The following is a 72,089-nucleotide window of genomic DNA, read 5'->3' as shown; positions in this document are numbered from 1 at the left end:
TACTGTCCTATCTTGTCAGACCATGCTCTAGGTGCTTGCTTCAAGCCATACAAGGCTTTCTTCAACCTGCAAACAAACTCAGGATGAACAGCATGCACATAACCTGGTGGCTGCTCCATATAGACCTCTTCTTGCAAATCACCATGCAAGAAGGCATTCTTTACATCCATCTGATGTAAAGACCATCCCTTTGATGCAGCCATAGCAATGACTGCTCTTACAGTTGCCATCCTTGCAACTGGACTGAATGTTTCTTCATAGTCAATGCCATATGTTTGTGCATACCCCTTGACTACTAATCTTGCCTTGTATCTGTTCACAGAACCATCTGCATTGTGCTTCACCTTATAAACCCACTTACAGCCAATTGCATTCTTACCTTTAGGCAAAGGTACTAACTCCCATGTAGCATTTGCTTCCAAGGCATCCATTTCTTCATCCATGGCTTTCTCCCATTTTTCTTTTCCCATGGCTTGCTCAAAAGATGTGGGTTCTGGTTCCTGTATCACTTTGACCATATATGCATAGTGAATGGCTGTAAATCCATCATATTTCAGCCTATCCACAGGATACCTAACTCTGGTAGACCTGCGCAAAGTGGGTTCACTCCCAGGTGCTCTCAAAACATCCCTGGTCTTCCTTACTCCAGGTGTAACAATAGAAGGAATACCCAACTCATCATCAATGCTCTGTTCTGAGCCACTGGATTCACCATCCACATAAGAGTGACCTGCATTCACATCAAACATGGGCTGATCAACCTTCTCTTTTCCTTTTCGTGATACCTGCATACCACTATCTGCATTACTTTGAGAAGATTCTCCTGATCTCAATCTGCCTGTCCATGGCGAAGAATGTGAACCACTGCTAGAGGACGCTCCAGGTCCACTAATATTTTGTGACTGCTGCTGTGAATTCTGTGCAGCATTACCATTTTGTGCATCTACATCATCAATCACATTTACTGGTTTATACCAGCTACTCATCTCATCAAAAACAACATCTCTGCTCACTGTAAACTTACGAGTAGAAGGGTTATAGCATCTATACCCTTTTTGCTGCAGAGAGTAACCAATAAAGATGCACTTCTCAGCTTTTGGATCCAACTTGGATCTCAGCTCATCTGGCACATGTACATAGGCAATGCAACCAAAAATTTTCAAATGAGAAATATCTGGTTTCCTACCAGTATACCTCTCCTCTGGAGTCATTCCATGTATTGCTGCAGTGGGAGTCCTGTTCATTATGTAGACTGCTGTAGCAACTGCTTCAGCCCAATAAAAATTTGGCAAGTCTTTTTCATTGAGCATGGCACGAGATACCTCTCCAATATGCCTGTTTTTCCTTTCTGCAATTCCATTTTGTTGTGGGGTATAACTGCATGAATATTGCTGCTTTATGCCATGCTCCTGCAAGAACTTTGCAAACTCATTTGAGAGGTACTCTCCCCCTCCATCTGACCTCAGGCATTTTATTTGCAGACCTGTTTCTTTTTCAGCCATAGCTTTAAGGGTTTTGAAATGCCCAAAAACTTCACTTTTCTTTTTCATAAAATACACCCAAACTTTTCTTCTATAGTCATCAATAAAAGTGACAAAATAATGACAGCCTCCAAGAGATGCAGCTTTAGTAGTCCACACATCAGAGTGGATTAATTCCAATGGCTTCTCACTCTCTTGAACATGTCTAGGAAATGGTTTCCTTGCCTGTTTTCCAAACTGACAGGCTTCACATACCTTATGCATTTCTGCAACCTTGAATTTTGGCAATCCTGCAATAATATTTTGGGCCTGCATTGATTTAAGTCGCTGTACATTAACATGACCAATGCGTTTATGCCAGATATCAATATCTGCAACTACACCGGTCCCATGTGCAAACATTGCTGCACTCAATTCAGACATGTCTGCATCCAATGTAAACATTCTGCCCTTCTTCTTTCCTTTTGCTATCAAGCGACCTTTATTTTTCATATCCTCAACAAAGCATCCATGAGGATTAAATCTGACCTGCAAGCCCTGTTCAACCATTTGACCAACTGAAACCAGATTCTTGGTGATATTCGGGACATGAAATACATCGGACAGGTATTTCTTTTTCCCACCCTGCATAGACAAGGGAATTTTTCCAATCTGCACAATAGGATGTGCAGTATCATCACCAGTCTCCACAAATCCTGGTTTTTCCATTTTCCTTGCATCCTCCATCCATTCTGCATGACCTGTCATGTGGTTTGATGCACCTGAGTCAACATACCATACATCATTGCTTTCTTCTGCACTTTTCATAGAATTGTTCATGTGCTGCACCATGAACAAATGCTCATTTCTGTCATCACCCTGTCTACTAGAAGATGCATAATTCCCTTGTTGCAGTTTTCCATTCATGATGTCATTCTGCTTTTTATAGCAGTCTTTAGCCATATGACCCATTTTACCACAGTAGTAGCATTCAACATTACTGTTTGCATTTTGGCCTCTTTGCCATCCACCACGACCTCTTTGGCTCCCCCTGCCGCTAGAGTTACCACGTCCTCCTCCATAGGACTGGTTTTCTTGAGTTTGCTGCATATTCTGATTTCTGCCACGGCCTCCAAATCGGCCTCCTCTACCTCTGCCTCTACCTCTTCCAGCATTTGAGTAGAAGACAGCTTCTTTTGAAGTTCCTCCTGAAGAAGATGCACCACCATTTCTCTGTTCCTCAGAAATTAGAAGAGCAATCAACTCCTCAAAATCAGGAAATCTTTCACGAACTGAAATGGATGTCCGAAACTGTGCATAATCCTTTCCTAGACCATTCAAGGTCACGGAAACTAAATCATCATCTTCCACTGGCGACCCAATGGAAGCAAGTGCATCTGCAATCTTCTTCACCTTCATGTGGTAGTCGTTGATGCTCATACTTTCTCTTTGCACATTATGCAACTCTTGCTTGAGCTGCATTTTCCTGGCTTGCGTATTTGTGCTATACATTTTTGACAAAGTATCCCATGCCTCCTTTGGCGTACTTGCATCCTGAATATGCACAATCATAGAGTCTGAAATACTGATAGACAGCCAATACATAACTTTCCTGGCTCTCTCATGCCATGTTTTAAATGCCTGCATTTGTTGTTGATTGGGAACATCAGGAAGAACTGGTTCTTCTTCATTTCCTGCAACAAATTCCCAATATCCTTTTCCCATAAGGAAATTCGTCATTCTAAACTTCCATGCCTGGAAGTTGTTCTTGTCAAGCTTTTCAGTGACAATCTGTGAAAGAGAATCAGACGCCATTACAGAATACTGCAAGAAATTCTATCACTGCAAAAAACACAGCTTCACCCTCACAAGGGCAAATCTGCAAAACTGGCGAAAGTGGTATTTGACCACACAGTCACTTCCTAGTGACGATTTTGCATAAACAGGAACCAAGGATGATTCTGAAACTCCCAATGTCTCTGCGCACAAGCATACGATGCAATTTCTACAGTAACTTTTCACCGACCTGTAGAACAGTGGTCGCACAGCATAAAATTGAGCCTTTTCTTGAGTGCGTGCAGAAAACTTCCGTCTGCAAAACAGGCCCCGAAATGGCCTCAAATCAAAAAAACAAGGTCGCCGAGGGCTAAAGCCCTCGCCCGCAGCAAATACTGCCCTCTTGCTTCACCGCGAAGGGCGTCTCAACCTGAGACAATGCACTCCTGCAATTTCCGGCTGTGCTACCTGCAGAGATCTGCTCCCAAAACAGGAAATGAAAGCAACACTGCTCCTCTTACCAGACCACCGCGAGCTTGGCTTGCTTTCTTGAGCTCCTTACCACGAACAAGGCTCTGATACCATGTCAAGATTGTGGGAGAGAAGGAAGGAGTCTCGCTTGAAGCTTTCTTGCTTGCACAATGGGGGAAGACACACAAGGGTGGAGGCTGAAAACAGTTTTCCTCTTCTTAGTTGTGTAAGCCAAAAGAACTCAAGTACAAAGAAATAGAAGAACCCTATATATGGGTCTCAAACCAAACTCAACTAACTAAGGTGGCATACTAACTGAGCCACGAACTAGAGTAGATAAGGATAGCTATCATGTAGCTATTATTCATGGGCGGTGTACCAACCGCGTCTGCAACTGACAAGTCGGTGACATAAATATACAATGGTCACCCTGGCGTATCACGAGTGGAGCTCGATATCTCAACACCAGTAACCTAGATGCAACCTTGATAGGGAAGAAGAGTTGTGTGCAAAGGAAGAAGAAAATCGATGCAAAGGTAACACTTAAAACCGAGAGCGCAACGACACTACCTGTTGGAAAGAAAGTCACGGACACAAAGGCAAGGAGTGGATGAGAGAAGCCTAGAAACATCGAAAGGATGCTGATCCCATCTTGGAGGATGAGATCGATGATCTCTCCAACATTACCATGCCAATCTCTCCCACACAACCGAGAGATGTATGTGCACCTTAAGTAGTACTAACTAGATGGAGCTTGAATGCTATGGGCGAGCAAACTAGTCAAGGCCATTGGCCAAGGAGCACAAAATTAGGAGAGAAGCAAGCAGCAACAATCTTCTGACAATGCTAGTGGTCACCCCTCTAACTCTGAGCTTAGGAGACATACTTAGGCAGCATTTGATGCAATGGCAAGATTTAAAGCAGTGGGTAGAAGGATCACTTGAGCAAACAACTATTGACTTGCAAGACCACGATGTAGTAATGCAAATACCAAGCTTGACACTGCACTCGGTGCCCAAGTCCTTACACGTTAATACTTTCTAGGAAGGCATAGAGATGCATGGAGTCTTGTCAGTCCTAGCTCTAGGTAATACCACAAGGAAGGGGATTGTAGACATGGGGGCAGGAGTCAGTGTGCTTAGCCATGCAATACTCTAGGCTTGGGTAACCTGCCTATCGAGAATGCTAGGTTTAACATCACACTAGCTAACGGAACGAACAAATCACCATCTAAGCTACGACCACCAAGAGAGACTCCCTCTTCTAGCAAAGACAGAGAGTTCAATTATGAGTCGAAAGTAAGCTCGGATAGTGATCTCGAGATACCCCGGCCACCTAAAACCAAATGCGCCAAGGGAGACCTACCAATCCACCTAAGGCACTAAAGGTTGAAGGAGGAAAAAGGGAGACAGCCTAGGGAATTGCAAGTTGAGGAGTAGAGAAAGCCGCAAGATCTACCAATGCGATTCACAATATTTAAGAAAGGCCTACAATTTCGAGACAGCTTCCTAGATGGCTTCTTAGGATACAATCAGGTACAAATACATCTTGATGATAGGCATAAGATTGCATTCGTTATACCAACTGGGGTGTCTTTGCCTACATAGTCATACCATTTGGGCTGACAAACACACTAGCCACGTTTCAACGGCTCATGTGTGCTATATTCAAGGACATGCTGAGGCAAAAGTTAGAAGTGTTTTTTAATGACCTGTGTGTGCACTCAAGTTGGAAGGAACACCTAGACAAACTCTGAGTAGTCTTTGAACGGTGTATATTATATTGTCTCTCATTGAACCCCCTTGAAGTGCCAATTCTGGGTGAAGCATGGGTGTATCCTAGGGCTCATAATGTCCAAGAACGGCATTGCCACCAACTTCTCGAAATTTAGGGTTATTGTCGACCTTCCACCACCAATTGATTACAAGAAAGTTCAATGCTTCCTAGGTCATACTGGATACTATCGGTGATTCGTGTTGCACTATGCATTAATTGCTAGACCTCTATACAAACTGCTCATAATATTCAAATGGATTGAGGAATGCCAATGTGCATATAAAGAGTTGAAGAAAGCTCTAACCACTAAATCAATCCTAAGAACCCCAAATTTGACCATAACCTTCCACGTTCACATTGACACCTCGAAGTTTACCGTGGGAGCTGTGTTATGCTAGCCTAGTGAACACGATCTAGATGATCAGTGAGCTTTGCTATAGCAGGCAACTCACGGATACAGAGATAAACTACTCTATGATGGAGAGAGAGGGTTTAGCCATGGTGTTTGCAGTAAAGAAATTTTGACACTATCTATTGGCTACACCTTTTACCTTTTTTATTAACCATATAGCCTTACTTTATCTCATTAACAAACCCTGCGCTACCAAATGCATTGCTCGATGGTTACTTCTGCTATTAGAATTCAACTTCTTTATGGTTGTACGCAAAGGGACACAACACTACATGGTTGACCATATGTCTTGCATACCCACAGGAGAAGCCGTTTGATAGAGTATCACTGACGATTTTCCAGCCTTGCATTTGTTTAACCTGTCTAGCGAGAGGGATTCTTTTAGAGTCGATTTGACACCATATTGGGTAGATGACATAGTCCAAGTGATAGAACGTGGGCTACCTCAATGATCTATCGAGAAGGCCTGGCTTAGGTGACTCATGCACAAGATATGATCCTATCAGTTGATAGCTGGCCAGCTCTATAGGCTAGGGCAAGATAGATTGCTACATACATGCGTGTGCTAGCTCAATATAAGATGCACAACGTACTTGCAAAAGCACACGATGGAATCGTTGGAGGACACTTCAATGGAGACACGAAAACTCGCAAGGTGTTGCAGTCATCATGATGACATACTCTTTTTTGAGATATTGCACAATTTGTAAAACATTGTGATGGGTGCCAATGGACTAGGGTACCTGTCCGCAAAGACTAGATGGAGCTAACTCCAATCATTGCAAGACAACCTTTCAAGAAATGGAAAATTGACTTCATTGGGCCGATAAGTCATGCACCACGATACTCATAGGCTAAGTACATTATAGTTGACACATATTTTCTCACGAAATGGACAGAAGCATGAGCCACCAAAAAAAATGACGCTAGAACCACTGCTAAGTTCCTTTGGGAGCAAGTGATCTCACGATTCGATTGCCCCATTGAACTACTTAGTGATCAAGACATACACTTTATTAATGAAGTGGTTGCTCATCTCCTATCGACCTTTCTAATCATCCATCAAAAATCCTCACCCTACTACCCTCAAGTGAATGGCTAGGCTGAGTCTACTAATAAGATCTTAGTGAACATCCTAACCGAAGTACTCTCTCTACCTTGCACAGTGATTGGGACAACAAATTGATGGGAATCTTATGGGACTGCCGAACAACCTACAAAATGGCAGCGGGATAGACTCCCTTCAAGTTAACCTACGGGACTAAAGCTATTCTACCTATAGAGTTATTTGTCCTGAGCCTAAGAGTAGCCATCCAAGAGAGATGGGATAGGAAGGAGCATGTATGGGGCATCTAGTCAAGCTAAAACGTTTATCAGTGGAGACTCATTGACTCCTAGCCACCCATGCACTGATTTGCGAAAAGGCGTGATGCAAGAGCTGGTTCGACAAGCATGTCAAGCAGTGAGAATTCAAGGAGGGTGACTTAGTGTTGTTGTACGTAGTAAATGGCCATAAATAGAATATGAAGTTTAGGGGATTAGGGCCCTTCTGAGTCCGCACTATCAACCAAACTGGCAATGTAAAGCTCGAGACCCTAGATGGGGTGGGCATAGGCTTCTTCAACGGTAGCCGCATAAAGAAGTACTACCCCCCCACACATCCAATGCACGAGTCTCCCACGCTAGAGTCCCCAGTGAAGGTTTGAGTTGCAACAATAACAAAAATTGATGAGGAGGATGAAGAGGCAATAGCACCTGGTTACTTGTGCATAATGGTCAATGGCCCAACAAACACATGCCTTCAATGCATTGGGAGCTAATTTCAACATCTAACTCATGATCATTAGGCTCAAATTTGCCACCCACAACTACAACCCATTGATGCCAAACTTAGCCTATTGTGAGTTGATCATATACACTTTAAAGAAAGTGCAAAGTTGCAGTCTCTATCGAGTTTGAAAGCATACCCGTAATTTTCTATGTGTTGCTAAATACAAAAGATGCTAGTAAAGAATTGTTATCAGGACACTCATTTAAAAAGCAAGCACATTGTAATATCAACTGCAAGTCTCAGTGTATTCGCCTTACTATCAACAATATACGAATAGTCATAGCTTTTAACAAGGGCAGCATGGCTCCATCAAAGACCGCAAGGCCACTGTTACCGTGTTTCCCGCAGCACAGAGGAGCGGAAAATGGAAAAAAGGAAATAGCAAAAAATGCACAGGATAAAAGTAGAAAAAGGCACCTTGACCGGTAACCAGACCCTGAAAAATTTAAATGATCGGGCACGACCCTCAGAAAGTCTCAGTGTTGCCCCGAGACAACAAAGCGCAAAGTGTACGCATTAGTTGGGAATATGATAAATTAGAATGGTGGGAAATGGGAAAAAAGGGTCTAGGCTACAGCTGGCCATGTAAAAAAGGGAAAATGGGATGATCACCCAAAAAGGATTTAGGGCTTTGTATATAAAGTTGAAAAGTGAATGAGAAGCTCATTCTTTGGTGTGTGGCAAAAAGAGTATTCTTCTTCCTCTCTTCTTCTCTCCTTCTTGCTTGTGTGTGCTCTTGAGAGAGGGAGTGTGAGAGTGTGAGGGAGTGTGTGTGTGTGGGAGTGAGGGATCAAGAGGGTGAAGCTCTTCACCACCTCCTCTTCTCTTCTTCTCTTCTCTTCTCTTCTCTTGCGCGCATGGCTATGGAGGATGGAGCTTGGAGATGGAGGAGGCTTGAGATGCTTGAGATAGCATCAAGAATCATGGAGCTACCGGAGTGCAAGAGAGAGGAGGATACTCGATCAAGCATCAAGGTAAGCTCACTACACTCGTAGGATTGACGGTGCGTCGGCTAGGTGAGAGATAGCCATTAGAGCTCACTTGGAACGCTTGAAACAATAAGCGGTCCGTGGGTCTTGGCGATTGAGCGAAAGCTCCCACATTTTGGTTCCGTTATTGCCAGGACCAACGGATTCAAGCTTGAGCACTTGTGCACCTCATATCGAGCATCGAAGTAGGGTATTCATCCCCAAAATGGAGCTTGAGATAGGTAGGAAGTTTGGGTGTTTTTTATCTTCAAAATAGATAAGTATTTTGGGATATTCTGGTTGTTTGATGATTGGAAAACATGGAGAAATTAGTTCAATTTTTTGCTTTTGATTTTTGTTGCATTTAGAGTAGGTTAACAGTAGGAAATCGCACCCGAGAAGCATAGGGTTTGCTGCTGTAAAATAGGGAGAAAATCGGCAAAAACAGGTGGAAAATGGAGGAAATGCACATTTGAATGTGTAGGAATCGCAAGGAGAGTGATCCGGGTAATGTCCAGTAGGGTTATAAATTCTTGAAGGGCAAGGGAATCCTCATTTGCAACCAGCTGAGAGTGAGAGAGAGAGAGAGAGAGAGAGAGCTTGGGCGACCCATTCGATCGATCAGTGCAAGGAATGACATTGCTATCGGCGATCCCCAGGTTTATAGATCTCTCCCCCATCACTCCAACATCATTCATGGTGAATCTTGTAGCCTATAATAATTGATATCTTAAGATTTTGGACGAATTTATGCTCGAAAGTGTGTTCGGGTCGACGGAATCAGACACTCAATTCAGTGTCCGATTCTCAGAATCGGACGTTCGAACAACCGTCCGATCAGACCAACCCGTTCGATTTGGGGACTCGGACCAACCCCGTCCGATTGGACACTTAGCCCGATCATCCGATCGAGGAAATTGGACTCACGAATTAGGACATGTCAGCAATCGGACCACTCAGTTGGTCCGATCGGACCACTTGTCCGATTTTTGAAAATCAGTCACTTAACCCCCGTCCGATTCTGAGACTCGGACGGCTCAAACTCGGACCCACCTGGTCCGATTCCTAGAATCGGACCACTGGTAAATCAGACACACCTGTAGGAAAAAAAAAAGGGAAAACATCAAAAATTGACCCCACGATCGACTGGAAGCACAACCTGCTCCAGGACAACATAGCGAATGCCTTGTAGGCAGTTCTTGACATAGGACTCAAGACCAAGGGACACGGGAACAGTGCTGGAGCACTCCCCAGCGACCTAACGCATTGAGAACGGAGATCCAATTAGAGGACCTGTGATCGACCCCCTAGTGAATAGCAAGAAGCAGCACAGACCCTAGAACATGATAGAATGGCCAGGACTTGAGCAGCGAAGCTTATCAGGCCCGAGACGAGACAAGAGGGCGTAAGCATATAGAGATCGATTGCCGCACTCACAGTGAATTCCGTACTTGAAGTACACATAAGAAAGCTGAAAGCCTGATTGACCACAAGTGCACGAGAAATGACACACGCTGAGTGAACAATAATTGAGGACTGTATTCAATAAGTCAAGGAACTCACCCAGATAAACCACTCAAGGAACCCACCAATAGGAGAGGACCCAAGATATAGATAAACCATCGAAGCGCAGGGTAGGACCAGGCAAGGAGTGCCAACGACGAGGATCTGTCAAGTCTACTCAACCTGATCAACAGTGTAGTGGAGCGCAAGAACTCAACCATGACGAAAGAGAGCTCCGACCATCGGTCTAGTGAGGAGCTCGATTTAAACATATTCCTAGATGCGATTCAGCACAGTTGGTGAGCAGTTACGATGCGCATGCTCGGTACGAGCACCGCGGCAGGACAATAGATGCAATCATTGCAGATCTAGAGGAGGAGAGAAGGCTAGCCCACAAAGCATTGCAGGGCATAGCAGAATACAATAGGGATCAGCATGCTAGGAGCCAAAGGCAAAGCATGGAGCTGCATGAGGTGCAGCGAGTGCTGAACTTGGCTGGACGAAACCGAATGGACCACGAGAGAGCACTGGAGGGAGACTTGATGTTGAGCGAGCTCCTCATGAAACGGCTGCTCGATAATACAGCAATAGAGCAGGGTGCCACCGCATTAGCGACGTCACTGCTTGCAGGATTAGGGGCGAACCAAGGCTCAAAGAGCCAGGCCAAAATACCCATTGTTGTCAAGCAACTTGGTAAGTACCAACCTCAGGATGACCCATACATCTTTGTTGAGTAGTTTGAGCAAGTCTGCGAAGCCAACGGCCTCAATGACCAAACCCAACATTCGCAAGCATTCGGGCTTTGCCTAGGCGACAAGGGTAGGACGTGGTATACAAGCCTGGATGCTATAGAGCGAGCCAACTTCAATAATCTCAAGGATCTCTTCGTCAAGAGATTCACGAGCCCGGATACTCCGATAACCTGCTGGTACACTTGATGAACGTTAAGCAGAAAGAGAAGGAGGACATCCACGACTACGTGACCCATGTGAGGTGTCTCTTTAAGAGAATCCCTCTAGGCGAGCGACCGACTGACAGAGCAGTTTCGACTGTATTCATCAGCAGAATTCGAGACGAGGAGTTGTATAAGGCTTTGGCAGGTAATTCAAGCTTGCAGCGAGACGCGGTAGCTAGGGTGTTTGAGGAAGCCATCAGAGTTGATGATCAGCTGAAAGAGTGGGGCTCCAGGAGCTCAAATCTCGAGGAGACCAACTCGCAAAGTTCAGAGAGAACATCAAACCCTAGTGAGCGGTCAATCCCGTCATCCCAAGATAAGGGGAAGGCCACCAAGACAGTCTTGGCTAAGGTCAAGATGGAATTAGCCAAGTTACAAGACATGTTGAGACGACCAACACGCCCGCATGTCCAATGCGTGTACTGTGGCGAAAACCCTAGGTCAAGACCTTGTGCTAACTGCGGTAGGTTCGGCTGTGATGTCGCGCATTGTAGATTGCCAAGAAGACTTCCATACTCACAACCCTACAGCCAGCCTTATCTAGCGAACAGGCCGTAGCCATTCTTCGGAAGGGGAGCCCCATTGGCTCTTCTTATGCCTAATGATATGAAACCAGACGTCCCTAGAATGGACATAAACCCTACAGGCATTCCTAGACCGCCCAGTCCTTACGTGACCCACCCACGTAGCGACACTTCAGTCCACTATGTGGAGGAGCCGAATGATGAAGAGACCTACATATACCCTTACGTCTCGCACAACGACGAGGGCAACGTGGTCCTCATGGATTATCGACCGTGCCGATGATGGCGTTAGGACGAGGATGAGGTAGAGGCCTAGGAGGGCAGCCCAGGATCTAGTCACTTGTTGGACTTGGTAAAGGAGGCTCAAGAGCACCTCAGAGACGCTGAGCCCATCATAGAGGACAAGGTCGATGACCTCTCCAGCGTAAGCACGCCGATATCACCGCCTCAACCTAAGTTGGCAGAAGAAACCACGCCACAATGCACAACGCTAGAGTCATCGAAGATTGGGGTAACGGCTTGATCTTCCTTGGCAACAGAATGGATGCCGTGAGAATAGAGATGGACACTTGGAAGACCTCACCAATCGACCTAGATGCCATCTCTGCTATGCTTAAGGGGAACACTCAGGTCAAGAAGCCCTATGGGCCCTTGACCAAGTACATCCCATGCCCAAAGGAGGAGAGGGATTGGATTCACGTTCTCGCTACAATCAACCTGCCATTCTCAGATCGTGAGGCGCATGAGCAAGCCATCAAAACGATCGGCAAGTCTAACAAAGCACTCTCTACACCAGTCTGCATGATGCCAGGAAGCTTTCGTGGAAATCCTAAGCCTGTCACCTTTCACGTACCTTCCAACAAAAGGGAACTCCAGGGGATACTGGAATACCTAATGAACCAGCTAGTTGGCAATCGAGCTACAAATTTCAAACCGCTCCAGGATCTCTTAGAGGAATCCAAGTGGCAATGGACCAGGGTGCATGATTTAAACCTCGTGTATAACTGGGCCCTAGTGCCTGACCAACAGCACGAGGCATACCAAGCCCTAGGAGACGATGAGCAGTCGGATGACAAAGACTCTAGCGACGAATCTGAAGACTGCCAATCCTTCAGTGATGAGAGCAAGGGTGAAGTAGATACCATAGAATACGACACTAAGGGATGGGAAATTGAGCAAACACGAGCAGACGCCAAGCCACAGGAAGGGCAGACCCTTAGAGTAGAGTGAGGGGTCATGCGCATGGAATGTGATCGCGCTTGGTTGGAATGCATAGGAGCCATAGACCTTGAGCAAGCAGGCCTAGCCGAGACAGGATGACATCAATACTTAGGACCGCATCGCCATCTAAACTGCGGCCACCAGGGTAGACCACCTCTTCTAGCGAAGATGGAAGGTTTGACTATGAATCAGAAGTTAGTTCGGATAGCGATCCAGAGATCCCTAGGCGTACCAAGGGGAACCTACCTGTCCACCTAAGGTGCAGACGGTTAAGGCAGGAAAAGGCAAAGCAACCCAGGGATACACGATCAAAAGAACAATGAAAACCGTAGGACCTCCCTAAACGCTTCACAAAATTCAAAAAAGGGGATAGGGTAGTAGTTCTGTTAGTGCCAAACGTCAAGGGCATACGAGCGAACCAATCGAGGGACCAGCCAAAGCCAAGGAGGTAGACTTAGCCCAAGAAGGGAAAACACCACGACCAATGTTCATTGCCGACGACTTGACGGGCAAAGAAGAAACGAGTCTTGTCGCTCTCTTGCAAGAGTATATAGACGTGTTTGCCTGGTCCTTAGAGGAGCTATAGGGGGTAGATCTAAGTGTTGTGACTCACAACATACCCATGACGTCGAACGCAACGACGGTCAAGCAGCGACCGTACCCTATGAATCCAAAACACGCTCATGTTGTCAATGAGAAAATTGACAAGCCGATGAAAGCTGGATTCATTTACGAAATTGAGCACACAGACTAGGTATCACTCATAGTCATTGTGATGAAGAAGAACGGAAAAATCCGAGTGTGCATTAATTACAAGAAGGTGAACGCTTCTACGAAGAGAGACAACTATCCACTGATGTACACCGAGCACATGCTTGAGAGGGTGGCAGGCAAGGAAGTCTACAGTTTTCTGAACGGCTTCTCAGGGTACAACCAGGTGCAAGTGCATCCTGCGGACAGGCACAAGACCGCCTTTGCCACTGAGTGGGGCGTCTTTGCATACATGGTCATGCCCTTCGGGCTGACCAATGCCCCTGCCACTTTCCAACGTTTCATGTGCACTATCTTTAAGGTCATGCTTCGCAAGGAGTTAGAGGTCTTTGTGAACGACCTGTGTGTCCATTCGACCTGGATCAAACACTTAGACAAACTCCGAGCAGTCTTTGAACGGTGTCGCTTATATCGTCTCTCCTTGAACCCTTTGAAGTGTCAATTTTGGATAAAGCATGAATGCATCTTAGGACACGTGGTGTCGAAGAATGGCATTGCCACTGAATTCTCGAAGGTCAGGGTTATTGTTGACCTTCCACCCCCAATTAATTACAAGGGAGTTCAATGCTTCTTAGGCCATAAAGGATACTATCGGTGGTTTGTACTAAACTATGCGCTAATCACCAGACCATTGTACAAGCTGCTGATTGTCTTCGAGTGGACCGAGGCATGCCAACGAGCGTACGAAGAATTGAAAAAGGCTCTAACAACAGCACCAATTCTATGAGCCCCAGATTGGACCATCACCTTCCACGTGCACATCGATGCTTCTAAGTTTGCCGTGGGGGCAGTGTTGTGCCAACCTAGTAGCACAACTTAGATTATCCAGTGAGCTTTGCTAGCAGACAACTCACTAAGACAGAGATGAACTACTCAACGATAGAGAGGGAGGGATTAGCCATGGTGTTCGCTGTGAAGAAATTCCGGCATTATCTATTGGCCACACCCTTCATCTTTTTCGTGGACCATCAAGCCCTGCTCTATTTAGTAAACAAACCTTGTGCTACAAGGCACATAGCTTGATGGCTCCTCTTGCTCCTAGAGTTCGACTTCTCCATGGTAGTCTGAAAGAGAAAACAACATTACATGGCTGATCACATGTCATGCGTCCCCCACAGAAGAACCCTCTAGACAAGGCATCGTTGACAAGTTACTCGATGCCCACCTATTCCAGATGTCCAGCGAGAGAGACTTATTTAAGGCTGATCTAACTCCATATTGGGTAGATGAGTTACCCGACGCCCACCTATTCCACATCTCCAGCGAGAGAGACTTATTTAAGGCTGATCTAACTCCATATTGGGCAGACGATGTCGTCCAAGTGCTCGAGCACGGACTACCTGAGCGACCAATAGAAAAAGCCCGACTCAAGCACTTGATCATGAAGATTCAGCCCTATCAGCTAATTGCAAGCCAACTCTATAGGCTAGGGCAAGACGGATTACTGCGTAGATGCATGTGTGAGCATGAGATGCACGATGTGCTCTCAGAGGTGCACAATGGCATCGCAGAAGGACACTTTGGTGGAGACACAACAGCACGGAAGGTGCTGCAAGCGCAACTATGGTGGCCCACACTTTTCCACGATGCCAAGCGATTCGTCAAGCATTGTGACGAGTGTCAACGGACAAAAGTCCCGATTTGCAAAAATCAAATGGAGCTGACCCCAATTATTGCTCGCCAACCCTTCGAAAAATGGGGAATCGACTTCCTAGGGCCCATTAGTCCTATGGCACAATAGTCACAAGCCAAGTACATCGTTGTGGCCACGGACTACCTCACAAAATGGGCGGAGGCAAGAGCCACACGAAAAAACGATGCTAGGATGACTCCCAAGTTCTTATGGGAGCAAGTGATTTCGCGCTTCAGGTGCCCCATCGAACTGGTTAGTGACCAAGGCACACACTTCATCAATGAAGTGATAGCATATCTCCTATCCACCTTCCTCATTATCCATCGCAAATCCTCACCATACTACCCTTAGGCGAAAGGCCAGGCGGAATCAACTAATAAGATTCTTATCAATGTCCTAACTAAAGTAGTCTCAGCCTCACGCAGCAACTAGGACAACAAGCTGATGGCAGCCTTGTGGGCCTACCACACAGCTTATAAAATGGCTATCGGCCAAACCCCCTTTAGACTGACCTATGGAACTGAGGCAATTCTACCATTAGAATTCTTCATTCCTAGCCTGAGAATAGCACTTCAAGAACAATGGGAAGGGCAGGAGGCATGGACACAATGCCTGGTCGAGCTTGAACACCTATCAGAAACTCGTCTTCTAGCCACCCACGCGCTTATTTGTGAGAAAGCCCGACGCAAAAGCTGGTTCGACAAGCATGTCAAGCAGTGCGAATTCGAACACGGGGACTTAGTGCTCCTTTACTTAGTTAAGGGGCATAAGCAAAAAATGAAATTCAGAGGTCTCGGACCCTTTAAGGTTCATGCGATCAATCGAACTGGCAATGTTAAGCTTGAGACACTAGACGGTGAGGGAATAGGCTTCTTCAATGGCAATCGTGTTAAGAAGTACTACCCTCCCACGCATCCTTTGCATGAGCCACCATGGTTAGAACCGCCGGTCAAAGTACGAGTAGCCACAATCACTGAACTCAACGAGGAGGATGAGGAAGACGTAGAACCCGCTTACCTCCGTATCATGGTCACTGCCAAGCAAACATGCGCTTTCAACGCCTTGATCGATGAGGGCGCAGATGTCAATGTCTTAGCCCACAGTCATTGGATCCAACTGGGCAAACCACTACTTCAACCCACAACTGCCAAATTAAACCCATATGGGGCCCACTCATACACACTTCTCAGCAAGTGCAGAGTCGCTGTTTCTATCGAGTCTGAGACTGTCCCAATGCTTTTCTACGTATTGTCCAGTGCTATAGACGCAGGCACGGAGTCATTGCTGGGGCGACCTTTCAAAAAGCACACTCACTGCATGTTGAGATATTGAGCTCCACTCATGACATGCCAGGGTAACCGTTGTGCATTTATGTCACCGACGTGTCAGTTGCAGATGCGGTTGGTACACTGCCTATGAATAATAGCTACATGACAGCTATCCTTATCTACTCTAGTTCCTGGCTCAGTTAGTATGCACCTTAGTTAGTTGAGGTTGGTTTGAGACTCATATATAGGGTTCTTCTATTTCTTTGTACTTGAGTTCTTTTTGGCTTACACAACTAAGAAAAGGAAAACTGTTTTCAGCCTCCACCTCTGTGTGTATTCCCCCATTGTGCAAGCAAGAAAGCTACAAGTGAGACTCCTTCCTTCTCTCCCACAATCTTGACATGGTATCAGAGCCTTGTTCGTGGTAAGGAGCTCAAGAAAGCAAGCCAAGCTCGCGGTGTTCTGGTAAGAGGAGCAGTGTTGCTTTCATTTTCTGTTTTGGGAGCAAATCTCTGCAGCAGGTAGCATAGCCGAAAATTGCAAGAGTGCATTGTCTTAGGTTGAGACGCCCTTCGTGGTGAAGCAAGAGGGCAGTATATTCTGCGGGAGAAGGCTTTAGCCCTTGGCAACCCTATTTTTTTGATTTGAGGCCATTTCGAGGCCTATTTTGGAGGCGGAAGTTTTCTGCACGCACTCAAGAAAAGGCCCGGTTTTATACTGTGCGACCACTGTTCTACAAATCGGTGAAAAGTTACCACAGAAATTGCATCGTATGCTTGTGTGCAGAGACATTGGGAGTTACAGAATCATTCTTGGTTCCTGTTTATGCAAAATCGTTACTAGGAAGTGACTGTGTGGTCAAATACCACTTTCGCCAGTTTTGCAGATTTGCCCTTGTGAGGGTGAAGCTATGTTTTTTGCAGTGACAGAATTTTTTGCAGTGTTCTGTAATGGCGTCTGATTCTCTTTCACAGATTGTCACTAAAAAGCTTGACAAGAACAACTTCCAAGCATGGAAGTTTAGAATGACGAATTTCCTTATGGGAAAAGGATATTGGGAATTTGTTGCAGGAAATGAAGAAGAACCAGTTCTTCCTGATGTTCCCAATCAACAGCAAATGCAGGCATTTAAAGCATGGCATGAGAGAGCCAGGAAAGTTATGTACTGGCTGTCTATCAGTATTTCAGACTCTATGATTGTGCATATTCAGGATGCAAGTATGCCAAAGGAGGCATGGGATACTTTGTCAAAAATGTATAGCACAAGTACGCAAGCTAGGAAAATGCAGCTCAAGCAAGAGTTGCATAATGTGCAAAGAGAAAATATGAGCATCAATGACTACCACATGAAGGTGAAGAAGATTGCATATGCACTTGCTTCCATTGGGTCGCCAGTGACCTTGAATGGTCTAGGAAAGGACTATGCACAGTTTCGGACATCCATTTCAGTTCGTGAAAGATTTCCTGATTTTGAGGAGTTGATTGCTCTTCTAATTTCTGAGGAGCAGAGAAATGGTGGTGCATCTTCTTCAGGAGGAACTTCAAAAGAAGTTGTCTTCTACTCAAACGCTGGAAGAGGTAGAGGCAGAGGTAGAGGAGGCCGATTTGGAGGCCGTGGCCGATTTGGAGGTCAGATTTAATCCTCATGGATGCTTTGTTGAGGATATGAAAAATAAAGGTCGCTTGATAGCAAAAGGAAAGAAGAAGAGCAGAATGTTTACGTTGGATGCAGACATGCCTGAATTGAGTGCAGCAATGTTTGCACATGGGACCGGTGTAGTTGCAGATATTGATATCTCGCATAAACGCATTGGTCATGTTAATGTACAGCGACTTAAATCAATGCGAGCCCAAAATATTGTTGCAGGATTACCAAAATTCAAGGTTGCAGAAATGCATAAGGTATATGAACCCTGTCAGTTTGGAAAACAGGCAAGGAAACCATTTCCTAGACATGTTCAAGAGAGTAAGAAGCCATTGGAATTAATCCACTCTGATGTGTGGACTACTAAAGCTGCATCTCTTGGAGGCTGTCATTATTTTGTCAATTTTATTGATGACTATAGCAGAAAAGTTTGGGTGTATTTTATGAAAAAGAAAAGTGAAGTTTTTGGGCATTTCAAAACTCTTAAAGCTATGGTTGAAAAAGAAACAGGCCTGCAAATAAAATGCCTAAGGTCAGATGGAGGGGGAGAGTACCTCTCAAATGAGTTTGCAAGGTTCCTGCAGGAGCATGGCATAAAGCAGCAATATTCATGCAGTCATACCCCACAACAAAATGGAGTTGCAGAAAGGAAAAACATGCATATTGGAGAGGTATCTCGTGCCATGCTCAATGAAAAAGACCTTCCAGATTTTTATTGGGCTGAAGCAGTTGCTACAGCAATCTATATAATGAACAGGACTCCCACTGTAGCAATACATGGGATGACTCCAGAGGAGAGGTATACTGGTAGGAAACTAGATATTTCTCATTTGAAAATTTTTTGTTGCATTGCCTATGTACATGTGCCAGATGAGTTGAGATACAAGTTGGATCCAAAAGCTGAGAAGTGCATCTTTATTGGTTATTCTCTGCAGCAAAAAGGGTATAGATGCTATAACCCTTCTACTCGTAAGTTTACAGTGAGCAGAGATGTTGTTTTTGATGAGATGAGTAGTTGGTATAAACCAGTAAATGTGATTGATGATGTAGATGCACAAAATGGTAATGCTGCACAGAATTCACAACAGCAGTCACAAAATATTAGTGGACCTAGAGCGTCCTCTAGCAGTGGTTCACATTCTTCGCCATGGACAGGGAGATTGAGATCAGGAGAATCTTCTCAAAGCAATGCAGATAGTGGTATTCAGGTATCACGAAAAGGAAAAGAAAAAGTAGATCAGCCCATGTTTGATGTGAATGCAGGTCACTCTTATGTGGATGGTGAATCCAGTGGCTCAAAACAGAGCATTGATGATGAATTGGGTATTCCTTCTATTGTTACACCTGGAGTAAGGAAGACCAAGGATGTTTTGAGAGCACCTGGGAGTGAACTTACTTTGCGCAGGTCTACGAGAGCCAGGTATCCTATGGATAGGCTGAAATATGATGGATTTACAGCCATTCACTATGCATATATGGTCAAAGTGATACAGGAACCAAAACCCACTTCTTTTGAGCAAGCCATGGGAAAAGAAAAATGGGAGAAAGCCATGGATGAAGAAATGGATGCCTTGGAAGCAAATGCTACATGGGAGCTAGTACCTTTGCCTAAAGGTAAGAATGCAATTGGCTGTAAGTGGGTTTATAAGGTGAAGCACAATGCAGATGGTTCTATGAACAGATACAAGGCAAGATTAGTAGTCAAGGGGTATGCACAAACATATGGCATTGACTATGAAGAAACATTCAGTCCGATTGCAAGGATGGCAACCGTAAGAGCAGTCATTGCTATGGCTGCATCAAAGGGATGGTCTTTACATCAGATGGATGTAAAGAATGCCTTCTTGCATGGTGATTTGCAAGAAGAGGTCTATATGGAGTAGCCACCAGGTTATGTGCATGCTGTTCATCCTGAGTTTGTTTGCAGGTTGAAGAAAGCCTTGTATGGCTTGAAGCAAGCACCTAGAGCATGGTATGACAAGATAGGGCAGTATCTTGTCACTATTGGCTTTCAGATTTCCAAGGCAGATTTCTCACTTTATGTGAGAAAAACAGAGAAAGGTATTATGCTACTTGTCATTTATGTTGATGATTTGATTATGACAAGTGACAGTGATAAAGATATCCTTCATGTGAAAATGCTATTGAAGCAAAAGTTTGAGATGAAGGATTTGGGAGAGCTGCGTTATTTCTTGGGCATTGAGGTGATTAGATCACCAAGTGGGATACAGCTCTTGCAGAGGCAGTATGGATTGGACATGCTGTCCAAATATGGGATGACAGGCTGTAAGCCTATTTCAGTTCCTTTGGAGCAGAATGTGAAGCTGAGTGCAGATGCAGGTGAGCTTCTGGAAGACCCTACTATGTACAGACGCATAGTAGGAAGCTTGATTTATATGACTATTACCAGGCCAGATTTGAGCTATGATGTTGGATTGGTAAGTCAGTTTATGCAGGTTCCAAGGAAACCGCATTTGGATGCGGCTAGACGCATACTCAGATATGTGAAGTCCACATTGCAGTATGGACCATTTTATGAGACTGGGGTTCAGATACAGTTGCATGGATACACTGATGCTGATTGGGCCTGGTAGCATTTCTGATAGACGATCTACCAGTGGATATGTGTTCTCTTTTGGGAGTGCTGCAGTCACTTGGAGCAGCAAGAAACAGCCTACAGTTGCCTTGTCCAGCACAGAGGCTGAGTACAGGGGTGCAGCAATGGCTGCATGTGAGGTAGCTTGGTTGCATAAGCTACTTTATGATATGCATCAGTCTACAGATGGGCCAGTTGTCATTTATTGTGACAACATGAGTAGTATACACTTGGCAAATAACCCAGTCTATCATGCTAGAACAAAGCACATTGAGGTGCATTATCACTATGTGCGGGAGAGGGTTTTACTAGGTCTTATTGATCTAGTTTATGTCAGCACAGAGGATCAGGTAGCTGACATATTTACGAAGGCATTGGGCGCAGAGAAGCTGCACAAGTTCAGAGACCTGCTTGGTGTGCAGGAATTGGGATTGAGCTCGAGGGGGAGTGTTGAGATATCGAGCTCCACTCGTGACATGCCAGGGTGACCGTTGTGCATTTATGTCACCGACGTGTCAGTTGCAGATGCGGTTGGTACACCGCCTATGAATAATAGCTACATAACAGCTATCCTTATCTACTCTAGTTCGTGGCTCAGTTAGTATGCCACCTTAGTTAGTTGAGTTTCGTTTGAGACCCATATATAGGGTTCTTCTATTTCTTTGTACTTGAGTTCTTTTTGGCTTACACAACTAAGAAAAGGAAAACTGTTTTCAGCCTCCACCTCTGTGTGTATTCCCCCATTGTGCAAGCAAGAAAGCTACAAGTGAGACTCCTTCCTTTTCTCCCACAATCTTGACATTGCAATGTTGATTATGAGTCGCAACGCATCCACCTAGCAATAGGCAACGTGCGCATTGTCACAGCTTTCAGCAAGAGCTGCGCAACACTATCAACGTCCGCAAAGCCGCCGGTAGAAACATCAGTAGGCAAGACTAAGGAGGAAGGTAGTGCGCGGCCGCCACTCCCCGACTTCCATAAACCACAGTCCGCAGCGACCAAAGCGAAGGCCCAACAGCCTCCTTTCCAATGGGTGCCTAAACAGCCGCAACCACAGCCTAGGAGCTGACGCGTCTATCCTCATAAGACCCAAAACTCTAAACCTAGGAGGCTACGATGCAATCATAGGAAGCGCCGCGTGATCAAGCAAAGATGGGTCCCTAAAGCCCTCCTGCATGTGCAAGCCTACTACGAGGGAAATACCTGGCTGTGGATCCCAAAGGTCCCCACGGCCAAAGACACTATTCATATGCCACCCTCAAGCTTGATCAACCCACGTCCCCCAACACCTCAAAACCATAGGCCACAGTGCTCCCCAGCGCACCAGCCATCCGACTCATCTATGCTTCGGCCCAAGAGAGTCGCACAAACCTATCGGCCCAAGCAACAGCCACCGTCACAGGCGACATCACCCGACCAAGTCAAGCCAACTCCCCACGGCAAAACTGACTGCAAGCAGCCCATCCGTTGTGGCTGACCCTAATCCACCCATATGCCAAACAGCCCAACTGCAGGCTCAATGAAACTCCCAACCGCAACTATGTATTGTCAAGGCCTCTAATTCTAGCAAACCTCGACCGCCCCTTGGCCTTATGCCTTCCTATGAAATTCCTTTCTAGCGCTAGCCGCCGCTGACCTTGCTGAGGACACCGGGGATGACGTGGTTGAGTGCATTAAACGACTCGATGCCACCTTCATGTCACTAGCCCTTAGCTATGACCACTTCGACTTGGGTCTATTAGAAGAACCCTTTGCAATGGAAGTGCACAATATACCTTGCTCTTGGGAAACTTTTGAATTCGCATTTGCAAAAGCTTCTCGCGCTGCTGCTGAGTTGGTCAACAGTGAGATCTCCAAAGAGCAAGCCATTAAACAATGGCTCATCACATCCTACGATTCAGCAAACCACTTCTGCTATCCCTGATCAGGAAATCATTGAGTTATCCAAGCTCGTTGATATGGACTCCATGTTTTTGAAGCGTTGGTACACCCTCAGGTTGCAATGGGAAGTTGAGGGGTACCGCATAATGACCAACGCTGAGCAATGCCATGCAATCAAAACAACAGAGTATGACCCCACCTACATCACATCAACCTCGTATCGAGTATTAACCATTCTTCATGACCGACCCATGGAAGAGCACATCAAGGGGCATCCCTACCTTGACTGCCTCTTAACAAAGGAAGAGCTCCACATCGCAAGTCAGGTCGATTCTGGCGATCTCCTAACCGATGTTCTGACATACATCACGCATGTGGGCATCCGCCCATTCGAATTAGACCGGGAAGCTCAGCTAGAGTATAACCCCAACTTCTATGCTTGGCTCCTGCACAAATAGACCAACGCCCTTTATGTTGAATGCCCTTGGCCTCTCAACCTCCAATCCTGGGACGGATTCTTCTCGTTCCAAAGGGGGAGGGGGTAAGGTGGAATTTAAAAAGTAAACCAAGTATGAAATGTCAATAAAATTTGGAATGCAATGGTAAGATGTAATGGTAAAAGTCTGAAAAGAAAAGTTAAGGCTATACTCAATAAAATCTGCTATGCTTTTTGTCTTTCAGCAAGTTAATTGTGAAAAAGCACTAATAGTGGAAACGGCTGAACCTGTAGGTAGCAATCATGGAAAGCCAGGACAAAGCGGGCAAGCTCCCCTTCTCGGAGGAGGAGCAAGCGAGGTACGGCCTCACGGTGGAGACGAGAGCCTTCAACCAGTTGAAGTTCCGTCACATCTTCAACCTTGAAGACGTGGCCATTGAAGAGCCGGCAGTGCGCCAAATCATAGATCAGTGCCATCTGCAGAAATACCTAGATGCAGTGGGCTGGAGGGTGGACTACACCCAGTGCGTCGACTTCCTGCACACCTTTAACAGGAATAGAGGCACCATCACAATGTGCGAGAATGAAGCCACTAGGCAAATACAGATTGAGTTGACCCCGGAGTTGGTGAAAAGGGCACTAGGGCGACCGAATAAGGTGGAAAGAAAGCCGAAAAGGGACGTCTACGCCATGTTGGGAATGGACAAGGTGAAGGTCCATACCAATCATGGGATTAGCTTGGCAGACATCCCAAACCCAGAAACCCAGTTGCAAGCAAAAATGGTGCACGATTTGTTCTCAAGCCAGAGGTACAACAGCATAATGAGCCGGATCAACGTACCTCTGCTCGACAGCATTGCGGCACAATCACTGGACGAGGTGAACCTTAATGGGTTTGTGAGGAGAACCATAGAGGCTTCGGCGAAGGCCCTAGCAACAGAAGGAAGAGCCACTGGAGGGGAATCCCCATCGTCCCGATCAACCCGCAAGGCATCATCCTCCAAAGCCACAACCATAGGGTTCGGAGGCGTCCTTACGGCCATAATCCAAGAAGCACTAGGGCAAGGACGAGAAGAAGAAGACAAGAAGGGAGGCGACGAAGGAAGTGACGAGTCACCGTCACAATCCCCACCTCACACAGAAGAGCAGCGTAGGTCTTCAGACGAAACGGAGACTGACGAAGACAAAGAGGGAGAGTCCCAGGGCAGCCCATGGAGACATGCAGAACAACGAACCAAAGCCCTGCATGGAAAGAGGGAAGAGGAGCGCAAGAAGAAAGAGAATGAAGATCTGGAGAGGGCTCGAAGGGAGTCAGTTAGGCATGAGGAGGAGAGAAAAAAGAAGACTGAAGAGGAGCTGAGAAGGAAGGAAGAGGGAGAAATAGCGCTCGCCACCCATTGCTCCATTGAGGAGCAGCACAAAAGAGACGAGGAAGGCGTGGGGAGTCCACACCAAATAGAGGCACCTAGTTCCAGTACCAGTGTGCCGGAAATCACACCCCCGCCTCCAGCAGAGGGAAAAGGCAAGGAACCGATGATGCCAACCCCCCCTCTTCGTACCTTCCACGCCAGCCAGTCTCATTATGACAATGCCCACTGCCACTGCCACCCAAGGCTCCACTCCAAAAGTCGATGAGACCAATATGGTCACTTGGCTGCAATTCTTGGTGGAAAGGGAGTTAGCAAGAGAAGCGGGTGTGGCCACCCCAGCATCAGGAGTCAAGAGGGCAGCCACGGCTGATATGGAGCCAAGGCCAGAGCTAAAAAGGAAAAAAACAGAGGCCGTTGGCACCATCGCCACCATGTCCCATCCCCCACCTCCAGCAGGCCAATATGATGAATATGTTAAGGAGCTACTCTCGCAGATAGAAAGGGCCAAGGAAGAAAAGAGAGAGGCCATGGAGGAGCTGGCAACAGAGCGAGAATCACGAGCTGCTCTCTAGCTCTGGAGAAAACAAAGCAGATAACAGAATACCAAAGGGAGATTGCTGTGCTCAGGGAGGAAGCCAGGAATAAGGATGCAGAAGAATCAAAAGCCCTGAAGGAACGTGAAGCTGCTTGGGAAGAAAGAAGAAAAATCTTGATGGAGTGCCTTAATGGAAAGAGGGAGACCAATGCTCACATGCAGCGCAAGAACGACCAGCTCTTTGCAGTCAACCTGGAAGCATAAAATCAACTTGACAAGATCAGACTAGAGGCTGCAGAGCTGGACCAGTTAAGAGGAGAGCAGGTGCAAAGGATGCAGGTGAAGCTGGACCAGCTCAATGCACAGATCGCCGATGAACACCAGGAGTAGTCCCACCTATACCGCGAGCTCGAGGACTAGCAGCAACAACTCATGGCTATGACCCTCAATCAGGGGGAGAGCCTGGAAGATATGGAAAAAAGAGCAAAAGAATGGGCTGACCACAATGAGGGGAGAATATGAGACTTGGCACGCTGACTGGCCAAAGTAGAAGGAGATAGGGTGGTGGCTGAGAATCAGGCAGAGGCGGGCCAGCTCTCCATGATAGCCTAGCAGCACACCTCCCTCAATATACTGCTCCACTCCACCAAACCGGAAGGAAACGAAGCCAATGATCAGCTGCAAAAGAAGCTAGCCATTGCACGCAGAGCCCTAACAGCAGGCCTGCATGTGCCACTGCAGCTAGGAGGCTCGCTGCAGAGCTTGGAGGAGCAAAGAAGATATCTTGCACAGGTAGGCCTGACAGCGCAAGAAATAAACGAACTTGACTTCACAGAGGCGAAGGCGCAAGAAGACGTGCAAGCAAAAGGGGTGAACCAAAGTTTGATTTGGGACCTCAGGAGGAGGACTACGTCCCACCACCCCCTCTGCCACAACAAGAGGAAGTGCAGCCCCCTAACACATCTGCTGAGAGGAAAGCAGCCCAGGCTAACCGCAGGAAATAAATGGTAGAGAAGGCAAGGAAAAAGCTAAACGTTAGACCTATTCCAAGACACCTTGCCCCTCTCCTACCACGCCCTAAAGATCTCTACTGAATTCCATGCCAAGTTGATTATCTGGGAATAGCAAGAATGTACCCGCGACCCCTTCGACTTGAGCTTTGAGTTTCCCGCTACATCAAACAGAGTAATGCCCATTCAACTTGTAAATGACGTAATCGCTATGGGTGCAAGGCTCAAGGCCAAGTGGCTAGCGGAGCGAGAGGCCAACCCAACTGCTTGGGGAGTCGAGGACCGCGAATTTTGGCAGGATAAAGTTCTCTAGGTGCCTAGATCGGTGGAAGGCTATAATTGCCAACCCACTTGGAGAAGACACATTTTTTACGTTAACCTTGACGCTTGGATGGCGTTTTGTAACACCCTTCCTTCTGAGAGAAACGACCCCACTTTCATGCCGTATCCTTGAAGAGTAGGTGTCAACTTTAATCCATCCATCCACGGCATGTTCGACTTTCCCATTATTTATAACGCCAATAGCACCTCCCATAAGGATGCCCTTCTCTTTACCCTCCCTGATTTGTACAGCTCTATAGATAGATTCCTTAGTGAGTTCACCTCCTGCCCTGACCCTGCCTTCATAACCACTTGTAATTATCTTAGACTAATTCTTCGACCCCAATGCCATAGACAGCAGCACCATGACTCGCCTCATGGTGTGCGCTACTCTTTTGCCATCCTTCTGTGTTGCACTGCTCGAAGATATGAGCGATAGCAAATTCACCCAGTGCAACCACCCCTTCCTTTCCACCACCACCCTCAAAACCCGCCTCAATCTCAAGGGCTACTTGTTGAGTCGCAGATTCCTCAACAAGGCCCCCCGCCCTCCAGCCATTCGGATGACGAGGAGTAAACTCCCGTCATGCCCTTGTATCACATGTATCCATGTATAAGCCTCTTTATATTATTATTATTATTTTTTAAAAGAGAGAAGAAGAAGAAGAAGAAGAAGAAGAAGCAAGCCACAAGGCACCAAAAGAAAAGGGTGAACTGGAAAGCAGAGATAACAGCAAAGCATAGCAAAGCCAAGGGATGCATCTACCATTAAGCAAAGATAAGCAAGAGAGACCTTTGCAAGATCCGCTTGCAACTCCCCTTCGCCTCGTCATGCACCGCCGTCATTGCACCTAGGGTTCTCCCTAGCCCCTTCCCGACTTCACGCTTAGGGCACATCGAGGGCAAGACTTTCAGGCCTGTCAGCCTAAGACTTGCACCGCACCTCCAACGACATGAACTGGGTCCTCAAGCGTGGGACATTACCAAGGGCTAGCCCAAGGTTAGACCCATCTCCCAGTTCCATTGCCACGGGCACCCCGCACTACACGGAGAAGCAGACACACCCCTTAGGGAGTGCACAACTTTTCTTGTAGGTTATATTCAAGTTTCAAGAACTGGCTACTCCATTGAAGAGGATCATCCACGGCATCCTTTAATGACCAAAACTTTTTTCATGTGCCGGTGTCCAGCCATCTGCCTGTTGATGGCTACCATGATTGAACCAAACCAGGATAGCTCTGCCATTAGCATAGATCTTGGAACCTCATCTTCCAAAGGTGCATGCCCAACACCTCAAGATCTACGGATCGCTTATTGATTCCACAAGCGTAACAAATTTCAATGTAGAGTTGAAGATCTTCAACGCAGTACTGAAGACCTTCAACTCAAAGATGAAGACCTTCAACTCAAAGACAAAGATCTTCAAATCAAAGACACGGATTTTCAATGCAAAGACAAACTATACCTTTGTCAAGACAGAGTTCGAGGGGGCTTCCCCATAATAAATCCCTCCAATACAATCCTCCTCAGGGATTGCTTATTGCTTCAAGCGTTCTGGTGCTCACGAGACGACCGGCTACGACCATCTTCATGAAGCCTAAAGCACGCCGGAATCTCTCCTGGTCAACATCATCAAACTCCATCACATCTCATTCACACCACCACCTTGGAAGCAGTGTCATCCACCTACCAGTTCCGCCTAGCAGCAGACCTAACTAGCCACTCCTTCCCACTGCAGTGCCATGGGACTGGCACTTGGCTAGGAGGGGGTAATGTTACCGTGTTTCCCGCAGCACAGAGAAGCGGAAAATGGAAAAAATGAAATAGCAAAAAAGGCGCAAGATAAAAGCAGAAAAAGGCGCCTTGACCGATAGCCAGACCCTAAAAATTTTAAATGATCGGGCACGACCCTCAGAAAGTCTCAGTGTCGCCCCGAGACAACAAAAGAGTAAAAGGCGCACCATTAAAATGTGGAAGCGCTCCTGAATCCTTGTAAAAGAGTTCTAGGCTCGCTCATGTGCAAAGTGTACGCATTAGTTGGGAATAGGATAAATTAGAATGGTGGGAAATGGGAAAAAAGGGTCTAGTAGGCTACAGCCGGCCATGTAAAAAAGGGAAAAGGGGATGACCGCCCAAAAAGGATTTAGGGCTTTGTATATAAAGTTGAAAAGTGAATGAGAAGCTTATTCTTTGGTGTGTGGCAAAAAGAGTATTCTTCTTCCTCTCTTCTTCTCTCCTTCTTGCTTGTGTGTGCTCTTGAGAGAGGGAATGTGAGAGTGTGAGGGAGTGAGTGTGTGTGGGAGTGAGGGATCAAGAGGGTGAAGCTCTTCACCACCTCCTCTTCTCTTCTTCTCTTCTCTTCTCTTCTCTTCTCTTGCGCGCGTGGCTATGGAGGATGGAGCTTGGAGATGGAGGAGGCTTGAGGATGCTTGAGCTAGCATCAAGAATCGTGGAGCTACCGAAGTGCAAGAGAGAGGAGGGTACTCGATCAAGCATCAAGGTAAGCTCACTACACTTGTAGGATTGACGGTGCGTCGGCTAGGTGAGAGATAGCCATTAGAGCTCGCTTGGAATGCTTGAAACAATAAGCGGTCCATGGGTCTTGGCGATTGAGCGAAAGCTCCCACAGCCACCGGTAGACAAATCCACCACCAAGCCAAAGGAGGGGGGTCGTGACTTGTCACAACTCGCCATGCCACACCACCAGCAAACCGCTAAGATCAAAGCTAAGGCTTCTGAATCACACTTCAATTGGATATCTAAACATTAAGGGCTGCCACCTAGAAGCATACAAATATGACCTTGAAAGCCTAGGAACTCATACTTAAAGCCTAGCAGGCAACGAAGAAACTATAGGCATTGACGAATGGTCATCACAATGAGTCCCCAAGACCTTATTGCAAGTGCAAGGCTATTACTGGGCAATGCTTGGATATGGATGCCTAAAGCCAAGAAGGCCAATGGAACTATTCAAATGCCACCCTCAAACTTGACCACACAAAGCCCCACGATAGATCACGCGCTAAAACTGCAAAAGACTCACGTTGCAAAACCCATATAGCCCAACACCGTTGAGCCTGCAGAGCCTCCATGGGTCTATCAACCTAAACCGTAGCTTACTGAATCCAAACCGACTTAACCTAGCATTGCTAATGCCCCTAAAGCCTCATAAATATCTAATAGCACAATGTCTGAATTGCAAACCACGCTTAGCACACAAGAGGCTAAACTGCACACTCAGGAGTAGCCGCTACCGCAGACGTTAGATGCAGAACTGACGAGCCCAGTCACAAACCCCATCTTTCGCCAGGCCTTAAACCCTCCTATGAACAACAATTGATTCTTACCTTGGCCTCAAACTTAGCTGAAAATACGAGGGATGACTCAACTATTTGGCTTCGGTGCTTGGATGCCACATTTACCACACTTGCTAAAAGCTATGACCGATTAGCCCCAAGTCTTTTAGACGAGTCTTTAGCAACGGAGGTATGCACACTACCTTGCTCATGGGAAGAATCATTATTTGTATTTGTTAAGACTCCCCATGCAGCTGAGGAACTAATTGCCACTGAGATTTCTCACGAACAAGCATGCAAGCAATGCCTCATTACATCTTATGACAAGAGCACGGTCCTTGCCCACCGACCAAAAAATTGAGGAGTTGAAACAACTTATTGACAACGACTCCTCTTTCTTGCAAAAATGGTATGCTCTCTGACTTCAATGGGAGTGAGAGGGCTACCAAATCATGACCTAAGTAGAGACACGCAATCAAGACCTCAGAATATGACCCAACTTACGTACCTCCAACTTCTTATAGGGTGTTGACCACCATTCGCAACTGGCCCCTAGAAGTGCACATCATGACTCACCTCTACTTAGATCACATTTTGACAGAGGAGAAGCTACACATTGCCAACAAAATAGACTCTGGTGATTTCCTAATGGATGTCCTCACCTACATTGCTCGTGTAGGCATCCGACCTTTCGACATGGACCACTATGCTAATATGGAGTACAACCTAAACTTCTACGCTTGGCTCATGCTAAAGTAAAGCACCGTGAGCATGTGCTAAACGCCCTTAACCCTTCGAATCCTAGGAAGGATTCTTCTCATCTCCCAAGCGGGGAGGGGATAAAGTGTGGAACATAAAAGCAGACTAGCAGAAAAGAATGGATAAAAAACAACTTGGGATTAAGGAAGTGTCATAAAATTGGTTGGAATGCATGGACTACTTGAAGGAAAAGTCTCTTTCTATACCTAAGCATTTCAATTTTCCAGAGCCACACAACCATTTTCTACATGTATGCACTACCTGTTGCGAATAAAAATAGGCTTGACATTGGCTCTAAGGCTCTAATCAAACTCCTACATTCTCTAAACAAGCCTCATGGTCTCATGGCCAAGAGTGTCTAGATAGTATGAAATGGTTTATCTAACTAATGCCTTTGTAGACACAAGTTTCAAACTATAGTCCAATGTTTTGCCTATCTCAACTCCAAGAATAGGGAGCCTCTGATACATAGGCAACTAATTCATCTCGTATTACACACACAAAAGGCAGTCCCCTAGCAAAACATTGTGGCCCCTATGGCTCTCCTACATCTTGGAGATTGGCCTCCTATACCTTGGAGATTGGCCCTAGGATGTGTCGTCTCACACATAAAGAACAACAAAACATAGTTCACTCTTTTGATATTGCATGATCTAGGAGATTTATTTATTTTCTCAGACATCTGTCCCCCAAGATAACCAATCCAACTTACAACAAAGAAAACCTCTTTTTCTCAATTGTAGGTCAATATTTTGGAAGATGGGTTCTATGCATCGAGGAATTGATCATTGATACCATGCTTCGTGCATATGCAATGTGGCATGCCCTAGCATGCTCAAACAATTTTAACTACTAATCATCTACGTGTTGTGAAATACATTCTTTTTATACGTTCCCCTAACGTAGTGTTGCATTGCCAAGGATAGTACCGGGCTAGCCCGAGCTACTATTTTTCTTCAAATTTAAATAAATCACAGTCTATATGCCACACGATGCAAATAAATAAGAGATAATTCAACTATGTCACTTTCTAATACTTTTCTATGCTATTGTTTAGGTTGTGTTTTCGTACATAGGTGTAGAGAGGTTTGTCATCAAATTTTCATGTAAGTAAGTAGTAAATACACACTTTTCACACATAAATGGAGGTAGGCTAAGACCATGCTCATGCCTACCTTCATTATATATCCACAAACACACTCCTAAATTTTGGTAATTTTATATGCATCGAAACTAAAAAATTTGTATTTTTCTTTCTACAAAAATCTATTTTCTCATATTTTTGAGACTAAACCTGAGGTCAATGCCCTGTTCTCCTTGGGCCACAATACACTCAACTCCCTCCTTCCTAGTAGGAGTTCCTAGTTCAATTGTCCTAGATCAGGTAGGCGGGTTAGACCACCACTTAGGATGACTCCTTTGATAGCTCTTTTAGCTGGTCTATATTGGAGTAGTTGGTTAACAACTAGCGTTTGACTTCTTTGTCAGATTGTGCTTGGCCTATCCCTCATGGAATTCATGCCTTGATTTTGTAACGGGGTTGGGCGAGAGCTGTGTTGTATTATATTGGGTATTTTATTTGAAGCAACTTAATGCTCTTTATGTTTTTTTTGTGTATAGATCTATTTGTGAATTTGGCAAGTTGAGTCCCCATATCTCATGGTTGCCAATGAGAGCTGCAATCAGAAGCCATAAATGAAAAATTTGCGAGTAAAATGAAGTCGCATTGGAATATTCTACATGAAAGCGAGTGGGCCAAAACTCATTGGAAGCGTTTGTCCTTGTCGATCAAAGCTTGCTACGCCCCATTTAAAGAGGTGCAACTTTGGCATTACAAAGCAATTACCTGATCCTAGAGTGGAAAAAAATGTCCAAGAGTCTGAGTCAATAGCAAATGATGCCACGAATGCACTTACGCTTTCAGATCTCGATTTCAAGTCCGTTTAGGCATCTGATTTTAAGTAAACCACTTGCTCACAATGTGAATGGAGGATGAACTAGATATATGAGGAATTAGTGGTAAATTGACTAAAATAGGAGATTTTGATTTAAAAACTCAATGAGATGGAGAGAAGGGGCAAAATTTTCAGTGCATCATTTCATGAGGAAATTTTCAATTTTTTGATCGATTCAATCAAGAGGAGCAACATTGGCCATGGGTTCCACATTTTTATTCACTTCAAATCACCACAAATATTGTGCAATACGATGGACTATCCTAAAAATTAGAAATCTAGTCTTTCCCTCTCCTATTTCTCTCTCCTCCCTATGTTCCTATATCTATGTGAGAGAGAGAGAGAGAGAGAGAGAGAGAGAGAGAGAGAGAGAGAGAGAGAGAGAGAGAGAGAGAGAGAGAGAGAGAGAGAGAGAGAGAGAGAGAGAGAGAAGGATAATGCGATGAAATATGTATGCATGGTGATTCAAGGACGTGGTGGTATGTTGATTAATGAACTTGGAAGTGTTAGTGGCTATGTAATAGCATTAGCAGCTCTGATCTATCAAAAATCGATGTGTCATGTGTGTGGGTTTTAGCGTAAGTGTCGTCTTATTTTATTAAGTGTTGTGTTTTCGTTTTGACTGTGGTAAAATGGTTGAAAAGGGTTGTAAATGTCTAAAATAATGGAAAACTCGGTTATTTTTAATCACACATATGATAGATAATAATATTGAAAACCCAAAACATGGAATTTAACGAAAATTTTGATTTTTATGGGTCTAATGTTGTTTGTATGGAATAAGCATGAATATGCTTATGAACCATAGTCCATATTAATTTTCCAAATTAGAAAACAAAAAATAGTAATTTTTATTGAAAAATGAAGGAATATATGAAAATTTTGATTTTTGGACAAAGAAGATTAGGAAAAAATTAGTTTCGATGTGTATAAAATTACCAAAAAATAGGAGTGTGTCCATGAATGTATAATGAAGGTAGGGCATGAGGATGGCCTTAGCATACCTCCATTTATGTGTGAAAAGTGTGCATTTATTCCTTATTTACATGAAAATTTGATGACAAACCTCTCTACACTTGTGCACAAAAGCACAACCTAAATGGTAGGGGAACAAGGGTTAGAAAATAATATGCTTGAATGATATTTGATTTCTTTATATTATGTGGCATATAGGTTGCAATTTATTTAAAATTTAAAGAGAAATAGTAGCAAGGGTTAGCCTGATACTATCCTTGGCAATGCAACACTATGTTAGGGGAAAGCATGAAAAGATTGTATTTGCATAACATGTCGCTGATTGGTAGTTAAAATTGTTTGAGCATGGTAGCCCTATTGTCAAATAACTAGGATATAAAACCATCTTGAATGCAACAAGAATGGCTTAATTTTTGGCCAAGCATGAAAGTTGACATGCTTAAATATGTAACATAATGTCTAAGTTGTCAAAGGGTAAAAAAGGAATGAATCAATCTACCCATAAAACTACATCCCCTTGACATCCCTCAAATAAAGTGGGAATTTATCAACATGGATTTTGTCATTGACCTTCCCCACCACATAAGGAGGTTATTATTATTTACTAATCATAATAGAATGTTAACCAAAGTAGCCCATATTTTTAAAATCAAGAAGACATTTAAAGCTTTTGATATTGACATGATATTCATCAAGAAGGTTTTTTGCATACATGGACTACCCAAAAGAATCATACTTGATAGGGCATGCTCTTCACAACCAAATTTTGGGCCTATCTCTTTCAAGCCATTTACACTTAGCTATGCTTCAATACAACCTACTACCTCGATTTGAAAAACTAAAAGAGTTAATCAAGTCATTAAGGATATCCTTAGGGCTTACTGTAGCAATAGAGGTAGATCAAATGCCTTTCTTTAATGGAAATTTTGAGTACAATGCTTCCTATCATCAAAGCATAGGGATGACTCCTTTTCTAAGCTATATATGGGCAAAAATTCATGTAACCCAATTGATTTGTTTTAATCTTACCCTTGAGGTTGAAACTTCTAAAAAGATGCTGGAGGATATGAAATAGCAAATAAAAGCAGTTAAGCAAGACAAAAAGGCTTCTCAAGGCAAGTAGAAAGCTTATATAGATCCAAAGAGGTTAGAATTGGTCTTCAAGGATGAAGACATTGTCTTATTGAGAGTTCAATCCAAGAAGAGTCTATTCTAACTTGGCAAGCTCAATCTATGCCTAAGAGATTGTGGACCTTACTAGAAGAATAAGAGCTTGTGTAAGGATGCCTATAAGTTAGAACTCCCATCCCATCTCAAAGTATATGATGGATTCTATGCGAGCTTGCTCAAATCTTATTTATCCAAGCAAGAGCAAGTATTCAATGATGACTGGATTGTAATGCCCACATGAGAGTCCTTGAAATACAACCAAAAAGTGTACTTGAAGTTACAGAGAAACCCCTTAGGAATATGACTTTTTAGGGGCACCTAATTTAGTAGACAAACTCCTTGAAAGAACGTGCAACTTGGGTTGAAGAAGCTAATATTTGAAGAGAATACCTAGACTTTCTCTCGTCTTGATTATTCTAAGAAGGGGAGGATGTAATGTACCTACCATTGACATGTAACACCTCATTGTACTTCAATTACTCTTGCCAAATTCGAACTTTACTATTTAAATGCCTTTGTGTAAAGTGTGGCTACAAGATCTAACCTTAAGGAAGTTATTGGAATAATGAAAAACTAAGGTCATAAGACTCTCTTGTGAATTGATATCTAAGAGCACAAGCATGGTTTCATATGTACACCCCCCAAAAGAATCTTAATATTAATGATGACAAGGTTTAAAAAGAAACAAAAAAAATCATGGTTTTTCAAAAGATCAAGTTGACTCTAGCGACCTTGAAATTGATGAATTAGTAGAAGGCCAAAATGTATCCAACCCTTCACCTTGTAATCATCAAACTGCACCATGTTGATTGAAAGGCTCACACAATCATAGCCACCATGCAAAGTGGGCCCAAGCCTACCACATAAAGTCATCCATAACAGCCATGCAAATTAGGTTTGAGTTACAATATGAGATAATCAATCATGAGATTGAGCATCTTATAAAAGAGGGAGAGATACTATGATGAATTGGTAGAAGGCCACAATGTATCCAACCCCTCACATTGTAATCATCAAACCATACCATGTTGATTGAGAGGCTCACACAATTGTAGCCACCATGCAAAGTGGGCCCAAGCCTACCACATAAAGTCATCCATAACAACCATGCAAATAAGGCTTGAGCTACGAAATGATACCATCAATCATGATATTGAGGATTCTTATAAAAGAGGGAGAGAGTCTAGGCTATCTCCACCATCATCATTGACATAATCTTTATCATTATTCTCTTGACTATCATTTCAATCACTATCCTTGTCATCTTCCTCATTAGTATTCTCTTCATTATCATTATCATGATTACACACACACACACACACACACACACACACACACACACACACACACACACACACACACACACACACAAGCTTTGGACAACCACTACCACCACCATCTTGGTTGTTCTCTTGGCCACCACTATCATCTTAGCCTATTCACCCTCTTGTTGAGCCTCTACCTTTATTCAATTCACCACTATCTCTATCTTAGCTACTTCTACTTTTGAGGCTACCATCATCATCCAACCCCTCCACCTCCTAGGTACATATCCCCACTCATATGGCCTACCCATCTATATGGAGATTGAGGAGATCCAAGGATCACGAATCAAAATCTCAAGTCCATTGAAGCATTATCCCAATACTATTAAAGCTTCAACGATCAACATGGCCCCATACATATGCTTAAACATTACTACACTATTGTCATTTGCTAATGGGACTTCATCAAACATGCATGTTACTCATGACATTAAGGTGCATCTTTGTATTTTAATTGTTGAATCGAGTTGTGCTTAGTGTTAACTATGAGTTAACAATTGGTGAGATGATTATATTCACCTTAATAATAGGCAAAGGAATAGAAGCTATGGAATGCTTTTAAGCTTGAAATTAGGGTGTGTGGCAAGGCTTAGAGATTACATAAGTTAGCCGTACACAAAGGGTTGAGACAAAGACTGGATTGACCTTAGGGGCAAGGCCAAAAATAGGAACCTTAAAGAAGAAGTAAATTCGTTTGGTAGAAGAATGCAAAAGGGCTAGAAAGGATTAAGCTAAACTTAAGATTTAGTTAACAGAATCTCAAATAGCTTGCACAAAATAATTATAGAGAATCTTGGAGTTTAGATTCTACCTCCGTTTCATAACTTAATGGACATCCTATAAGGAGCATGTTTGTGTGTTGATTAAAAGATCCCCTAGGAAAATATCCAATCTTACTTCAAGAGTTAGGAAGTCTATTAAATAATGTTAAAGGAATTTACACAAATGATCTTATTATAACAATTTAATTCATGCCCCCAAAGTATACCTTATAAACCTTAAGAGTCAACTGGAGCTGGAATATATTGATAATTGCCTTAGCTATGATGTAATTTAAGACATAGAAAACCCAACCTTGCAAACTAACAAATTAAATAAGTATCAAAACTCAAAGTAGATGATATCTCAAAATCCCTAATCGTCAAAGTATTGTGTGCAATTTAGATTAATGTAGCGTAGAGATTCAAAGTGGACTTTGAGACCCTACACTTTTTCTTATTTCTCATAAGAATACAAATAGAGACTAAACCATTAGACTCAAAATTAGGATAATAAAAGACTTAGTTACTTACTCTTGAAGAATTGTACCCACTTAGAAGACCTAAAATCAAAGATCAATGCTAGATTGCTAGGTCATTACATACCAATCAATTTTATTAATCGTAAGGAATCATTTACCAAATCCTAAGTTGATATTATATTTAGCAATCAATTGAATGAGATCCTTGGAATTGATGTTAAGAATAATTGCGAAGTATTACCTTCCAATTTTGTATTGGAAGTTACTAAGGATCAATCTTTGAAGGACAACTTTTCTAAACTTCACTAGAACTTGGTTGCCATTGTGCCTTGGTTGTTAGAAGAATTACTAATTAATCTCTATGCATTCTAGCCAAAACAGGGGAATGAATTACAAGGACATGTCTCACGAAAGACCTCATTGGGACATAAAAATTTGGCAAACTCTTGATGAGAGCTATGAATACATTACTCAAAGTACTGATCAATGCATGAGATGGTAGGTCTCTACAGGAAGAATTCACTCCTATGGCAACTTAGGAGCTAACATGGGGCACTGTTTGTAATCCCCCACATTGATCCTATGACAAAGAAGAAGCCTTTGCGAGCCTGCCACATGGTATAAGAATGTAGAGAAGCAAACAGGATTTGGAAGAAGATGGAGGACTAGATCAAAGCCACTAGGTTTCATGCTATATTTAGGAGCTCACTTGTATTTGGAAGAAACTCTAGGTTTATACTAATGAATATAGATACGTGTGAGGAGGTGGTATTGGTAGGGATGGGTAGAAAAGATTTTGTGTCAAGGCTGTGTCTAAAGCTTTGAAGAAAATTTAGCTAAGCTAAGGTGCATCAACACCTTGGCTAATGTAAATATTCATATTATTAATACATAACCTTATTATAAAACAAGTATTTGTGAACTTAATGTTGTTTGCATGAGAAGGCCCTAATCTAGATAAGGGTGGCAAACTCGATAAGAGTTAGATATTTGCTTTAGAGGGAGCATGTTGTACAAAGCTATTTGCAATATAAAAAATATTTTGAAAGGACTATTTGGATTGTTTTCATGTATGTGCTTAAAGACTGTTCAAAGGAACCTTGTATAAAAATAAAATACAAAAGTTACTTTTGTATGTCATAGAGTGTGGTGGAATACTTCACTTTAGATAACTAAATATGCTTCATGTGTGTGCATGGAAAGTGGTGAAAGGTGGAGTCAGAAGTGGAAGCACAAGCAGAAGTAAGAAGAGAGCAAGAGCTATGGAGGTTCAAGCAAGAAGAGAGGGATTGGTGTGTGGGAACTCCAATAGTCACAATGTGTGACTTGCCCTCCCTTATTCTATTATCACTAAAAGAATAAATAATAAAGTGACAGTGTACAAGTGTGTACAACATGTGCATATAGTACAATTCGATAAGAAGGGATGTCATCTTATCCTACACCCATCAACTTCTCAAGGAAGGCATATCGTTCCACTAGGAGACTTTTATTGAATATATCTATAGGATTTGCATCTATAGGGGTCTTCACAAGCTCAATGGATGTCCTTTGCTACCTCATTGATGAAATGCTAGCACACCTCACTGTGATTTGTCTTCACATGGAAGATAAACAGATTATAAGACAATTGAATGGAACTCATCAAATCTGAATGCATTGTAGGAGTTATAGTCATGCCAAGATTTGCAACCAAGTAGCCTCACCATAGGGCCTCATTGCAAGCCTCAATGACTTAGCCTCAGTAGTAGACAAGGTCATGCACATCAAGAAGTCTTCAAATAGAGCTCAAGGTGAGTCCCTTTAATGTCGAAGAGATTATCAAGGTGTTTGCCAAGTGCCGGAGCTCAATCAGGAGCTATGAGCGATGATCCAAGTAAGGAAAGAGAACAATAGATGATGCGCAATTCACACGCCTGTTGTTGCTCACCAACTAAGTGTGCTGATGCCAATGCTCACTTATATATACTCAGAGGATCGTAGGGAATCTCCTTGACAAGCCGGGAGCAAGCAAATGAAGGAAGGATGTCAATGTATACCTTGAATGAATGGAGTAATGGTTGCCATAAAAACACGGAATGAAGCTTTTTCATGGGCTGAAGCAAATGATTGATGAGGTTCAAGTAAGAAGAGAGAGACTGATGTGTGGGAACTTTAACAGTCACAATGTGTGACTTACATTTCCTTCTTCTATTGCTACTAAAATAATAAAGAATAATGTGATAATGATGGGCGCTCAGTGAAAGGTGAGAAGGATTGAAGCTTGCACTCGAGAGCTATGGCGGGAGAGCAAGAGCAAGAAAGAGAGAGACAAGAAATGGGAACTCCAAGAGTCACAATGTGTGACCGGCCTTCCTTTATTCAAACTACCACTCAAAGAATAAAGAATAAAGTGACGGTGACGGGCGCCTGCCACCTGCAGTGTGCAGTGGCGGTGACTGTCAGTGTAGTAATACATGGGTGGCTAGGCGGAGGCGACTTTACCCCCAACAACCTTCCACTTAAAGGCAAATTGGCCCTAGTGAGGAGCGAAAAGAAAAAGAAAAAAGACAGTACAACATGTACACATGTACAACAGGATGAGGAAAGACGTCATCTCATCCCACTCCCATCAACCTCCTGAGGAAGGCAAAGCGCTCTGTAGAGAGGCTTTTCATGAGCAGATCTGCAGGATTCTGGTCAGTTGAGATCTTGACAAGATCAACAGACTTGTCCTCAATGACCCCACGTATGAATTGATGCCTCACCTCAATGTGTTTCATCTTCACATGGAAGACTGGATTCTTGGCTAATTGAATAGCACTCATAGAATCTGAATACAGTGTAGGGATAGCATCAATACCAAGGTGAGCAACCAAACGACCCAACCAAATGGCCTCCTTGCAAGCCTCAGTGGTGGCTGCAACATACTCGGTCTCTGTAGTAGAAAGGGCCATGTATTTCTGCACCTTGGACATCCAAGAAATAGCACCTCCAGCATAGGTGAATACATAGCCGGAAGTGGACTTCCTACTATTTGCATTTCCTGCATAATCAGAGTCAGTGTACCCCACGACTCCTATATCTTGGCTACCATAGCATATGCACAGATCTGTAGTGCCCTTCAGGTATCTCATGATACCCTTCACGACATCCCAATGCTTCTTGCCAGGTGTAGCCATATAGCGTGCCATAACACCAACTGCAAAGGTAATATCTGGACGAGTGGCTATCATGGCATACATAAGACTGCCCACTGCGGATGCATAGGGAATCTTGGCTATCTCGACCCTCTGCTCATTTGTCTGCGGACAATCAGCCTATGATACCTTCACATAAGAAGGCAATGGACAGCCAATAGGCTTTACGTCTTGCATGCGGAAGCGCTCAAGGACTTTATGAATGCACTCTCTCTGTGACAAGTAAAGGAGTCCCTAATGCCTGTCGTGTCTAATGCGCATATCAAGTATGTGAGAGGCCTGTCCCAGATCTTTCATCTCAAGGCTCTTTTTGAGTTGAGCCTTAAGAGCATCTAGCTCATCATGAGCTTTGGAGATGTGCATAAGAGGGAGGTTTTCCAGTCCATATCTCCTTTGCAACCTGGAAATCCAAACCCCTAGAAGGTGATCTGTTTATGACATGCACAGCTGTACTAATTGCCTTAGCCCAAAAGCTCTATGGTAGGCCTGCATGGCTAAGCATACTGCGTACACGCTCCTGGATGGTTCTACTTATCCGCTCAGCCAAACAATTCGGGGGGGAGGGGGGGATGTAGGGGGCGGTCAACTGACACTTAATACCCCTCTCATCACATAACTGCTCAAAAGTATGTGAGACAGCCGATACCCAGACACAGATTGCATGTTACATCCCTATCACATGTCCGCTATAAAAGTAGATTAAGGGACCGAAAGCTACCAATGAGTCCGTTGCTCAATTTGGACACATCCATCACAATAAGTAACATAGAATATAATACAAATAAACACTATGGTCCTTCCATAATGTGACTGTAATAAGTATAAATTAAAAATGAAGAACGAGTAAAATATATTGAATAAAAGGATGTGCATAAGAAGACAAATGAAGATATCTTCTTATCTCTACTCTAAGAAGAGTCAATACATGTAAAATGTAATTGTTGCAACTACCTTACATGATAATTTGGTAAAGAAGAGAACATAAGGCAAGATATCAATACAAGAAGTCAAAAATCTTAATGTGTTAATAAGTTTCGTAAGACCTCACCGTATATGTAAGCGTTTGAAGGCGAATCTGTTTGGCTCAATAAGCAGCATGCGCTAGCCTTTAGGCCCGGACCAAAATATGAATGAGAGAAAATCAGAAGGAAGCGGATTCTTCGAACAACAGTTTGCAGACTTCTTGCGTTTCGTAAGGGCAGCGCACTCACAGAAAGAGAGAGACAGAGCGGTCCTTTGAGGTAGACATCTCTCTAGCTCTCGCTGTAATGTGTTAATTGTGACTATCTAATTGTTTCTGAATCGAGGTGAAAAAATTCAATCTACTGGAACCTCTGTGAAAAACTCTGTTTTTTTGGTGCTATAAGACTATACCTACCAAATATAGTAGGGATTCAAGAGATTTTTGTGCTGGAAAAGCATCAACCCCTTTTCTTGCATATGTAGTCCTGGTTGGCACATTGTTATGCAAGGCAATGGAGCATGCCTTGTGAGAAGAGCGACTTATCCCAAATGCATTATCAATTGTTCCTTCTCAAGTTGCTGTAGTGAAGATCTTCAGAATGACTCAAGACTTGTCCCTTTAGAGGATCACTGCTGTCCACCGAGTGAACCCAACTTATTGGCAACTCCTGCTGCTTTAGGACATCTTTTGCGGTCCGCAAATGCAGTTTTGGATGGTAGACGAATCCACGATTCTATTATCAGATGTGGGTTTGAGCATGATGCAAAACTAGGAGGTCTTCTTGTGCACTTTTATGCAAAATGTGGAGCGGTAGATGATGCAACGGTTTTGTTTGCTACCAGTCCTCACCAGAATGTGCAGACTTGGAACTCTATGATCAGTGCCCATATCTGCGAATGTCAGTTTGAGGAAGCTTTCACACTTTTCAAGCGGCTGCAGGCTGAGCGCATAACACCTGGACAGGCAACATTTGCATTGATACTCTCTGCTTGTGCTAGCCATGAAGCGCTGCATGAAGGAAGACAAGTGCATGATTCAGTAGTCAAGAATATGATGGAAACCAATATTATTGTGGGAACAGCTGTTATCAATATGTATGGTAAATGTGGTTCTCTGAGCGAGTCAAGAAACACTTTTGTCAAAATACCTTGTAGGGATGTGATCATGTGGAATGCCATGATTGCTGTGCATGTTCACCATGGGCAGGGTAGAGAAGCACTTAACCTGTTTATTCAGATGCAATATGAAGGAGAAACTCCAAATGAGTCAACCATGGTTGGAGCATTGTCTGCTTGTGCTTGTGATGATGTGGCGATCACAGAAGGCATCTATGTTCATATTTCTATGATCTATAGTGGGGTGGAGTCTAAAAGTATTTCAGAGAATGCACTTATTAGTATGTATGGGAAGCGAGGCAGCTTGGAAACTGCACGACAAACCTTTAGCACCATCCATGAACGGAATGTGGTGTCTTGGAATGCCCTAATTTCAGCTCATGCCTTACATGGGCAGGGAAGCAAGGCCCTTGCTTTATGTGAACAAATGAGGTTGGAAGGAGTGTTTTCAAATGAACTCACCTTTCTGGGCTGTCTGTCTGCATGTACAACCTCCAGGGCATATGTTGAAGGTGCTCGGGTACACATCCATATTTTATGGAGTGGCATTGAGCCAGATGTTACCATGGGCAACACTCTCATGAATATGTATTCAAAGTGGAACCAGTGTGCATTAGCATGGAGAGTTTTTGATACAATGTCTCAGCGGAACCTTGTCTCATGGACAACCTTGATTGCAGCATATGCTCAGAATGGGCAAAAGAAGAGGGCTCTTCAGCTGTTTGATCGGATGCAACTTGAAGGCAAAGTTGCTGATAAAGTGTCATTTGTTGGTATCCTTGATGCATGTGACAGTAATCCAGCTGAGGGTGCTAGGATTCATGCGCGTATCATGGGTACGGAGTTTCAGTCAGATACAGTAGTTGCAACCTCTATTCTGAACATGTATGGTAAATGTGGGAATGCAAAGAGTGCAAAGGAGATATTTGACAATCTGGTCGAAAAGAATGAAGTCTGTTGGACTGCCATGATAACATCATGTGCTGAAAATGGACTCGAGGAGGAGGCCCTTCTTTTATATGACCATACGAAGCATGAAGGGTTTACACCAGACACATTTGCTCTTGGTAGCATTTTGGAGGCATGTGCAAGTCAGACTTCCCTTGCACAAGGCATGCAAATACATGCTAGCATAGTTGGCACCAAATATGAATCAGATGTCATTGTAGGGACAGCCCTTGTAAATCTGTATGGCAAGTGCGGGAAACTAGTGAATGCACGAAGAAGTTTCAATATGATGCTTCGTAGGGATCTGATATCCTGGAATGCCTTAATTGCTGCGTATGCTCAACATGGCCATGATGGAGAGGTCTTTCAGCAGTATATAAATATGCAGCTTGATGGATTTGCGCCCAATTATGTCACCTTTATCAGCATTCTTTCTGTGTGCAGTCATGCTGGGCTCATCAGTGAATCCCACTACTTTTTCACACTCATGCATCAGGATTATGGGATTGAGCCAACTTCAGAACATTATGGCTGCATAATTGACCTACTTGGTAGGGCAGGCTGTTTAGATAAAGCAGAGAGGTGGATTAACAATATGCCATCAGAACCTACGGTTATCTCATTCATGTCCTTGTTGAGTGCATGTAGATACCACTCTGATATAGAAAGGGGGGAACACATTGCTCAGCGTATGCTTGAAAAGTCACATGATCATCCTGCGCTATACATCATATTGCTCCAGATCTACTCTGCAGGTGATGGATTGGATATGTTAGATATGATGAAAGAGATGGCATTTGAGGATCTGTCAAGCTGCAAGGCTCCCAAAATTTTTGTGGACGAGTTGGTTGATGCAGAGCAGCTTCTGTACGGTACTTAATAGAAATCATGATGCACATGGCATAAATATGGCAGGTTTAATGTAATTAACACGGTTCAGTTTTGGATGGTGCTACAGGTGGGTAATGTGGCATGCTGAGGTATGGATCAAGGTCAAGTTCAAGTTTGAGATAGTGCTAATTGTGTCAGTATGTCAGATTTTGTGGCAATTTTGAGGGAAATACTTGTGACCATCTTGCAAATTGTTGGCATCAGCAGCGACATTCCATGGTGCCAGAGGCCCAGAGTGCCACAGCCACCTGTGCTATGGGTATTGGAGTTTCAAGCGAGTTGAGCCTATAAAAGAACAACCTATGTGGGACCTTTTGTACTCTAAATCAATCAAGCAAGTTCGTTCATGTCCATTTACTTTTGCAACTGAGTGTACTATACCTATTCAATTGCCTATGGGAGTCCTGCCTGGACCATTCTTATGTCAGCAGCAAAACCATTAGATTTTACAACATCATAGAGCTGGCTACCTTGTAACACCACTAGATCTTCTAGATCTTCTCAATCTAGTGTCGGATATACAAGAGAAGCAGTGAATCTTTGGAGTGCATTTTTGCTTTTGTTTTGTTTGAGAATTGCAGTGCATCAAGTTTGGACTTTTCTCTCTACCACATGGGCCTTGATTTTTGGTGGCCATCCTTGTTTGGATGGGGCTGTTGCTGAGTTTTGTGAGCACTTGGAGACAATGTCCCAGGTGTATTGTTATGAAAGGAAAACAAGAATGAAGTGGCTCAAAATGGGTCAAAAATCCAGGCCATCATCTTGGAGAAGGTGGCTAGAGCATTGATAGCCCAGATGGGAGAACTGAGAACCCCAACAAGCCGAATGAAGTCCAAAGATCTGTCATATGAATGTTTGGGTTCCATGTTAGTCATAGGGGTTGCAGCCAGTGTGGTTGGGTGGTACAGCTTGCAGTCATTGCTCCCTTAGACCATGACCATTCTCCTCTCTTTAGCAACATCTTGGAGGCCTGCCTGTTAGGTCCCTAACTCAATATGTGAAAGCGAGGTAGTGAGACAGTCAGTGTGGGAGCTTTGGCATTGCTGCTGGCAGGACTTAGGGGTCTCAAAGGTGGTGACGCAACTTATTGACAAGCTAAGGATCCTTTCAGGAGGTGGCCTTGAGGGGGAGGGTGCAGTGAAAGAGCCTTAAAGAGGGATCTTGGTTGTCTACAATTCTTCAGACTAGGGGTGAGAGCAAGACAGCTCTGGTAAACTTGGAGGATAGGACAGTTTTGGATAGCGTGCCTGTTAGAGCTGGACATTCCCTGGACAGGCAGATGCAGCAGGCAGTCCATGCAGGAGGTACAGCAGGCAGTCCGCGTGGCAGTACAGCAGGCAGTCCGTGTGGCAGCTGACGTTGGCAGGCTGGTGACACGTGTCAGGTCGGACGGGCAGGCTGGACTGTCCAGTCGGGCAGTTTTTCTGTCCAGTTGGCTGCATTTAATCCAGCCTGCATTTAATGCAGCCAACCTGTATTTTCTGGCGCATTATTTCTGGCCTATTTATTGGCCCTGGTTTCCACATTCTCTGTCAGTTAGTGCTCTTAGTTTTCAGGCTGCAGACTGTGGAGACTGTCCTCGGGGTTCTTGGAGAGTGAGATCTTCGAGATGGAGGCATATGTAAACATTCTCTCTGCACCCATGTATATATCTGCATCCTTATACAGCATTCTTCATTACAGATTTTTTTGCGTTTCACTATCTCTTTCTCTCTCTTCACTCTTTGTTTTGGTCATATGCTTCCGCACTGCTTCACTTTGACATGGTATCAGAGCATTGAAGGACTGACCAGGGTGGACCTACCTAAAGAGGAGATTTCAATGACACAAGACTGCGTTTTCAGCATTCAAGGGTGAGTAGGAGGTTTGTGCATCAAAACAAGGCCGAGGCGAGCATGGGTGTGCGAGAAAGGAGAAGATTTGTTGAAGCTACTGGTTTTTGCTGTTAGAGAAGGAAAAAGGTTGGGTTTTGGGCCTTTAAGTGCAGATTTTACATTTTCATTGCCTTCGGCAGGTGAAGAAGGAGTGGGACGAGCAGTGAAGAGCCCTAGCAAGATGCATTCTCATAGTCAGAGGGAGCTGCTTTTTGTGTTTTGTGTAGACATTGTAGGTGAAGATGTCTTTTGAGGCCGAGACAGAGTTTTAAGGCGATCATGGATTGGAAGGTGCTCGTCTTACCGGCTCTTCCATGAGATCAAAAGCTCGATGGCGAGAATTACCACATCTAGTAGGTCATGATGCTTGCCATTTTAGAGTTCTATGATTTGGCGGAGCTTGTTACAGAGGCTATTTATCGTCGTCCTTCGCGAGACGAGTCCATACTCTCTTCTAGTGATAAGGTGGAGTTGGCAAAGGCTTAGGGACATTGGGATAAACACAATGCTCACGTCCACTCATTTTTATATCTCTCATGTACTACAATTGTTCTCTCTCATATTGAGCACTTGACAGTGGCTTGGGAGATATGGTTGGAGCTTGATCAAATGTACAATCGAATGATTGTCATGAAACAAGTTTCTTTGAAAGTGCAAATGAGGACCATGAGTGTCAACAAGTCATCTTCAATGCAGGAGCATATTAACAAGTTGAGGTAGCTTTAGATGCAAGTACAAAACTTAGGGAATGTGATCACTTCCAAAGACATGGCGATAACTCTTCTTTCACAGTTATCGTCCCGTTTCAGTGGCTTTTATTCCGCCTTGATTGCTTTAGGGCGGTTTGAGACTCTTTGGTGGAAAGAGTTATTTCCTATGGTCTTGGACCAAGAGGAGCAGTTGAAAGGGACCAATGCTTCTAAATCTGAGGTCTTGGTTGGTTAGTCCTCTCAGAAGAAGAGGAAGGACGAAAAGAAGGAGAACAAATCCAAGGACAAAGAAAAGGAGTATACTTGTCACATGTGTGGTAAGATAGGTCATTGGAAGAAGGATTTCCGCGACAAGGAGAAGAAGGATCAGAAGAAGAAGGAGAAATCTTCAAAGGATTTTGGAGTGGTGGTTGCTCCCTCATCACTTGCTTGCCTTCACTTGGAGGTGGTTGAGGAATCGACCCTGACGGCTTTTGATGCTACATTGACGGCCCCATACGCTTAGGAGTGGATTGTTGAAAGTGGTGTCTTACGGCACATGACTCCTTCTTCAGTAGAGGTGTTGCTCATTTGTGGCCTTCGCATGGCCAAATTCTCATCGGTGATAGTTTTTCTATTCCTATTCAGGGACGGGGTGATATGTATCTTATTCCAGATGGGCCAGGTGGTGTCCATACATTTGAGGTGCCTTATGTACTGGCCTTGGGATACCACTTACTGTTGGTGCACAAGATTTATGTCCTTGGCCTTTTGGTCGAATTTGATGTGGATTCTTTTCGGATTCTTGATCGTGGATCAAGACATGTTTCTTCTTTAGGTTATGAGGAGAATGGAGTGTATAAGTTGCGGTCTTTTTTCGCCTTGACTTTTCTTTTTTTAACCTCACATACTCAATATGAGCTTTGGTATGCTCGGTTTGGCCATCTTAACTATGATCACCTTGGGAAGGTGTCAAAGGGACAACTTGTTCGAGGTTTGCCGGATATTGTGGTGAGCTAGCAGCCTTGTGTATCTTGCATCCGTGGGAAGTAAAATCGTGATGCTATTCCTAGCAAGGCTTCGAGGTGGTCTTCAGAACCCTTGGAGCTTGTTTCTACTGATCTTTGTGGACTGATGAGGATAGAGTCCCTTGAGGGAGCTTTTATTTCATGCTCATTGTGGATGATCACAGTAGGATGACATGGGCTTATTTCTTGAAGCTGAAGTTGGAGGCTTTCCCAACTTTAAGGATTGGTTGCTCTTTGAGGAGAACTGATCGAGTCGAAAATTGAAGACGTTACGATCGGATAAGGGCGGAGAATTTGTTTCTAATGAGTTTGCTTTCTTTTTGTGCAGATCGTGATATTCACTAAGAGTTTGCCAATACAAACACATCTCAGGAGAATGGCATATTGGAGTGGAAAATCACAATGTGATCAAGATGGTCCGTACCATGATGGAGCATCGTTAAACTCCTTAGTGTCTATGAGTTGAGGCTATGGCTATTGTAGTTCACATCCTTAATCGATCCCTTACTTTTGCTGTTGTCGATATGACCCTATGAGGTCTACTTTGGGTCTTAGTCAAATGTTTCTCATTTTAGGGTCTTTGGGTGTGATGCCTATGTTCACATCCTGAAACCATAGCATAATAAGTTTGTAGCAGCTTCCAAAAGACAAGTGTTTGCGGGCTATATCTCACAGTATCAAGGCTATCAATTATATGATCTCATTAAGCAAGATGTCTATACGAGCCATGATGTTCGGTTCGTGGAAGTTCCAGCCTCAGAGGGGGGTGAGGAACGCCCTATACTTGGAGATCTTGGTGATAGGTGGGCGCCAATGACTGTTCCTTTGGAGCTTGTGCCACTTCAGGACTCTTCTTCGGATGAGGAGCTTAGTTCTCAGCCACTAAACTCACCGATTGCCCCCCAGCTGTTGGTGGATGTAACCAGCCTTCCTCCTCGGATAGGGTGGTAAATAACATGATTAAGCACTATTTACAGCAATTAACAAATTCATGAAATTGAAATGCACACTTTACCATATAATCTTGGACATTGGACACCCTGTTGGCCCCAAAACTGGTAGCCCTTTAGGTATTTATTTAACTTAATTGAAGAAGAAGTTGATGTACAATGGGATTTTTTCAATCCCTTTCAGTATTCTAACTCCCCTTGCTGTCCAAAATGACCAGTAAGTCTTCAATTTGATTTGCCCTTTGATTTGGTCAGTCAATTGGTCTTCACCTGCTTTGATGGAGACGAAAAATGCCCCAAATTCATTGATTTGCTAGTTCCTTCACCTGAATTTGACTGAAAATAGCTTCAGCCCTATTGAATCCAAGTCTTGGAACTTTTAATTTTTGGCATGCTTCTCGAGGTTGTTACTAAATCTTAATTTTTACTCTGCAGATTAGGGTTCATAGCAGAGAAATCGGAAATTTCTTAGCCTCTGGTGATCTCAATGCTGTAATATATGGAGCAAGGCTGTAGAAAGGCTGGGAGATGAGAGAGAATGTTGAGAGAGAAAAATTAGACTTTCCTTGCGAAGACCTGAAGAAAATCAGTCATTTACTGCTGCTGCTCTGTCTCAAGAGCTTGTAGATGCAAAGAACTGAAGAAAATCGGTCATTTACTATTGCTACCTTGTCTCAACAACCTATAGATGTTGTCACCTATTGTTGATTGGTCTTCTCCTGCCCCTGGCTGCTTGAGAAGGTCCTCCAATGGTTGAAAATCAGACCAGCAGTATCTTCTCCCTCTCTTGCAGGCCAAATACACTACAATGCCTCTCTTCAGTCTCTTAAGACGTTTTTTAGTCTTGCATGGGTATCTTCAACAAGTGGCAGCCTTCCCAAATGGATTTTTCAACATTATCCATAATTAAATATTATTTTTAATCTTTAAATACTGAAAATTAATCTAATAATTATTTCGATGCCTTGAAAAATAATGTGACTAGCCAATAATTAAATTGGCTAGGCATGTGCCATCTTTGACTATTAGATTGGTGTTAAGTACCATTAAACGTCACTTCTCTAGTATCACCAATTGACACTTATGGCCAAATGAATGACCTCGGTCAACAATTGGCACCAGATACCATCAAGTACTTGTGTAGCATAACTTATAGCAACTTTTGCTTTGACATCCTGTGATTTCTTGGAGTCTTGGGCTTGTAAATTTACTCTAACTCTAGTTACATCTCACACGTGTAACATTTACTTAACCATGTTGAAAATTAATCCACATATTAAGTGAGGTTTAAAAAATACATGTCCTCATGACAGTGGAACTTCTAGAAACTTCAGTGGTAGACGAGCGATAAGACGAGATCCGACTTCCTCCTTGTTGGGCTCATGACACTCTTTGTGATGTAGGGATGGGGGGGTCCCGAAGGAGTGACAGCCCTAGGATGGCCCGCGGCGTTCTTGAAGAAACCAAACACACCACATTTAGCTTGTTTACACTAATTACTATTTGATGATTTGTGTCATGTAGGATCGGGATCCCACCTTCGTGAAGGAGGCTTTATAGCATGATCATTGGTGGAAAGCGATGTAGGAGCTGGAGTCGATTGAGAGGAATGGCACTTGGTATATTGTGTCAAAGCCTTCTCATAAGAAGATCATTAGAGTCAAATGGGTCTTCAAGACCAAGTACCCCAGTGATGGCATGTTGGACAAGCATAAGGCCCGCCTTGTTACTAAAGGTTTTGCACAGCGCCCATGCATTGATCTTCATGATACTTTTGCACCTACAGCTCAGATGGCTGCTATTCATGCCGTTCTTGCCTTGGCTAGCCATAGGAGATGGCTGGTCTATCAACTAGATGTGAAGTTTGCCTTCTTAAATGGGGAGTCGAAGGAGGAGATCTATGTTGATTAGTCTCTAGAGGCTTCGGTTCTTTTGATGGTAAGGTGTACAGGTTGAGGAAGGCTCTCTATGGCCTTAAGCAGGCTCCCTGTGCTTGAAATGAGAAGATTGACTCATTCCTCCCGGAGAAACTGGGTTCCAAAGCTAACCCCTAGCTTTATGTTCACACCTTAGGTGGAGGTTGTGTGCTTGTCCTTTATGTGGATAACTTTATTGTGATAGGTGATGACACTCAGATAGTCGAGTAGACGAAGGTAGCACTTCATGAGAAGTTTGAGATGACGGATATGGGACTTCTTCACTTCTTTCTCAGTCATGAGATCTATCAAACTCTAAGGGGAATCTTTATTTCCCAGCAGTGGTATGTACAAGAGCTCTTGACTATGTGTGCGATGGAGGGATGCAAGTCTCTTACGACTCCTATGGACTAGAATTGGAAGGCTACAACTCATTCCGATTCTCCTTTGGCGGATGCTACCCGTTATAGGCAGTTGGTTGGATCCTTGATTTGGCTTCTTAATACTCGTGTTGACTTATGTTATATTGTAGGTGTGCTGGCTGGGTTCATGAGTGAACCCAGGCTACTGAGAGGATTTTGTGGTTCCTATGGGGGACTCCTGATCTTGGGATCTATTATTCAGTAGGTACAAGTGTTATTGACTTGGTCCTTATAGGATGGAGTGATTCAAATTGGGTTGGCGATGTGGATCATCGGAGGTCCACAATAGGTTATTGCTTTACCTTGGGTGCTAGTGCCCACAGTTGCCCTATCTTCAACTGAGGCGGAGTATCAAGCGGAGTCTTCTACTACATGCGAGACAGTGTGGCTTCGCAAGCTATTGGAGGAGTTTGGTTGTCTATAGAGAGGTCCTATTGTTCTTCACTGCGACAATGAGAGTTGCATTGCCTTGGTCAGGAACCTTGTGTTTCATGCTCGGACGAAGCATAGTGAGATCTAGTACCATTTCATTCAGGAGAAGATTCTGGATTTTCTCTAGTCTACTGCAAGACAGAGGACAACCTTGCATACTTGTTTACAAAGGCTCTTCCTCTGGCTTTACTTCGACAGCACTCCACATCCCTTAGCCTTTTGCTGTGTCGAGGATTTGAGAGGGGGTGTTAGAGCTGGACATTCTTTGGACAGGCAGGTGCAGCGGGCAGTCCATGCAGGAGGTACAGCAGGCAGTCCGTGTGGCAGCTGACGTCGGCAGGCTGGTGACACGTGTCAGGTTGGGCAGGCAGGCTGCCTGTCTAGTCCTGACCTGTATTTTCTGGTGCATTATTCTTGGCCTATTTATTGGCCCTAGTTTCCACATTCTCTGTCAGTTGGTGCTTTCAGTTTTCAGGCTGCAGACCATGGAGGCTACCCTTGGGGTTCTCGGAGAGAGAGATCTTTGAGGTGGAGACATATGCAGACATTCTCTTTGCACCCGTGTATATATCTGCATCCTTATATAGCATTCTTCACTGCAGTTTTTCTGCGTTTCACTGTCTCTTTCTCGCTCTCTTTTCTCTCTTGTTTTGGTCATATGCTTCCGCACTGCTTCACTCTGACATTGCCATGAAGAGAAGCCTTTTGGGATGTACGTTTGCTGAGTTCCTTCTGCCACATCTATGCAGGCCAACTGCCCTCAGCCAGGAGCAACCAGCTCCATGGCAAACCAGACCTGCCTGGGTCACCGGTAATAGTCCTGCAATCGGCTGGAAAAGGATTGTCTAAAGGGCTCAGCAATGCTTTGTTCGGCCCAGTGTCTGATCTTGCTAGGCCTCCCTTTGTCTCCCTGCAACAGTATATTTTCTCTGGCTCTGGCTATGTAAGAGAAAACTAGTGGAGACTGAGATTGAGGAGGCCGGCCATCTCCACTCACCTGCATCATTATAAGTTAAGAGCTTTGAGACACTGAAGCTGTGGGATTGCACCAAGTCACAGTTGGTGTGGAGAAGGGCCTGCAGGCAGGATTCAAGCTGATCAAAAAATGGGGCACATTACTTGGGGTGATTTCTGTTGGTGCATAGTCAGCTAGGTGCCACCTTCTCTATGAGGTTGTGATGTGATACTGTTTTTTTTATAGAAGGAAGTTCTTCAACAGTGTTTGGAGCTCCCCCATTTGACCCAATAGCCTCTGCAGGAGTGAATGATGGAGCTGCAAAGCTCATATAAACAACAATACCAAGGCCTGATCTTTACCCTGTATGAATTGGGATGGAGCCTACTACTAGATCTGGCATATTGTGAGAGCTGTAGGGAGTTTCAACCTCTCTTCTTGTGTAGATTGCATTATGGTAGCTCCCATTCAAACCCACCCACCACCACCATTATGACCCACCAAAATCCTCCCCTCCTTTTCTTGTCGCCACTCTTTTCTTTTGATTCTTACCCCATTGTTTCCAGACCGTGTCAACAGGCCTAGGTATCTTCCTGCTATTTTAAGTTTCATAGGTCTCTCTCCAACATATTTATGGAAAGATTTTGTATGCCAATCTGTTTTGACTAACTGTCTGTAAGCTTTGAAAAGACAGTTTTAACTGTGGTTGGAGTGTTCTCTTGTACCTATTGTAATGATTAAAAGCTATTGTAAAAGGTCTTTTGTTTAAGTTGGTTGTTCTCATCTGTGCAGGTGGACTAAACAGTACAATAATGGGAACAGCACACATTATCAGAAAGTTTGTAGTTACATCTGCTGTAATGTGGGGATCACCTTTGCTCATACTTTACATTTTCAACAATCATCTCAGGCCAGGTTTGATGAGTGTGGTTACAAAGATACCATTTCTTTTCCTTTATGTTTTGTTACACTTGTCCTTGTTAAAAATTTCAGTTAATTAGAAATATTCAATGTTACACTGATAAGCACTGATTTTGAAGTATGAGGTGACATAATTAGGAATAGAAAAAAAAACCAGAATATAGCACCTGTTTGGCAGAGTAGGAGTGGTCAAGCCTATCTCTCTTGTGGTATAATTTAAAATCATTATTGCATTGCTCGTACAATTGCTTGGAGAACTTTGATGTCTGGGTCTCCAAAATTAGCCTTCATTGTAAATCCAAGACAACCACAATTGATTTGTAGTGCTGAAGTGCTCGTCTCCAGGCTCCAGCTGCTCTCACCATCCAAGACCAAGAACACTAGATTTTAGATTATCTGCCATAAATCCACAAAGGTACAAGAAGACCAATTTGCTCAAAACAAAATATCTTGCCAAATTCTTGCTCTACACTGCTGGGAAAGCCTGAACTAGAAAGGATCTTCACTTACTATGCACCCATGTAAGAAACGGTAGGGTTTGCAGTGGAGATGACATATTGTATGAAAAATATTGATAGTGAATGAACTCAGAAACACAGTGAATGAATGAATTCTAATAGGCATGAACCACGGAGTCTAGGGTTGACAGAGTGGCTTGAGATGACTTCACTGGCTTGGCTGATCAGGCAACAACACCTTTGAAGGAATTTGCAATGTCGAAGGAGCAAAACGTAGTCCTCTAGGCAGGGGGGATGTTGGAGAAGACTGTAGATGAAGGTAGAGGGAGTGAAACACAGTCCTCTGTAGGTATGGGTGGTGATGAGGATGATCTCTAGGAGAGCAATAGCAAAAAAAAAGAAGTCTACTGATGGATGGACCTATAATAGCAAAATTTGAACATTCAAGTATTTGCTAGCTAGAATGCCTTTGAGAAGGTCTCTAGGGGCATCAATTCCAAAAAGGAAATTGTCTACTGATGGAAGGACCTGTAAATAGGACAAATGCAAAAGTTTTCTGGCTGGGAAAACCTTCAGAAAGGTCTCTAGGGGCAGCAATAAAAAAAGGAAACTGTTTGGTGATGGAAGGGCTTGTAGCAGCAAAAACACAAATGTCTGCTGGTTGAGAAAGCTGTAGAGAAGGTCTCCGGGGGTAGCAACAGCCAAAATGAAATTGTCTATTGACTTGAAAGTGGGAATGTAGATGGTGTCACATCCTTTTTGCAATATAGGAGAAAGGACTCTTGTATATACTGTGTAATCTTGGATTTTTGCAATAGGTAGGAAGTTAGGATACGGAAAATTAATGCTTATAACACTTGTTTGTATGTGATGTTAGTTTTGTTGTCGAAGTGTCCTATCATCAAGACCAAGATCTTGGAAAATGATGAAAGTTTCAATTCATTTTTTAGTGACGAAATCAAGCCTTGGGTGCACAAGAGCATTTGGAAGAGAAGAGGGGTCAAGGGAAACTCGAAGGGACTTGATCTCGGCATGGCAAATGTATGTGATATGAAAGTTGGATCTACTCAAGGAGGGGGTTTTATACACATCACAAGGCGAGACATTTGTTTATTGCAGGCATTTGTGTTATGGAGTGAGTCCTGATCTAAAAAGGCTGTCGTGATGAGACGATACTATTCTATACTCTTATCTTGTTGCTTGACAGCAGTTTGAAGCATTCTTGTCTCTTATTTCTTAGCCTTCTTATTAAATATTTGTTAATCCTTTTTAGGCCCTTTTGTCAGAAGTGGTTGCATCAATGGAAGTGTGGAAGATTGCTGTAATAGATTGCACAACATGAGAAAATAGAGCACACAAGAACACTGCAAAGAGAGAACTCAGATATATGCTCGAGAAGTGGAATCCATATATCAAACACGAGATAGTTGCGTACAATAGTGAGTCACCAGCTATGTGGGCATTGGCACCAGCTCCCTCTCTCCAATAGAACCTACTCAAGAGGTCTGCAAGTGAATGAATGAATGAGGAGGGAGCCATTGACTAAATAGCCAAAAAAAAAGCCAATATGTGGATTAGGTTGGCCAACAAATAAAATAATAATAAATGCTCATTGTGTTGGGAATAAAGGCCTCGTGCCTTTAAATGTGCTGAGGTGTGAACGCACCCTTAGCACTTGTACTTACGCATATATATCTATCTAAAAACCTAATGGTACACACTCGTCATTGTACCTAAAAAAACGCGCTCACTCTCTACTCTGCTCGCTCTTGCACACTCTCTGTCTCTCACTGTGCGTAGGACAGTCTGTCTCGATCATCGTGCTGAATTGGACCCTACAAACTGGTATCAAAGCTGACAAGAGGCAATGCGAGCACGAATTGTTGGCAGGTTGCTGGCGGGCAACAGTCAGACAGAACGGGCAGTAGCAGGTGACAGGTTGCAGCTGGTCGGGTGCCCAGTCGAGTTGCGCGACAGGTGACGGGCTGCACGACGGGGGCTCCACGCGAATTGTCAACCTGTAGAACGACGGGGGGTTGCACGATGGGGGCTCCATGATTGACTCGCGAACGGGCGACAGGGGGCTATTGCACGGCGACCACCTGACGTGACGTTTTTTTGACAGGCGATTTGACAATGCGATGCGTGATGGGTGACAGGGAGGGGACCCGCATAATTTCTGACAAAATCAATTTCTTCTTGAAATTCCTTTTTGCCCACCGACAGACGTTCACGCGTGGAGGCATAACTTCCAAATTTCATGCAATCTTGGCCCAGAAATTTGGGGCTTTTCCCAGATTTGGGGAATTTGATGCAGGACAAACAAATCTGTCTCAGAAATTGCAGGAATTTGTGACATTTTGTCCCCGACATTTGGGGCTTTTAATGTACATGCGCAAATTGGGCTGAAATTAACCCAATTTCTCAACATTGAGGCACATTGGATCCTGTGCAATTTGGGGCTTTTGCAGTTTGGGCAAAATTTGTGCAACATTTGGTCATTTTATGTACATGCAGGTTGAATTCCGCGCAATTTGGACATCAACACTTGGTAAAATTTGGGGGTTTTGCTGAAATTGCTTTATTTTGGCAAAATTGGACAGTCCTATGCATGATAGAGGAAATGCAGATGTGTGTTTGATGATTTGAGCACAAAATTTTGGGGTTTTTGACCGTTCGTGTCAAATTTTATGCCCATGGGTAAATGTACAACATAAATTGCAGCTGAAATTTTGGGATTTCTCATGTAATGTGATGCACATGCCCTTGGAACAGCTGTAATCAGTTGGATAATGCTGTAGCACTTGGTTTGGTGCTCCTGAAAACTTAATTACACATCTGAAATCTGTACTTCTGTGTGGTCATTTATTGCTGATTGGTACTTGTTTGTACATTGGTCACTTGGGTGACAGTCTGAGCCTGCATTTGCTGGTTTTTTGGTCACATTTGGGCTGAAAATCATGACTGGCAGCAATGACAGGAGTAATTTGATGCACATAAAGAAGCTTGAAGGTGCACATAATTTTGTAGTGTGGCAAAAACAGTGCTACAATATCCTGTTACAAAAGAAGCAGGCAAAGGCGATCAAAACCAAAGGGGCAAAGCTTGCGGACATGGATCAAGACGATTGGGATGAGTTGAACAAGCTTGCATGCTCAACCATAGAGCTATCGATTTCTGATGCCTTGCTCTTCAACATTGAAGGTTTGGACTCTGCATATGCTATATGGACTAGATTGGAAGAACTGTATGTATAGAAGAGTGCTGCAAGGAAAGTGTATTGGCTGAAAAAGCTTATGGATTTGCGTATGAAAGAAGGTACATCAATGTCTACTCACTTGAGTGAGTTAAACTCGATTTTCAGCCAGCTGGTTCCCTTGAAGTTCATGATTGATGAGGAATTTAAGGCTCATTTCTTGCTTTGCACTCTACCAGAGAGTTGGGATACATTCAAGACTGCTATGAGCAATTCTAATGTGATCCTTTTGTATGCTGATGTAGAGAGTGCTCTACTTATGTAAGAGATGAATCGGCAGAACAATGCATCCAGTAAGTCTTCCAGTGCTTTGCATACTAGGGGCAGATCACAGCAAAAGGGCAAATATGATGGCAAGGGATGCAGTAAATCATGTGGCAAAGATGTTGGCCATCATTGTGGCAAGAAGGGTCACTTTAAACGTGACTGCTACAAATGGAAGAAAGTGAAAGGAAAAGGCAAGAATACAGATGATAGCAAGGAATAGATGAAAGACAGTCAGTCTAAGAAGAGCAGTGTAAAAATTAAAGAGGTGAATGTAGTCACTCATGACAGTGACAATGGGAGTGACGTACTCGTTGTCTCTTCACACTTTCGTGCACATGCTTTACTTACAGATACAGATGATGATATGCATACCTGGATTCTTGATTCAGGTGCTTCCTTTCATGTCACCCCTCATCATGAGTGGTTTTCTGCCTATACAGGGTGTCGACATGGCATTGTCCATCTTGGGGACAACTATGCATGTGAGATTGCAGGTATTGGCAGTGTGTAGTTACAGTTTCAGCATGGCTCTGTCTTTACACTTCAGCATGCACGGCATGTATCTCAGCTCAAGAAGAGCTTGATTAGCATAGGGCAGCTAGATGATGATGGTTTTCATACCACTTTTGGTGATGGAAAATGGAAGATCTGTAAGAGATCTAGGGTTATTGCCAAAGGTTGCAAGAGTGATACTTTGTATCCACTTCATGTATCTAGTGTGCGTGACCATGTTGTTGCCGTGACCGAGCAGCCAAGTGTTTCTTTGTGGCATGGCCGTTTGGGACACATGAGTCAAACATGAATGAAAGTGCTTTCTCGTTTGGGTTACTTGCCTTGTCTTCGTTATGCTGATTTTGAGCATTGTGATCATTGCATTTATGGCAAACATGCATAGACGTCACATAAAAAGTATCTTTGAAATCTTCTCCTCTAGAGTTAGTACATTCAGATGTATGTCAAATGCCAGGATTATCTTTAGGAGGAAAGAAACATTTTGTCACCTTTGTCGATGATACTACAGGGAAAGTATGGGTTTACCCTATTTGTAGCAAGGATGAAGTGCTTGATAAGTTTAAAAAATTCTTGGCATTGGCTGAAAATCAGACAGATAAGTCTTCACTTTGACAATGGTGGGGAGTATGTGTCCAAGGCCTTTCAGGCATTTTGTGACAGCAAAAGGATAAAGAGAGAGCTCACTGCCCCTCATAATCTGCCCCAAAATGGAGTTACAGATCGTATGAATCTGACCATACAAGATAAGGTCTGCACGATGTTGTCTCATGCTGCATTAATCGGTCACCAAATAGGTCTTTTGCGGGGGGGGGGGGGGGGGGGGGGAGTTTCCCAAGAAGCGTGGTCGGGCAAGCCACCTTCATATGCTCATCTGAAAGTGTTTGTCTGCGAGGCTTTTGTGCACATTCGTAAAGAAAAACGCAGCAAACTTGAGCCAAAGTCTTGTAAATGCATTTTCCTAGAATATGGTGATGAGGGTGAAATGGGTTATAAATTGTGGGATCTCGAGAAAAGGAAAGTAGTATGCAGCAATGATGTTATCTTCCCGGAAGTTCGCATGCACAAACAACCCGAAAAGACTGAGAAGGTCCGTAGGGTTGTATTCCGGGAAGAAATATCTTATGGACAACAAAATGTGGCTGCTGTACAGCAGCAAATACCTGCTGTAAATGAACCTGTAAATGCAGGAAATGATGCTAGAAATGATCAGCCAGCTATTGCCGATGAAAATGAGCATTACATGTGCAGGAGCAGCGAGGACAACAAGCTGTCCTGGCTTAATGCTGATTTGCAAGCTGAAATGTCAGGATAGCATGCTGAAAATGGAAATTTGCAGAAACAGCCAGCAAACAATGACCATTGGGTTAGTAGATTGTCTAGTGCTACCAAACAACCTGATAGGTTTGTTCTTGGTGCATGTATCTCCAAAGTTTTGCAGCGTTTCAATATAGAGGGGGGGAAAACAATTGGGGTTCCATTGCTTGCATATGTGAAACTTAGTGCAAAGGACAACCCTACATCTGATGATGAGAAGGTTGAAATGGCCAAGATACCATATGCTTCAGCTATTGGTAGTTTGATGTATGCTATGGTACATGTCCTAACATTGCCTTTGTAGTGGGAGTGGTTAGCAGATACATGACAACCCCTGGAAAGAAGCATTGGGATGCAGTGAAAGGTATTATGAGATACCTCAAAGGCACAAAGGAGTTGTGCATCTGCTTTGGAAAGCAGAAGGCATTTGTTGTTGGCTTTACGGATGCAAACTATGCTGGTCATGCGGACTGCAGGAAGTCCACTTTTGGGTATGTGTTTAGTTTCACAGGAGCAGTCTCTTGGATCTCCAGGCTACAAAAGTGTGTTGCATTGTCTACTACAGAGGCAGAGTATGTAGCTGCCACTGAGGCATGCAAGGAGGCTTTATGGCTTTCACGTTTGGTGGGAGAGCTTGGCATCGCAGAGTTACTTGTTCTCCATTGTGATAGTCAGAGTGCTATCATGCTAGCACGAAATCCTGTCTTTCATGCAAAGACAAAGCACATACAGGTGAAGTATCACTTCATTAGAGATATACTTGACAGCAAAAGCATTGAGCTTATCAAAGTGCATACAGATGTTAACCCTGCAGACCTTCTCACGAAGGGTCTTCCTGCAGAGCGGTTTGCTCATTGTCGACAGATGATGGGAGTTGGATAGATATATGTATTTCAGCTTTGTACATACGTAGACTTAGTTGATTCTTTTTTTCTCCTCTTAAGGCACATGGCCTTTAGGTGGGAGGTTGTTGGGAATAAAGGCCTCGTGCCTTTAAATGTGCTCAGGTGTGAACGCACCCTTAGCACTTGTACTTACACATATATATCTATCTAAAAACCTAATGGTACACACTTGTCATTGTACCTAAAAAAACACGCTTACTCTCTACTTTTCTCGCTCTTGCACTCTCTTTGTCTCTCACTGCGCGTAGAACAGTGTGTCTCGATCGTCGTGCCGAATCGGACCCTACAAACATTGGCCATGATATAATGGCAAAAAAAACATAAATAATCTCTTGTGCCCACTAAATTACACTCAGACTCGTGGGCTGATCGATTTGCCAATACTCTATGTAATCATGGGTGATTTGATAGATATAGTGAGAATGACTCGTCATCATTTGTATAAGAAAGACCAAGGACCGTGGATACCCAAGTAGTGGATGATCAAGCCACCACCAAGGTGTCTTAGAGAGAACTTGATGTGTTGATGTCGATCATACCAGCTCCTGAAAATAGAGAAGAATCATAGTAGCTCTCTATATTTGTCAACAATGCCTTGCAGTAGCATACATGACCATCCTGTCAACAATGCCTCTGAGCATATGTGACCATGGATTTCCCACCTTTAGCTAAACCTCCAAAGTGTCCCCTTATGTGAGCTCAGACTAGGAGTCAATTTCACTCTCTGTTAAGAAAACAACCATCATGATGTGAGAGTGCGCAGCGAAAGAAGAACACGAACACAGAGGAGAGGAGAGAGGAAGCAGAGAATGAAGGAAGAAAGTCTGCACTGACTGAGATGAATGCTGAATACACTGGAATGGACAGAACAGTCCCTGCACGCAGCCCGGAGCGTCAGTGAGGGAACCAGGACAGACTGGAAGCAGAGGCAGCACCAATGCCGGAGACGGAGACGGAGGGAGCAGTGCTGTACCTGCAGAGAGTGAATGCTGGACTGACTGGGGGGGCTGCTATAAATAGCCCCCAGCCAGCAAACTGGCCGACCAGCCAAACTGGCCGACCTGGCCAGATTTGGCCGACCAGCCAGATCTGGTCCGACTATGGCCAGATCTGGCCGACTGCCCAAAATAATGGGCAGTCAGCCCAGAAACAGCCCAGTTTGGGCTGTAAAATGCCCAAGGCTGCATGCTGACTAAAGCAGCCATAAAAACACACTGACAGAGCTCCTCTGTCTCCTGTCAGACTCTGACAGGACCTCACAACCAGGAGATGACAGACTGAGACTGAAGAAGAGCAAGCTAACACATGAACCTTGATGTCAATCCCAGCTCCAAGTTTTCAAAACCTGCCAAACTTTAGTCAATGTTTAGGGAATACCCCTCTCTAGATCATGTGCACTTGTATAGCTGTATAGATGAGACTCACTTGCCCCACCTCACCACCCTCTCATGCTCCCTCTTGGGCATTGGAGAGTCGTGAGGGATGATTGCATTACCAGTACTAGAAAGTAGTAGATGGAGGGGTAGCTAGTCCCTTCCCCTTTTCTAAAGAAGATGACTCTTTCCATGCCTTGGCCTTTGTTGGAGGATTTGAGTCAATGTCGGAGGATGAGGATGACTCGTTGGAAGAGTCTATATTTTACTCCTTCTCCTTCTTCTTCCTGGAAGTTGCTAACTCCTTACAATCCTTGCGTAAATATCCCTTCTTCCTTGAAGCAGCTAACTCCTTACAATCCTTATGTAAATATCTCTTTTTACCACAGTGATAGCATTGGGCCTTTGACTTCTTCTTCCTATCACCATCTTTGAAGCTACAAATGCCTAATCATGGCTAACATGACCTCGGATTGTACGTGCCAAAGTTAATTGTGTACAAAAGCAAGAAAGACTAAACAATATCTTTAGGCTTGAACTTCATGTGCTAGAGTTGACCATAGAGGGTCACTATATACATGGTCGTGTTAGAAGTGGATGCAGTAATGGAAGCATAAACATGTGTTGAAATAAATTGCTCAACACAAGACAAAAGTGGAAGGAACACCAAAGAACATAATATTGATGAGAACTCAGATGTATGCTCGAGAAATGGAATCCATATATCCAATACGAGACAATCGCATACAACACTGAGTCACTGGCTGTGTGGGTACGAGCACTAGCTCCTCTCCCCAGTAAAAGATCCACAAGTGTGATTGTGAGTAATTGGATGACTGAGGAGGAGAAGCCCGAATAAATAGGACAAAAACATGTCCTCAATATGATCAGGTTGGCCAACAATAAATGCTAAAAAATGACCAAAATAAAGACCATAAAAAATGCCTAAAATAAAATGGTACAATGATAATGAATCATAAACCATACAACATAGAACCACCAAGTAGAACCATGGATACCCAAGCATTGGGTGCGCAAGCCGCCATCGAGGTTCCTCGGAGAAACCCGATCTTGATGTCGATCGTACTAGCACTTGAAAATAGAGAAGATCATAGCATATCTTTGTGTTTCCGTGTTTGTCGCAATGTCTCTTAATAGCATACATGAACATCCTATCAAAAATGCCTTTGAAACATACGTGACCATGGATTCCCCACCTTTAGCCAAGCCGCTTAAGTGTCCCCTCATGTGAGCTCATGATGAGGGATCAATCCCGTTCTGTGTCAGACAGCCCAGCATGAACCTGGATGTCAATACCTGCTCTACGATTTGAATGTGCCAGACTTTGATCGATGCATCAGGGAAGTCCCTCTTTGGATCTTGTGTATCTGTATAGATGTATAGATGAGACACGAATGCCCCATCTGTCCATCCTCTCTCTCCCTCTCTGGCACTGGAGAGTCGTGAGGGATGCTGGTATTACGACTACTAGTAAGCAGTAGAGGAAGGGGCCATCAATCCCTTCCTACGATCCGAAGAAGTTGATCCTTTCCGCGCCTTGGTCCTCTCTTTGGCCGGAGGATTGAAGTTTGAGTCAGAGGTAGATGACGACACGTCGGGGGAGTCTGCATCTCACTTTGTCTTGTGCTTCTGTTTTTTGGAAGCTACTAACTCCTTGTAGTCCTTCTGTAAATGACCTTTCTTCCCACAGTGGTAACACTGGGTCTTCGACGTCTTTTTCTTTGAACCCCTCTTTAAAGCTGCAAAAGCCTCATGGGAGCCTCCATAAGATGATGAAAGCCTCCCCTATAACCGCAAAGATGCCTCATGCTCAAGTAGCATCAAGGTCATATGTGTAAAACTGATCGGAGTGGAGGATGTTCCTTTTAAAGCATTTGCCACTGTTAGCAGTCATGTTTGTCATGCCTTGTCATCTCTTGCCTGTGAGCCTCAGTCTGAGTCAGACGAGGACATTAGGAGCTCTGACATGTCTGTCATGTGTTATGATGGGGGAGGCTAGTCACTCTTGACTGGCTATCTTAGGATGTGTATTTCTTTTTGGCCTCTTTTAGTGGGCAGCCACTGGCTGCCCGGCCACTTTTTTGGTCACTGTTGTGGGGCGCCCATTTTAGGGCACTTTTAGGGTTTGCGCCCATTTTAGGGTTAGGGTTAGGGTTTGTCCATTGCCTATTTATTGGCAGCCCCCCTCCCCACTTGGTCAGTTGTCTTCTTGCAGATTCCGACACTCCTTCTCCCCCGTGGTGGTGCTGCCATCGTCATCAGCCTGATCTGGTGCTCTCACTGACGCTGTGGGCTGCGTGCAGGGACTGATCAGTCCATTTCAGTGTATTCAGCATTCATTTTCAGTCAGTGCAGATTTCTCTTCCTTATTTTCTGCTTTCTCTCTCTCTCTCCCTCTGTGTTCGTATTTCCTCTTCCGTTGCGCACTCTCACATGGTATCATCGCCAAACTGAGAGTACACGGAGCTGAGTTTTACGCGGGAGAACACCCACAACTCTGCATTTGCTGGTCAAGACGTCTCCAACAGCTGAGGCATCATCCTGTGCACCATCTCCTTGATCAGGGCGGCCTGTTTTGGTATCAACAAATTTGCGTTTGCTGCTGGCGCCTTCTCCAGTGGCTGCCACGTCCTCACCACCCTCTTCCTGCCTGCGTTTTCAGCCTGGGCGGCCCTCCTCCAGCTGGGCGACACCCTTCCAGCCTGCGCTTTGCTGTTTTGGCTGTTGTTCCATCGTCTGACGGCTCTTTTCTTGCTGGCGACTTCTTCCCAGGCTGCGTTTTCAGGCAGGCGGCTGTTTTTCTGTGGTGATTGCATCGTCAGCATTTGCGTTTGACATCCTCCTTGCGTTCTGTGCAAGGCGGCCAGCTCAGGAGCTTCTGGTGTTTGTGTTTCGGCACCAGCAACCTTCCCTTGTTGTGTTTTGGTGTTAGCAGATTGGAAGATGTCTTCTCATCAGTTTACAGGTTTTGATGACTCAAATGATGAGCTTTTGTCTCGACATTCATCTGAACGGAGGCGTGATTTCTATCGCGAGGATCGTCATATGGAGTCTCTTCCTCGTTCTCGTCCCCCTTCTATTCATGTATCTCGGCGATCCCCTTCCAGTGGGCCGAAGATGCAGCCTTTGGTACCCCCTGTACAGGTACCCGTAATTCCTCAGTTGCCCAAAGAGGACCGGTTGGATGGCTCCAACTTTTCTCTATGGTCGTGCAAGGTGGAGTGTATCTTGGACTCCTTCGATCTTTGGGAGCTTGTTTCTATTCCTATTCCCCGGCCTATGGTGGATCCCGCAGATGGGACATCTATGGATCGTGCAGCCTTATGGGATCGGCTTAATTCTAGAGCCAGATCTTTCCTCTTTCTGAGTTTGCAGGATTCTGTCCTTGTTCATGTTCACAGGTTGAAGACTGCAGCAGATGTGTGGAGAAAGCTCGCGTCTCTCTATCAACAGAAGACGTTTGCCCACCAGATATCTCTTGAAAAGAAGTTGCGGATGCTCGCTATTGATGGTAGTCCTTCCATGAAGGACCACATCAACAGATTACAGGATATGAGGGATGAGCTTGCATCCCTCGGACGGACGATATCTTCTGAAGACATGGCTATGATTCTCTTGACTCAGCTACCATCGCCTCGGTTTGATGTCTTCTACACCAGCCTTCTTACATCGAGGACCCGTGAGAAGCTTCTATGGGAGGAGCTATCCCCGCTTGTCTTGGAGCATGACAAGCGACTCAGAGAGGTCAGTGCTAGTGGATCCGACTCCACTAGAGCCTTTGTTGCAGGTTCGGGAGGACAGAAGACGAAGAAGAAGTCAAAGGCTAAGAAGAAGGACAGTTCTTCAGGCTCTGACTCAGATTCAGAGAGACCGAAGTGCCTACACTGTGGAAAAGGGACACATCCAGAGGAGAAATGCTGGAAGAAGTACCCTCACCTTCGTCCGGGAGCGAAGGGTGGATCTACATCGGAGCCTTCTTCTACCTCTACACCCGCTGTTACCCATGAGTCACTGTTCCTTCATATCCATGCTTTGGAGGAGGATTCTTCTTCCGTGGCTGCAGTGTCTTCTGCGCAGCCTTGGTTAGTGGACAGTGGTGCTTCGAGTCATATGACTCCCCGAGGTGATTTGTTACAGGATCTCCATCCATCAGAGGGTTCAGTCACTGTTGGTGACATTTTATCGGTGCCTATTAGTGGTGTTGGCACATTGCCTTTGTTTACAGACTGACCTACGAGCTTCCTTTCACAGGCCCTACATGTTCCGGACTTGGGCCTTCCCCTCCTCTCAGTTTTATGGCCTTACGAGGCTTGGCACACGAGTGATCTTCACCGAGCATGCCGTTGTTATTGAGGATTCTCTTACAGGAGCTGTCTTATCTACAGGTTGGCAGGAGAGCGGGCTTTACAGGCTCCATTCCCCTTCTTTGATGGAGGGTTCTCCGAGGCAGTCTATTGCTACACCCATTCCCGCTTGTGCACCTTCTATTCCACAGGTTCCTTCCCATCCCCCACCCTCTCCTCCGGTGGTTCCCTCGTACCCCCATCCCTTTAAGAGGGGGACGATCTCGGTGATGCGGCTGTGGATTCCCTGGCCCCTAGTGTTTTAGAGGGGGATTCCCAGGATCGTGAGGAGCTCCTTCAGTGGTAGTCTACATCGACGGACTTCATCGACATTGGCATTCCTCTTGCCATCCCCGGATCCATTTCTGCTTCGGCCTTCAGCCACATCCAGGATTTGAGAGGGGGTGTTAGCAGTCATGTTTGTCATGCCTTGTCATCTCCTGCCTGTGAGCCTCAGTCTGAGTCAGACGAGGACATTAGGAGCTCTGACATGTCTGTCATGTGTTATGATGGGGGAGGCTAGTCACTCTTGACTGGCTGTCTTAGGATGTGTATTTCTTTTTGGCCTCTTTTAGTGGGCAGCCACTGGCTGCCTGGCCACTTTTTTGGTCACTGTTGTGGGGCGCCCATTTTAGGGCACTTTTAGGGTTTGCGCCCATTTTAGGGTTAGGGTTAGGGTTTGTCCGTTGCCTATTTATTGGCAGCCCCCCTCCCCACTTGGTCAGTTGTCTTCTTGCAGATTCCGACACTCCTTCTCCCCCGTGGTGGTGCTGCCATCGTCATCAGCCTGATCTGGTGCCCTCACTGACGCTGTGGGCTGCGTGCAGGGATTGATCAGTCCATTTCAGTGTATTCAGCATTCATTTTCAGTCAGTGCAGATTTCTCTTCCTTATTTTCTGCTTTCTCTCTCTCTCTCCCTCTGTGTTCGTATTTCCTCTTCCGTTGCGCACTCTCACATGGTATCATCGCCAAACTGAGAGTACACGGAGCTGAGTTTTACGCGGGAGAACACCCACAACTCTGCATTTGCTGGTCAAGACGTCTCCAACAGCTGAGGCGTCATCTTGTGCACCATCTCCTTGATCAGGGCGGCCTGTTTTGGTATCAACAAATTTGCGTTTGCTGCTGGCGCCTTCTCCAGTGGCTGCCACGTCCTCACCACCCTCTTCCTGCCTGCGTTTTCAGCTTGGGCGGCCCTCCTCCAGCTGGGCGACACCCTTCCAGCCTGTGCCTTGCTGTTCTAGCTGTTGTTCCATCGTCCGGCGGCTCTTTTCCTGCTGGCGACTTCTTCCCAGGCTGCGTTTTCAGGCAGGCGGCTGTTTTTCTGTGGTGATATCATCGTCAGTATTTGCGTTTGACATCATCCTTGCGTTCTGTGCAAGGCGGCCAGCTCAGGAGCTTCTGGTGTTTGTGTTTCGGCACCGGCAACCTTCCCTTGTTGTGTTTTGGTGTTGGCAGATTGGAAGATGTCTTCTCATCAGTTTACAGGTTTTGATGACTCAAATGATGAGCTTTTGTCTCGACATTCTTCTGAACGGAGGCGTGATTTCTATCGCGAGGATCGTCATATGGAGTCTCTTCCTCGTTCTCGTCCCCCTTCTATTCATGTATCTTGGCGATCCCCTTCCAGTGGGCCGAAGATGCAGCCTTTGGTACCCCCTGTACAAGTATCCGTACTTCCTCAGTTGCCCAAAGAGGACCGGTTGGATGGCTCCAACTTTTCTCTATGGTCGTGCAAGGTGGAGTGTATCTTGGACTCCTTCGATCTTTGGGAGCTTGTTTCTATTCCTATTCCCCGGCCTATGGTGGATCCCGCAGATGGGACATCTATGGATCGTGCAGCCTTATGGGATCGGCTTAATTCTAGAGCCAGATCTTTCCTCTTTCTGAGTTTGCAGGATTCTGTTCTTGTTCATGTTCACAAGTTGAAGACTGCAGCAGATGTGTGGAGAAAGCTCGCGTCTCTCTATCAACAGAAGACGTTTGCCCACCGGATATCTCTTGAAAAGAAGTTGTGGATGCTCGCTATTGATGGTAGTCCTTCCATGAAGGACCACATCAACAGATTACAGGATATGAGGGATGAGCTTGCATCCCTCAGTCGGACGATATCTTCTGAAGACATGGCTATGATTCTCTTGACTCAGCTGCCATCGCCTCGGTTTGATGTCTTCTACACCAGCCTTCTTACATCGAGGACCCGTGAGAAGCTTCTATGGGAGGAGCTATCCCCGCTTGTCTTGGAGCATGACAAGCGACTCAGAGAGGTCAGTGCTAGTGGATCCGACTCCACTAGAGCCTTTGTTGCAGGTTCGGGAGGACAGAAGACGAAGAAGAAGTCAAAGGCTAAGAAGAAGGACAGTTCTTCAGGCTCTGACTCAGATTCAGAGAGACCGAAGTGCCCACACTGTGGGAAAGGGACACATCCAGAGGAGAAATGCTGGAAGAAGTACCCTCACCTTCGTCCGGGAGTGAAGGGTGGATCTACATCGGAGCCTTCTTCTACCTCTACACCCGCTGTTACCCATGAGTCACTGTTCCTTCATATCCATGCTTTGGAGGAGGATTCTTCTTCCGTGGCTGCAGTGTCTTCTGCGCAGCCTTGGTTAGTGGACAGTGGTGCTTCGAGTCATATGACTCTCCGAGGTGATTTGTTACAGGATCTCCGTCCATTAGAGGGTTCAGTCACTGTTGGTGACATTTTATCGGTGCCTATTAGTGGTGTTGGCACATTGCCTTTGTTTACAGACCGACCTACGAGCTTCCTTTCACAGGCCCTACATGTTCCGGACTTGGGCCTTCCCCTCCTCTCAGTTTATGGCCTTACGAGGCTTGGCACACGAGTGATCTTCACCGAGCATGCCGTTGTTATTGAGGATTCTCTTACAGGAGCTGTCTTATCTACAGGTTGGCAGGAGAGCGGGCTTTACAGGCTCCATTCCCCTTCTTTGATGGAGGGTCCTCCGAGGCAGTCTATTGCTACACCCATTCCCGCTTGTGCACCTTCTATTCCACAGGTTCCTTCCCATCCCCCATCCTCTCCTCCGGTGGTTCCCTCGTACCCCCCATCCCTTTCAGAGGGGGACGATCTTGGTGATGCGGCTGTGGATTTCCTGGCCCCTAGTGTTTTAGAGGGGGATTCCCAGGATCGTGAGGAGCTCCTTCAGTGGTAGTCTATATCGACGGACTTCATCGACATTGGCATTCCTCTTGCCATCCCCGGATCCATTTCTTCTTCGGCCTTCAGCCACATCCAGGATTTGAGAGGGGGTGTTAGCAGTCATGTTTGTCATGCCTTGTCATCTCCTGCCTGTGAGCCTCAGTCTGAGTCAGACGAGGACATTAGGAGCTCTGACATGTCTGTCATGTGTTATGATGGGGGAGGCTAGTCACTCTTGACTGGCTGTCTTAGGATGTGTATTTCTTTTTGGCCTCTTTTAGTGGGCAGCCACTGGCTGCCCGGCCACTGGCTGCCCGGCCACTTTTTTGGTCACTGTTGTGGGGCGCCCATTTTAGGGCACTTTTAGGGTTTGCGCCCATTTTAGGGTTAGGGTTAGGGTTTGTCCGTTGCCTATTTATTGGCAGCCCCCCTCCCCACTTGGTCAGTTGTCCTCTTGCAGATTCCGACACTCCTCCTCCCCCGTGGTGGTGCTGCCATCGTCATCAGCCTGATCTGGTGCCCTCACTGACGCTGTGGGCTGCGTGCAGGGACTGATCAGTCCATTTCAGTGTATTCAGCATTCATTTTCAGTCAGTGCAGATTTCTCTTCCTTATTTTCTGCTTTCTCTCTCTCTCTCCCTCTGTGTTCGTATTTCCTCTTCCGTTGCGCACTCTCACAGCCACTCCATCAAACAACACCGGAGGGAGATTGGAGAGGACGAGTCCAATAAGATGAGCCTCTAGAAGGGCAGATTGCATTTGTCGAAGCTGGTATTGGATTTGGGTCACACGAAGTAGAAAAGATCGGACAATATCTTTGGTCTCAAATGTAATTTGCTGGAGCTGTCCGTAAAGAGTGATTGCCCTCATGGGGGAAGGTGCCGTGTACACGAGTTGCAACTTCGTCCATACTTTAGAAGATGTCTTGTAGGAGGTAACCGCTGGTAGGACTGCTTTAGAGATACATCGAAGCAAGGCTGAATAGGCACGTGCATCGTCCGAATCCCATGTAAGCACTGCTTACTCATGGTTGTCTTCATCAAAATCATCGGGTTTTGGAGTAGGATGTTGAGGACGAGGAATAGCTCCACATATTACATACCATAACCGCTTTTGCACAAACCAAGCTTTCATCACAACACTCCATGTGAGATAGTCAGGTCCATGTAACTTATTATCAGTGGATGTGCGAGGAGGAGTCATCTATAGAGGATGAGAAGATAAGGAGAGAAAAGAAGGTCTTTGGAGAGGGAACACAGCCAAACCACAAGCATAGATTGCAAAAAATGAGAGTTCACATGCAGTATTCACCAAAACGCAAGCTGAACCCTGCTGCCAATAGGGAGAAAATTATTGCAGATGTAGGCTGGATCAGAAATGCAGGAAGCAGAGGGGTTGACAAAGGTTGTACGGATGTTGATGTCAGCAAACACAGCATTAAATGCAGGAAAACAGGTTGTGTGGATCAGAACAGCTATCGCCTGATCAGCAAGGGTCAAAACAGTCCTGAAATCAGCAAAAACAATAGAGTAGGAGCACATGTCAGAAGTGGATGCAACAATTGAAGTATAAACATGTGCTGAAATAAACTGCTGAACACAAGACAAAAGAGAAAGGAACATTGAAGAACACAATACATATGAGAACTTAGATGTATGCTCAAGAAATGGAATCCATATATCCAACATGAGCCTGTCACTTACAATAGTGAGTCACTGGCTATGTGGGCACCAGCACCAGCTCCTCTCCCTCCTAGCCCTAATGTATGCATAGACTCCCACATGAGTTGACATATCTGCTAATAGGTCGATGGAGCCTTGTACAACATTTGAAGCCTCTCCCACACGGTTGAAGTTGTCCTGTAGGAGGTGACCGTCGGGAGGACCTCTTTAGAAACTCATCTAAATCTCATGTAAGCACAGCTTTCTCGTGGCTGTCAAGGTCCCAATTAACTAGAAGAGTTGGAGGTTAGGGCTACTCAATAGCTTTTGAAACAACGTACTATAATCAGTTCTACACAGCCATGCTTTCACGATAGCACTCCATGTGAGATAGTTAGAGCCATGAAGTTTATAATCAATAGAGTAGTAGACTCAGAAGCTGGGATTTGACCCTTTCCATTGATCGGAGGTGCCATTTGGAGAGGATAGGAGAAGAAGATAAAGACAAGAAGAGAATCAGAGAGATTACAGCTACAATAAAGCACACACACTGTGTTCAAGAGTTTACATGTAGTGTAAAGGCAATTGATCACAAAAACGACTACTGAAATAAGGAAAACCCAATCAAACACAACGAATAGAGAATCAGGTATCTGAGCACAAAACACAGGAAACGAAGGCTGAAAATAGGCCGATTTGCACTAGAATCAGGTCATGTGGGTAGCAATAGTTAAGGAAGATTAGAATTAGCAGTTGCCAGATGTGCAACAACCAAGAAAAATACTCGAGGACCTAACACAGATGTTTGATAGAAGTGGATGCAGTGATGGAAGTATAGAAGATTGTTGTAATAGACTGCACAGCATGAGAAAAAAGAGAACATAAGAATATTGTAGAGAGAGAACTCATAAATATGCTCAGGAAATGGAATCCATATATCAAACATGAGACAGTTGCATACAAAAATGAGTCATTGGTTGTTTGGGCATTGGCACAAGCTCCCTCTGTCCTACATGACTTGCTCTGGAAGTCTGTAAGTAAATGAATGAATGAGGAGGAGGGAGCCATTGACTAAATACCCAAAAAATATGCCAATATTTGGATCAGGTCGGCTAGCAAATAAAATAATAATAAATGGTGGTTAGCCATAAAGTAATGGCAAAAAATAATGAAAATAGGCACCAAAAAAATTCATAAATAAACTCATGTGCCCAGCCCACTATATCACATTGAGACTCACGCATGAGTTGACTAATTTGGTAATACCTTTTATATGGATAAAAACACTAAGGATGGGGTGATTGATCATACGGCAGAACCACAAGTATGCATTGGAAATCCAGGTGATTTGGGCATTTGATCAAAGATGATCTGAAGTCTGTTGACTGAGTTATGCTATCTTCTTTTGTTCCCTCTTTTGCATTTGTCATGTAGCTGCTATGCAAGCATT

General features: G+C 44.5%; 1 protein-coding gene across 1 annotated transcript; it reads left to right on the top strand.

Moving 5' to 3' along the window:
* Nucleotides 1–41,276: 41,276 nt before the first annotated feature.
* Nucleotides 41,277–47,489, top strand: LOC148033218 (pentatricopeptide repeat-containing protein At3g63370, chloroplastic-like). Its single transcript, XM_087681102.1, has 2 exons — nucleotides 41,277–41,503; nucleotides 41,709–47,489. Exon 2 carries the CDS (start codon nucleotides 41,728–41,730, stop codon nucleotides 44,167–44,169), a length of 2,442 nt encoding a protein of 813 aa, XP_087537228.1. The 5' UTR covers nucleotides 41,277–41,503; nucleotides 41,709–41,727; the 3' UTR covers nucleotides 44,170–47,489.
* Nucleotides 47,490–72,089: the final 24,600 nt, after the last annotated feature.

Source organism: Lygodium microphyllum, chromosome 7, assembly GCF_053477565.2.
Source record: "Lygodium microphyllum isolate KBCC chromosome 7, Lygodium_microphyllum_v1.1.10, whole genome shotgun sequence".
Lineage (NCBI taxonomy): Eukaryota > Viridiplantae > Streptophyta > Polypodiopsida > Schizaeales > Lygodiaceae > Lygodium > Lygodium microphyllum.
Note: the sequence above shows the minus strand (reverse complement) of the source record. Positions and strands in the feature narration are given on the sequence as shown.

Excerpts from the sequence above, each read along its gene's own strand:
- LOC148033218 (XM_087681102.1), top strand. The coding sequence starts at position 41,728 with ATGCAAGGCAATGGAGCATGCCTTGTGAGAAGAGCGACTTATCCCAAA.